The 63,329-nt window shown below is 39.1% G+C and overlaps 1 protein-coding gene across 2 annotated transcripts; it reads right to left on the bottom strand.

Moving 5' to 3' along the window:
- Window positions 1-16,484: 16,484 nt before the first annotated feature.
- LOC121373413 (perlucin-like) lies at window positions 16,485-47,418 on the bottom strand. Of its 2 annotated transcripts, none has more exons than XM_041500059.1 (4): window positions 47,320-47,418; window positions 28,402-28,496; window positions 26,773-26,866; window positions 16,485-16,812 (listed from the first exon to the last, which is right to left on the bottom strand). In XM_041500059.1, exons 1-4 carry the CDS (start codon window positions 47,381-47,383, stop codon window positions 16,589-16,591), a joined length of 477 nt encoding a protein of 158 aa, XP_041355993.1. In that variant the 5' UTR covers window positions 47,384-47,418; the 3' UTR covers window positions 16,485-16,588. The 2 variants fall into 2 exon arrangements, with proteins under 2 accessions (XP_041355993.1, XP_041355992.1); XM_041500058.1 differs by lacking the exon at window positions 47,320-47,418 and adding an exon at window positions 31,151-31,304.
- Between the last annotated feature and the right edge of the window lie 15,911 nt (window positions 47,419-63,329).

Below are 63,329 nucleotides of genomic sequence, written 5' to 3'. Positions count from 1 at the left end.
CACCCAACACATTTTATTTCGGTTATATGGCGTCAGATAATATGGCTAAGGACCACACAGACATTGAGAGAGGACACCCGCTGTCGCCAGTTCAAGGTCTACTCTTTTCGATTAGCAGCAAGGGATCTTTTATAGGCACCATCACACAGACAGGGTAGTACATGCCATGGCCTTTGGTATACCAATCGTGGTGCACTGGCTGGACATGAAAGAAGAGGACAAAAACAGATAAACGTTTCGCTACTGTGAACACGAGGTTTTCGTTTGTCAAGTCATAATCAATTAATTATTTACTAAGGGTCTATAGAGCTTTCAAAGTGCTAGACAGACACATGTTTATATTGTTGAAGTTAATGCATGAACTTACGTGTTGTATGCATAGCTAGTTGAACAATTTCAATGTTTTGATTGACTGCGCACACGGGACTATCGGCTGTCAATCAAAAGCATGCTAATAGCCATGGAGTCAGACATACATACACACACACACACACACACACACACACACACACACACACACACACACACACACACACACACAGACACACATACATACATACATGCATACATACATACAACGTACGTACAAACACATTCTTTATTGACGTCTCAGCTTTGTACAGATTAAAAAACAAACTTTCAACAATAATAATACAACAATACAACAATAAATGTACACACGCCACTACTATGGAGTTATGAGAGACTTGCTAAAACTATTCAAAAACAATTAGAAATTTTTTATAAAGTACAGCATTTACAATAAATAAAATAAAAAACCCGAATTATATATCTTCATATGTATAAAAAAAACACATTTGGCGACGTAATAAAATCGAAAATTATATACATGTCTTTATGTATAACAGGCTATTTCTCGCCCTACCCAGTGCACCACGTCTGGTATGTCAAAGGCCGTGGTATATGCTCTCCTGTTTATGGGATGATGTATATAAAAGATCTCTTGTTACTAATGGAAACATGTGGCGGGTTTCGTCTCTATGACTGTGTCAAAATGCTATATGTTTTACATCCAATAGCTGAAGATTAATAAATGAATGTGCTCTAGTGGTGTCGTTAAACAAACAAAAACAATAACATATGTATAAACATCTTTGGCAATGTAATAAGATGGCAACTTCTGGTTGTAATTTTAACAATAACCGGGTGGCTTATATGCAATGACACTTTTTCATTATGTAAGTGGTTATTAAAGTTTACTATAGTAGGTAATGCCTTTTAAAATAATATATATCTACTCTAATATCATCATAAAGAGGACAGTGAAGAAGAACATTGTCTTCAGGTTCTACACAATTAAGACAGATAAAACAGGTTCTTTTGTGAACCTCCAAATTTCCATATCTACCCGTTTTTAACGTTAAAGACACTGTACCACTACGAAACATTAATAGCACACGTCGATACGAATTAGGCATAGACATAATAATAAAATAATGCAGCAATAATATGGTTAAACGTTATATAAGAACGAAGCTTATTACTTCCATTTCTCCTAATAGACGTGTGTCACATTCCAAAATATTTGTCCATTTAATTATAAAACCATCCAATGTTTTTCTTTCGGTTTCTGTTGTCAGTGTACTCTGACGGTGCGCCACATTTTGTTGGAGTGTAAGCATTTGACAGAAACTTGAAAAGATATATTTGGACAACGAAATGAGATGGAATCATTTCGATTCCATCCAGAAATTGTATTACAACTTTTACGTGATACTGACTTTTATTGTACACTCTGTTTTTATTACCTGCTGAATTTGTATATTGATGTTGTTCGTCACTTTAGTTTTGCATTTACCATTGTTTGACACCCAATAGCCGTCATTTAATGTTTTATATTTACCATAGTTTGACACCCAATAGCCGATGTATTTTTCGTGCTGGGGTGTCATTAAACATGCATTCATTCATTCATTCTATTTCTGTTATAGAAATTGGATTCTTAAACGTAGTCTTTGTATTATTAAAGGCCAGAGCACTAAATTGTCTGCGAAATCTAAACTGCTAAATGATATAAACGACAATTACAGCGATAATCAACTGAATAACAAGTTTAATTATATTTTAAATTGGTTTAAAGATACCTCATTTGTGTCAACAATCACTTCCATATATTCTATAAAGCAATAATTACTCATTACTTGAAGTAAATAAGCAGTGTATGCACACATTATTTGTGCCTGTTAATTTAGTCTTGATATTTCAATTCAATTCTTTATTGAAACTTTGACCAATAACTGATCATCAGTTACAAATACAAATAACATGCTGGAAAACGAACGAAAGGTGTAAAATAGCACTATTACAATCAGATAAGGATATAATAGAACATGTACAAATCGACTTTGTATCTAAGTAACAAGATAGTGCATATAAAAGATCCCTTGCTACTAATGGAAACATGTAGCGGGATTTCTCTCTGAAACTACATGCCAAAATTACCAAATGTCAGACATCTAATAGCTGATTATTAGTAAATCAATGTGATATAGTGGAGTCGTTAAACAAAATAATATTTAACCTTTTTTAAACTATGTAACAATATCATAGGTTTCACGTTTTAAAAATATTTTCAATAGATATTTACCTAAATTACACAATTATTTAATGTTGTTTGTACTGTTAACCTGAACACAGATGGGTTACCCGAACATAAATGGTTCACCCTAGTATATCTTTTAATATATATAAAACTCTTGTATCAAAAACAAATGGACAACATAATAAACAATGAAACCGATCGTCAATCTTTACGAGTTGACAAAACACGCAAACTATTACGTCTATTACGTCTATCAATATTATTATAACAACCAATTTCAGTAACTAACCTATGTGAAAACAATTGAATCCTTACGGAGTTAAGCTAACTACAATAATATACAGATTCATGGTCTCCATATCAGTGTTAGGAAACGCCAATGGGATCGTAAGAAATGGATATGCGTGGGTGACTGCCGACAACTTTGAGATACAGCTCTGCATTTGTTTTCGTCAAAGAAGAATGAATGAATGAATGAATGAATGAATGAATGTTTTACGACACCTCAGCACAAAACATACATCGGCTAATGGGTGTCAAACTATGGTAAATGCAAAACTTAGTGGTGATGGACATCAATCTAAAACTTCAACAATTAAATTAAAACACAGTGTAAAGAACTGTGTAACATTTTTTTTACAAATATCACAGATTGGCAAAATTAAAATTTAGAATAAATCATTGGAACTACCAATGGGACCTTGTGAAATGTGTATGGGTCGGTGATTGGTCGGTCCATGACTTTATAGTATTGTTACGTTGCAGGAAATGAAAGAAACCGTTAAAAATAGACAGTAAATAGTGAAACCAACTCTCTAATAACTGACTTCATGGAAAGCCCTAAATTGAAAAGAAAGGAAGGAAGGAAGGAAAATGGTTTATTTAACGACGCACTCAACACATTTTATTTACGGATATATGGCGTCGGACATATGGTTAAGGACCACACAGATATTGATGAGTGGCTTTCCGACTAATATGTGCTATATATACTAGCTAAATGAGTGGTTTCTATTAACTGGTGGTTTGGGTGTACTGACTACGTCTTCACGTTACTAGCTTATATATGCAAGTTAAAGGTTTACCAAAGCGCATTGATCAAATGATCATCAGCTATTGGATATATATATATATATATATATATATATATATGTATGTATGTATGTATGTATCTATGTATGTATGTATGTATGTATGTATGTATGTATGTATGTATGTATGTATGTATGTATGTATATATATATATATATATATATATATATATACATATATATGTTTGTACATACATATAAACATTTTGAGCGGTTTAAAGGCACACAGTCACGGATTTAGTGGGCCTTATTTCTCTAAATGATTACGGATTATAAATGGAAATGACATTCATTTGGAATACCAAACCTCCTTATTGTATCATCCAAAATATTTTAATTGAACCACCCCAAACAGTAGGCAAATAATAAAAAAAAAAAAAAAAAAAAAAAAAAAATAAAAATAATAATAATAATAATAATAATAATAATAATAATCATAATAATAATTTGATATTATTATTATTATTATTATTATTATAATGTTGGTAAATTCAATTCGGGGTGGGGGGGTGGGGGTGGTTGTTACAGAAACACAACAATAAATTTAGAGGGGGACCCAGGAGGGTTACTGGTATAAATATATATATATATATGCCCCTTGCAATTTTGCGCATTTGAAATATGAGTTCGTAAGACAAAGTTAGGTGAACATTAGTAGGTATTGCTACATCTCAAACAGTTTCAGATCTCTCAGTTAGTTGAATACTGTATAGAAAACCCTCAAGTGTTTTAGCACTATTTGAAGTTGAACTCTTTGAGGCTTTTAAGTACCACGTGACAGCAAATGTTCAACAATAACAACACATTCATTCACAAAATAGTTTTGTTTTTTAATTTCCCCATTAAAATTTGAATGAAAGTGTGGTGACGTCACTGAGTTCCAGACGGAAGTCGCGAGGTTGTTCAGATTATTCTTCGTCATGAAATGTCAAAGGTGTTGCTGAGGCCTTGACGTGCTGCATATGTGGCGTTGTCCTCTGGATGATGATAACCACATTAGAAGCCTGCTGATGTTCTCTATTAAGACAAATAATAATAATAATTATACTACTACTACTACTACTACTACTACTACTACTACTACTACTACTACTACTACTACTACTACTACTACTACTACTACTACTACTACTACTATTACTACTACTGCTAATAATAATAATAATAGTAATAGTAATAATAATAATAATAATAATAATAATAATATTATTATTATTATTATTATTATTATTGTTATTATTTATTATTATTATATTATTATTATTATTATTATTATTATTATTATTATTATTATTATTATGAGTATTATTATTATTGAGAAGAAGAAGAAGAAGAAGAAGAAGAAGAAGAAGAAGAAGAAGAAGAAGAAGAAGAAAGAAGAAGAAGAAGAAGAAGAAGAAGAAGAAGAATATGTATTTTAAAATATATAAATACATAATTTTTAAAAACCTAAAAAGAGACAACAAAAATACAACAATAAAACAAACAAGCAAGCTGATTGCATTAGTGTTTAAAATGTTCATAATTAGTTATCTATTTGCACAATATAACTACAAGGACAGAACACAAAAAGGCCTCTTGGAATAAATGGCCGTTAATGACTTGATATAAGTTATATCATTTGAAAGGAAATTAGCAGGTTTAACCTAACAACCCGATAACCTGAAATGAATAAATAATAAGTGTATGTATTAACACAATTACCTTGTATGCCCGAATAGCCACTGATTTGTGTCCCGTTCTCTGCCTACAATACCTCATCATCAGAATTAGTGGTATTCGTGTTAGCGAAACTAATTTCATTCCTTTCATCGGCGCTGTTAGAATTAACTAATTCATGGTCCAAATTAACACTACTTAAATTTCCTAAATTGAAATTCTGTATTTCTCCTAAAGGTAAAAAAGGCACAATATCAAATTCTGGATCCAAATTTAATTCTGGTGAATTAAAGAATCATCATCGCCTTTTTCAGTCATTTTCAATTCACAAAACTCACAAGCGTGCACTGGTGTAGTTTCCACTCAAACAACTCAAATAAATTTGCACGTGCCAACTACACGTGTCTAATCCTCAAATAGTATTGCAGGTACTACGATGTAACGGTGGCTTTCAAGAAACGTGCATTCTTGTCAATTTCAATCATCAGTAGGCTATGTAATATTTGGGTGCACATTAGTTAGTAGAATAATTTTGTGAGGGTACTTTGTTTTAAGTAGCACAATGTCCTCAACCTCACGATTAGTTTTGCGTGTGAATCTCGTTTGAGGCCGTTAGGCCGAAAAGAGATTCACGAGAGCAAGGCTTCATGTCCATTCTCATCACTGGAAAAATCAAAATGCAAAGTATGGGCGTAGCAACTACTTTTACGTGCCCATATTCAAACGAGGTTCAGGCACGCCTACCCCGGACTTAGCATCTGACACTGACTAATTCCAGGACAAAAAAGGGGGAGGGTTCAGTTTGAGGTGCGCTGAAATTTGGGGAAATTTAGTGAAGTTGAGAATAACCATGTCTGGTCAAATTTAAGACAAAAAAAAAAAGGAAAGACTGCTCATCTACAGCTTGAAGGAGTTGGAGCAATTTAGAGAGACTGCCAAAAATAAAGATTATCAGATTTTTTACAAAAATATAAACAAAGTTTGGGAAATTGTGGCCAAAAAAAAAAAAAATGTCTGACAAAATGTCCATACTTATGGAGGCAGAGGATATTGGCAGGAGGGTTGGTAAGAAAGTTGTTGTCTACGCCGAGTGTAGGAGGTCCTGGAATGCGAAGTGTGGAAGGTGTTGGCTCCATGTCGCTAGGTGGCCACAGATCACAGTTATCTTCCAGTTTGGTTGTCCGGTAATATGTCCTCGCATGTAGTCTGCTGTTTGACTGATTATTTCATGGCAGACAGCTTTGAAGTGGCAACTATTTGACTGAAGTTGACATTGGAGAGTATGTAGTTTATAAGCATGTGTAACTTGTTGACATTGAAGACTTGTTTGTGATAATTCAGGCCCATGCACAAGTAGTGCTTTTTGTGTAAAATGGGTGTACTCCGGTCAGGCTTAGTGGGTGTGTTTCTTTAAACCAATATCCTGGGAGAAAGAGCTGGACAACAGAGATTGTCCTTTTCAGGGTATGTTTCACCCAGGCAGGCAAAGGTACATACACAAATCGATGAGCCTGCTGATATTAATAAAAATGCTATAGCCACTAACAGTATATAGAAACACACAGCGTAATTAATTGTTGTCTGTGGCCAGATGCTTCGCTACAAAGATGTAGGACTTGCGAAAGAGAATCTTCGTGATCCTGTGGATAGTAGCGTTGTCCATCGCCGCTATTAGCAGGCCCTGTCGGAAGATTCCCTCGTGGCGATACGTCAGCACGATTCTAGTCGTCCAATACCCGGGTAGAGTAGGGTACATCGCGAATTCGCCGCCTCCGTATGACTCGGGTAGTGGTCTGAAATATCTCTCCTGGAATCCCGGCTGTAGCTCTGACGCAATGTTGGTATTGTTGTTGTTCACCTGGTGGAGTGGTGGCCTTCAGTTTCGCAACAGCCACTGGACTCATGCCTCAGTGACAAATGCACCAGTCACTGTACGGCGTCCTGGCATCCGCGACATCGGGAAAGAATCATAGGGTTCTGCCAAAAATCTTTGCCATGGTCACATTAGATACGATGTGTTTACGGGGACCCTACGGGCTGACACATTTTTTCGGACCATCACATCTTAAGTACATCATAAGAGCATCGACAGTTGACCTTACGGCCACCGTAAGGTCACTGTATGATGCCCGTACGTTGTCCCAACATCGTAAGGGCATCGTGTGGCCTCCCTGCGATGTCTCCAGATAACGAAAAGTCACCTCAAGGCCACAAGGTGCCCCTACGATATGTCTGCAGTGGGGTTTTGATTTTAAAAATCGTACGGTCTTCAAAAAATTATAATTCCGCATTCAAACTTTCTGATGACTCTACGATGCCCAAAAATCGGTAAAACACTGGCCGGATCAACGACGGATGAAAACCTCACGGATGACCCCGAATAGTGGTCTATCCGCAGTCCCCTACGGATGTTCCAAAGTTTAACTACGGGTTTCGACGGATAACCCAAGGATTATTAAGGATAGGGAGTTCGTTGAGAACCGGGAGTGCTATGTGTCGCTACAGGTCACTACGGATTGTTATGGATTGGTACAGTTTAGTACGGACCACAATGGATGTTCACGAAAGATACCGGATCGTATCCATGGCTAACCCAGCGTCCTGATTCCTTATAGTGTGACCACGCCTGTGGCATGGCACTCTATGCAGGGTTGTTACGTATTAGTAAGGGTTTAGTAGGGATAGGTATGTATAAGTACGGGTTTAGTATGGGTTAGTAAGGATAAGAACGGATTTCCATCCGTAGTAGTTTATTGAACATGTTCAAATACCCAGTGCGGATTGGAACCACACCTACATATGATCAATGATCCAACACGGATTACTACGGATTACATAGGGATAATCCCGGATAATTCCGGATTGATTCCATAGTAATTCGGGATGGCTGTAGCATAAAACGCTCAACGATGCCCGTAGGATATTCGTAGGATATCGCCAAATCCAAACATTGTACTGGCATTTTACCCACTTACGATGCATTTGTGACTGTGTCATCATCAGGTTGGTTCTTCAGTGGGGTGGAAGTCGCTGGAGGTTCCTGGTCCTTGCTGGCTGGCGAGTCGACCACAACAACGTGTGGGACTGTAGCTAACTTGGCAGGCTTGTCAGTGGAGCTGGCTGGCTTGTCGGGTCGGGTCGGGGACACAGAAAGATCCGCTGCTTGCAGTTCGGCTGCCGATTTTGGTCACCCCTATGCCGCCCCTGGCGCACGCAGCCTTTTTCTGGATGAAATCCTCCATCTTTTTTTCTTCTTTGGGTCGCCGTACTCTAGGGTGACGGTTGCCCGTGACCCAGTGTACGCGACATAGTACTATTGACAGTTTGCCCATAAGATGCTATCATCGCCTTGAGAAGGAAAGGGAGATCTAGAACGCATGAAACAACGTCTGCTCGAATTGACGACATGACTAAAAATGCAAGGGTAGGAATGCTAAGTGATAAACAAAGCCAAGACCAAGACCAAGACCAAATTGTTCAACGTGCACATTCAGAGCAAGCTGTTGTAGCGCATGCCTGTCCTAGGCACAGGTGCTGGCCTCGACCGGCTCCTCCGTCCAGGACAGGAAAGGGTGGGGTGGGAGGAGGAGGGACCGTCTGCACTGATAGGTGCAAGTGAGCACCATCAGTTCGATCGAAGCCGGTAACAGGTGAAGGATGGTGTGGTGCTATGTAATTTGGAATGTCCCATAGGATTAAGCCAAAGGGAAATGGGTGCACATTTTGATGGAGGGAACTGGGTGCAATTTTGATGTTTGTTCTAAAAATCAAAGGTAGGGAGCTACGATAAACAAAACGTTCTTTCGTGGACGTTGTCTAACCAATCGCGTTATGTAATTTGGCTTGAGGAAACACCAGATCGGATCTATTTTAGAAAGAAAAATGCTAAATAGCCTTGTAAATAGCGTGGAGCAGGTTCTGCCACCAACGGATCTAGAATCTACTATTATGTAGTATCCATGTGCACTTTACTGCCTCCAAATCAAGTGTGTATTAGCTGTACAATTTATAGAACAAACATCGAGTTGTCCACTCAACTTTTCTCAAACATTTACGTTTACCGCTACTTGTTTTAAATTTGTATACAGTAAATATGAAGGGACAAACACTCTCTCTCTCTCTCTCTCTCTCTCTCTCTCTCTCTCTCTCTCTCTCTCTCTCTCTCTCTCTCTCTCTCTCTCTCTCTCTCTCTCTCTGTATGTCTCTCTCTCTCACTCTCTCTCTCTGAATGTATCCTCTTTGACATATAAAAAGTCCTAAGAAATCCTCAGGGAGGAAAGTCCCAAAATCTGGGAAATCCAATATGGCCGCCACCCGGCTTAGTGTCAATCATTTTTAAAAATCCAAAAGGGATAGATAATAGTACCATTTTTAGGGGGGTTTGTGGTCGAGGAATCCTATTCTGATCTTATTTTGACGATTTGAGGTCAAGCTCACCTCTTAAGGTTACCCTAATATATGGGAACAGTGATACTAGATTTTTCTGTGGGATCCACATTACAGGTTGGTGAGACTGATTGTAGATCTTGAGACATAACATGCGCTAGATGAACTTGCTCTGATATAACGGTTGGTACTGGTACTGACTGGGTGCTATTTGTGAACATTGTCCTCAGCTTATCATTGTCCTCATGTCCTCCATTTTAACCTAAACGTTCTCTTCTTTCAACATGTGCCTTTTGCTGTGCCTTTTCCATTCCATCCCTGAATCTGAGTATAGTAAGCTCTACTTAGAGTATTTGTGAGATGATAAATTGAACTTTCTGTAAATTGTTTATTTTACTTCGGAGCTACTAAAGCCAAGTCATGGGTACTGAAATGTTTGACATTTATGAGTGCAGGCACTCTATAATACCACTTTGTTTCCAGTTGTGATAATATGAGGTGTTTGGGGCTAACTATATGTACTTCTTGATTTCTATTTCATCCGGGCTACAAGAACTACTGGAGTTGATCTATGCATCCAATGCTGTAGTCCATATGCTTAGTGGCAAGGCCATTGCTCGGACAGTGCATGCACACTTCATTGTTGACGCAGCCCTCAATGCCCTGATGCTGACACATGTGCTTAATGTCCCTCTAACACGCCAACATAACAAATCAGACAGCAATGAGAATGACGATCTGTACTTGGCTGAAGCAGCTGCAAGGCCACCAGATGAACAGTCTTCAGATGTTAGTAAGAATCCGGATCTGGATGAAGCTTATATCCTCTATGAGAAACTGATGAACAGGGCTATGTCTGCTGAAGAGGTTTGTCTGTCTGATGTCCTGAAAATAATGAAAGACCGCCTTCAGAAGCAGTCTGGGTCTGCGAAGATGTCACCAGAACTTCAGCACTCTGGATTCAGTACATGGACATGCTAGACATCCTAGGCAAATACATTAGGGCAGAGCACACTGGAAACTGGACATTACATCTACAGGCCATCCAGGACATGCTGTCCTACCTGGAAGCCTCGGGTACAACATGTACGCCACATCTGCAATGGTGTGTCTGCAGCTGATGTCAAGGCTAAAAACCTGATGTCCAAAAACGTTTTGATTAGGGGTTCCACGTGATTTGACGAAGCGATCGCCTGTGGGCAGGTCTTTCATCCGACCTGATTATTGAGGAAGTTCTGATGAGAAGTTTTAAGACCAGTGCCTGCTGTGGCTGCTATCGATGTCTGCCTGTGCAGAAGTAAACCAGGCAATGCAGGAGCATACAGGGGTGAACTACAACACTGGGGAGCAAAATAAAGACATGACCAAAGCAAGACAAGCTCGTGACTAGAAGGACTAGCAGCTCTCCAGTATCTACAGGAGTGAAATCCGTTCAGCAATGACCCAAGTCTGCGGAGCATTGCCACTGGAGTCAATGCCCACCCCACCTTCAAGATCGATACAGCACAGGCAGTTGGGGCCACTATACTGAAGTCTATGGATGAGAGAACACCTGCTGAGTACACCTTCAAGAGGAAATACCAAGTTGTCACCCTAGCCATGAAGTCATCAATCAAGATTGATGGAGATCAAGTCCAGACTGATCCACAGCTCCTTTTCCAGAGACTGGTCATTGCTGTGCAGACATCAGACGAACTGGAGTCAGCCTTCAAGCATAAACTATGCAGCTACCCATCAGTCCTCTTTGATTGCTCTCTTCTGCTCCGAGAAGCACACAAGCCTTGGTGATGCCTTGGTGATGCCATCTGGGATCTTGTTGGACCTGATGTCCTAGCAGATATCCCAGATGATGGAACCCAGTATGCATTTGATGATGGGGTACTTGGTCCCGCGGATCTACATACAGAGACATCTGCCACCAGTATACTGAGTATGTAACAAAGAAGTATGGAGATGCCATGGTCGTGTTCGATGGCTATGAGAGTATAAACATGAAGGACATGACACACCAGAGAAGGTAAAAAAAAAACAAATGCTGGTGCAACTGTGACATTTGCAGCTGACATGCCTGTCATCATGAACAACGAACAGTTCCTGGCCAACAGGCAGAATAAGCAGCGATTAATTTTCATGCTGAGTGAAGAGCTGTAGAATAAAAACTGTGAGACACACCATGCCTCAGGAGATGCTGAACTGATTGTGCTGACGGCCGTGCAGTTTGCTACCGCCACCAACACTGTGCTAGTTGGTGATGACACAGACTTCCTCTGCTACCATGCAAACCTGGAATCCCATGACCTCTTCTTTTGCCCTGAGCCAAAGAAGAACATCAAGGGCAACTGCTTGATCCAGACATATGCAAGCATATCCTCTTTCTGCATGCAGTTCTTGGGTGCGCCACAACATCTCGCCTCCACGGGATCGAAAAGGAAGCTTTCCTCGAGAATTTCAAGATGCAGGAGAGAAAACATTGGCCTTACCACCCACATCAGCAGCAGCAAAGTATCACCTGCAGATGGACTTAGTCTGACAGAGTGGGGATGGCAGGAATGTGACAAGGGGTTTATGCCACTTCAGACAACCCTAGCTCATGAACATCTGCTGCGGGTCATCGGGTGCAACTGCCAGGTTGACTGCAGCACACTGAGATGCACATGCAAGAGACATAACATTGAGTGCACTCCAGCTTGTGGAAACTGCAGGAGATCTGGCTGTACGAACATATTACAGACACCATGTGATGATGATGAAGATCATGACATTGTCGAGATCTAAATTTCAACAGGTTTAGTCATTTGTGTTTCTACAATGTAGACGATGTATCACAGTGTGAATTTTAGTATTATTTTTATTATTCTTGATTATGAGATGTAAAAGTGTGTCGTATTTCAACAGACTGCTATATTTTATTTCTTATTTTCCCCCTGAATTTTATTAGGTTTGTATGATTGATATAATACTTTATTGACGGCAACTTGGATTTCGTCTTGTGTCTTCATCGTTTCTCATTATTTCAATGCTTTAAAGCTATTCCACCTAAAATAAAACATGGTATACACGAACAGACCATTCAAGCAATCATGTAAGAACACCGAAATGTGGAGAAAACAGGCATTTAGGGTAGTCTCAAACTTGGGTGATTTTAAAAAATGTCCCTCCAGAGAATTACTTAGGACTTTTTTTCTGTCATTGAGTACATATTCAGGAAACAAAATCTGTTAAGTTTGCTTTTGTTGCAATTTGTGTGAGGTTCACCAAAAATGTTGGGTAAAATGCCTGTACTATTTTGCCCATATTAATTTTAACATTATTACCAAAAACTATATAGGGTTCTCTACGCATTTTGCATGGATTGTAACTAATATCGTGAGTAAAATCATGGAAACACAATGTCATGGTGAAACGTTTTCAGGTCAGATCATTATGCCTAAACATCTCCATCATTTTTGCCTGAATGCGAAGGTTTGCCCCAAACTGTGTGTGCAGGGGGTTGGTTGGGGTGGGGGTGGAGAGGAGGTAGCTGACCCCCCCCCCCCCCCCCCCTTCCCATCTCGTACGCGAATGCTAATACTATACCGGTAACGAGTTTCAACTACAAAGTGATGACGTGTAAGCTATCCCTCGTTTATGTCCCTTTCCTGATCTGCGGGTAACTCATGCAAAACGCGTGGTTTTGAAAACACGGGTAAACCACACACAATCATGAGAAATGCACCACGGGTGTAGGTTTTGGTCAAGTTTTGTTTTTAGCGTTTTAGGTAAACCAGTGTTAACCCTAGGTTTTGATATAACCCGGTGTTACGAAACCCAAACATATGAACTCGGCCCATAATATTTATATGTAGTCCAATCTGGATTGGGTCTCCCAGTAATTCATCCTGTCTATGAGATGGTGCATATAAAAGTGTTCTTATTAGATGAAAGTTAAAAGTTTGGGATGAACGGCGAAGAAATATTGTTAACTGCACTTTTTGAAATTCTGAACCTTCCTGACTTTGAGGCCCGAGTAATTACATTGTTTTGAATATTATAGGTATTAGGCCTTTAGTGGTGTCAAATATATATATATATATATATATATATATATATATATATATATATATATATATATATATATATATATATATATTATTATTATTATTATTATTATTATTATTATTATTATTATTATTGATGTCTCCTGTGTAGGTTCAGGGTCGTTGTGTACTCTTGTGAAATTATCAATAACAACATTGACATTCATGATTTCACTCACTGTCTGTTTACTTATTTTCGTACTTATACCCAGTTAAGGTTCAAGCAGGCTATCCTGTCCACACATATCAGCAATATACGCGCTGACTGTCCAGGACAGTTGGTTGGTGATAAGTTAGAGAGAAGTGGGTGTCGTGGTCTTACACCTAGCCATTCAGTTGTTAAACTCGCACTGGATGGGAGCCGGTACCGGTATGTGAACCCAGTACCTACCAGCCTACCAATCGATGGCCGGTGCTGCAAAATGAATAACTGTACGCCAACTATTTGTTTGTAGCTTGAGTAAACCGCAGCTTTATTTCTGAAATCTGATCATCACGATGGTGGCTGATTTTACCTTGTCACGTTTTTGTCGCAATGTCACTTTATTTGATTATATCAGGGGTTTCCCCGGGTCCGTTAGACGTAGCGGCCCGACACGCCTTGGTTCGTAAAGTAAGCGCTTTGACGGCGTGGAAGCGCCTTAAATCAATTGCCGCTACGCCTTGATTTGAAGTGCTTTAGAAAAACAATTTTCACAAGTACGAGCATGGAACTCGACTACCTCTTGCAAACAACTTGTGTACCAGTATATCAAGCACACCTAATTACTATGACAGGTAAAACACTTCCTAAATACCTAACAATGGACCAGTCGTCTGCTCACAACTGGTGTTTAGTAATTTTACCACATCTACTGGGACCACTAATCCGTCAGGAAGGCGCTTACGCGTAGCGGGATTCTCGTACCGAGCAATCAAGCTTCAAGGCCGATCAAAGAATTTGCCCATTGACAGAATCAACTGTACCATTTAACTGAATAAACGATAGGTGAAGCACTTTTTTAGAAGTACAGTTAAGTTGGCAATCAATCATTTCTATCCTAACACCCCCTTCCCAAAACTTCCACACACTGCCGGTAGCCAAATTAGCCATTGGCTTATTAAAAAATATTTTTTTAAAAATGGCTAATAAAATGTGCAAGTGGCTAAACTTTTGGCTAAACCATTTTCTACCTTCTGATGTGAACAAACGGTTACGTATCTATCCGACAGCTCAAACATAATAATAATACCAAATATTCAATTAGCGTAATAGCGATCTCGCAACCAGTAACGAGAAAATCCAGAATACAGCGTAGGCCTTATGATGTTTGTTTATTTTAATAATCACTGTTATTAAATTTAACCGTATGCATTCGACATGTATGGCAGCAATGTGACGGTAATTCAATGTCTGGAAGATCTGTAACTTGTTATTTTAACTTTGTAAAGTCTTTGAACCAAAGTAATAAAAACAAACTGACAGTGCGTGTCAATTGGAATACGCATGCCAGTTCAGGGTCAAAAGACATGTAGGGCCATCCCAAGAGCTGGGTTCAGCCAGATCGAACGAAAACAAAACGTTCGCTACACTGGTTTGTGCGCTTCACGTTAAACCAAATGGACACAACGGACACCAATCAAATAGTTCGCGAACGTTAGGAACAACGTTCGTTGGCTGAACCGAGGAAAGCTATCGACGCGAATATACGTCACGCTTCAGTCAGCTGACACCCACGTGTCAAGAGGCTTCGCTGCGGACATTGAACAATACGATTACACAGAAGTAAATCTTGATGTAAATTTGTAGAAAAACAATAGTTGTTTGCATCAATGAATACCTAACGGCAGTTTAATTTATTTCCTTTGTCTTTGTTAATTTTGTACCTATGGTCGAGAGATCGCGATCTCGGGAAATGAACATGCATTATTTATACAAATTGCAATTAAACGTACACTGAATTAGCTTACAATAATCATACTTGTTAGATAATGTTAAATATATATTTGTACGACGATGAGGTGACATTTAATAAGTTAGCTGGATTTTAAAAAGACCGTAAATTTTAATTTTATTAAAGGGACATTCCTGAGTTTGTTGCCATGTACGATGTTTCCGTCAAATAAAATATTTCTACGATTAAACTTACATATTAAATATATTTTCTTGTTTAGAATATCAGTGTCTGTATATTCAATTTGTTTCTGGTCGTCTTAATATTTATAACAAACCCAAACTAGATTCTGTGTGCAAATAATTTCGTACGTACGAAAAAATAATATTTTAGGAAATAAAATTTAACCTAGTAAAAATATTAGAACGATCAGAAACACGTTTAATATACAGCCACTAATATTTTATGCAGAAACTATATTTGATATGTAATTACAATCGATAAAAAGGCTCTGTTAGTCGATAACATATTAAAAGTTGCAGCAAACTCAGGAATGTCCCTTGAAGGTTTTTGTGAAGTCGGCATTCTTAGCCTAGGTATTTCATAAGCAGAAATCACAACAAGCATTTAACACGACGCTGAAATCAACAGCAACAACATGGCACAAATTATGAAATTGTTGGGGGTGGGGAACTGATGGGTTACTTTTAAAAAAAGAGCATGATTAGCGGGATTAAAGGCAAACACTTAACTATTTTCAACCCACTACCCGACTTATTTTGTGTTATACTGATTCTAAAAATGTAAGAGCCTTAAAAAATTCTGGGGAAAGGCCTGTATATCTCTATTTTAATGGCGACAAAGCCAAAACGCGACATGACACAACCCAGTCATCAGAGTTCACAGGTGTTGTTTTCATACTGCTTCACGATTCGTCATCTAAAACTGTTCACAGATGAATCCTGCTCTATTGTGACAACCCCAGTCATTCCAGCGGAAGCCAAAATTGCGTCTCATGTCTACGCAGTCTTCTGACCCTCCTGCATTATTTGGTTGGCCTGCATTCCAGTTGGTGTACTTTACAGTTGTACGTGATTTTGTTGACATCCACTGAAAATGACCTTCAGCTTGAAGATCGTTTGCCCCGATCCAGTAGATAGAACCTAAGAAAACAAAAATTAAATTAAACTATTATTATTTGGGGATTTCTTTACTTTAGAAGCACATAGCCTTTTTTGCTATACATTTTGGAAGCTATGTTAGCGCTACGAAATGTTGAAACGATCGTAGGCTCTACGTCACTACAACATGTCATAGTGGCGTCATAGCCTACTATGATTTTACGATTTCGTAGCCCTAAGATAAGATCAAAAATATGGACCCATACCTGGTGATTACAAAACGTTTAAAGTCTAGACTCGAGACTCTAATAGACTCTGAGACAGTAACGTCACGGCAACGTCATACAAACTGCATGTGTGTGACGTCATTTGAGATTGAATCTGGGACTCTAAATGTTTTATAAGCACGGGCCCTGGTCTCAATCGTTCAAAAGCATAATTGAATTTACCTTGGGTTAATCTAATATCAGTCCTATCAGCCAAATAATCAAATACAAATAACTTTAGATTTGGTTATGAATAGATACTACTGATAGTTAAAAAAATAAATGTTCAACATTTTCTGTCAAATGATTATTTGACAAACGCAGTCTGTTATTATTATATTATTATTATTATTATTATTATTATTATTATTATTATTATTTCACTACACAAATATACAATATAGTACTGATACATCGAGTTGTTAGTGCCAGAACCCACTACATGGCGAATTATACAAAAATGAGTTAATCACCTTGTCAGCATCGTGGGAAGGTGTACTGTTATTTCACAATGTCTCATTCAAATCAATTATTTATTTATGCTTTTATACATCAGAACCCAAACCAATTATCTTTTATTTCCATTTCCGCAAAAGGCCAAAACCATGTTTTCAGCACTATCTTATTCTCTCTAGAATTTTGTAGTATCACCCACAGCTGTTAGCTTACAACATTGGATTGTGGTGGGCTGTAAACTGTGTGAGAAGATTGAATACTAGGTGCCATACCGCATGATACGCTAATGACACATGCTAGCTCTAAATATTTACTTCCAGCGATGGTGTTTTATGTAAACTATATCTGGCTGGGTGTTTTGGCTTACAAAGAAATAACAACTCTGGCAGATGTAGCTAGAATTAATTGTTTACGCATCACGATGACCGGTCCGTTGGTGATAATATGAGATGGACTGCAGACAATGAAGGGGGGGGGGGGGGGGGGGGGGGGGGGGGGGGGGGGGCTGGTAGTGGAATGTGGTAAAATGTGTGCATTGTTAACTAGTTGCTGAATAAATGCCGGTTATGTAAATAGTTTGATCAGAAGTGATTGCAGAGGTCATTTAGTTCTACAGAAGAAACTTTTATTTTCCCTTATTTTAGTTTGAATAGTTACTATGTGTATTAGAGAAAAACAAAACATATAACTAAATTAATTTGCCGGGGGTAGGACGTAGCCCAGTAGTAAAGTGCTGGCCTGTGTGCGTTCAGTCTAGAATCGATCCCTGTTAGTGGAATCATTGGCCTATTTCTCGTTCCAGCCAGTGCTTCACAACTGGTGTTACAGACCATGACATGTACTGTCCTGTCTGTGGGATGATGCCTATATTAAAGATCCCTTGGTGCTAATAAAAAAAATAGTTGTCCATAAAGTTTCCTCTCTAAAATATATTTGTGGTCATTAACCACATGTCTGACACCACATACCTGTAGTTGTGTTGGGTGCGTCATTAAATATATATATATATATATATATATATATATATATATATATATATATATATATATATATTTTTTTAAATTTTTTTTATATTTTTATTAGTTTTTTTATTATTATTATTATTATTATTTTTTTAAATGACTCCCATATGCAACAACCTTAGTTAAAAATTATGAACTAGCTATGTCTGTATTGTGTAGACAATTTGAATATGATATGCAAAATAAAATGTTTTATGGCCATACACAATAAAATATTTTAATTTACTTAACAGGAAATTAGTTTATATTATTTCGAAGGTATCATCACAGGATTGTAACTTTTCTAGTCATTGTATATTTTATAAACATTATTTAATATTTGACATATAGCTGAAAATGAATTAGTAGATACAGGTCAAACATTTTTCTTTAAATCAGAGTCCATTCATGGTAGTTCATATTATAACTAATTGGTTAGAAGAAGCTACCCCATTGTGTAAATGACATCAAATAAATATGCATACTAATAATAAATATTGTTCATTGTAGTAGTTGAAATGTATGCACATTCATATTTTCTGGGCTAAAATATCTAGATATTACTACATTAACTGGAATAATTGTAGCATTTCAGATGTTCAAATGATGAGGGATCTCTTGTCATTATAACACAAAGTGGTTACTGCTATAGTGTGTTTAAATAAAATGTGTGTATGTATATCAATCTGCGAGCGCATTAGAAAAACATTATACTTAATCACGTACCAGATCAATGCTGATGACGAATGCATTAAACTGTATTTAGATATTTGTACACCTGGTCTCAGTGTACTTAATAGCATTCACTGTTATCATTATTATAACATCAATTTATTAAATATTTTAATCAACAATATTTATTCAATGAACAAATTAAAATGTTTTCAAAACATTGAGAGTCAAAACATAAAACTATACCTGCAAATGTGTCTTATTTTTAATCTACAATTACCGCAATGTATTTGCAATTGATATATACTCTTCAAAAAAAGAAACGCAAAAGGGTACAAATGGGTTATAACTCCGATTTTATGTTTCCTACCGGTTCATGCTTTGTGAATATAAGGTCATTGCATGTCCCAAACACATTCCCACGGTTACATTCGATAAAACGCAGCTACTGTACAATAAAGTTCCAAAATGTGAATATTCGCAAAAACGCAGCCACGTGCAAACCATGTCACCACTGCACGTGCGTTGTCTGCACGTGCAACATGAACACCGACAGTATAAAAGTGCGGGGTGTTCGCTTGCCTGGCCTCTGTATCTGGCCGACAGTTGACAATCCAGGACATGCCACGTCTCAGTGAACCGCAGAGAAACAATGCCATCGGCCGACTAGACGCAGGCGAATCCAGAACGGCCGTTGCCAGGGCATTACATGTGTCCCCAAGCACCATCTCCTGACTGTGGGACCGTTACCAGCAACATGGATCAACACGTGACCTCCCTAGATCCGGTCGACCACGGGTCACTACCCCCGGGCAGGACCGCTACATCCGGGTACGCCACCTTCGGGAACGATTGACTACTGCCACCTCCACAGCCGCAGCAATACCAGGTTTGCGCAGGATATCCGACCAGACCATACGGAACCGCCTACGTGAGGTAGGAATTCGTGCCAGACGTCCAGTTCGAGGTGTCAGCTTAACACCACAACACCGCCGACTCCGACGGCAGTGGTGCCAGATTCATCGACAATGGCCTCAACTGCGATGGAGACAGGTGTGGTTCAGTGACGAGTCCCGATTTCTGCTCCGAAGTCATGATGGAAGATGTCGCGTGTATAGGCGTCGTGGTGAACGTTATGTGGCAAACTGCGTGCAGGAAGTGGACAGATTCGGCGGGGGTAGTGTCATGGTGTGGGCAGCCATCTCACACACTGGCAGAACTGACCTGGTGCACGTGCAGGGCAACCTGAATGCACAGGGCTACATTGACCAGATCCTCCGGCCACACATCGTTCCAGTTATGGCCAACGCCAACGCAGTGTTCCAACATGACAACGCCAGGCCTCACACAGCACGTCTCACAACGGCTTTCCTACAGAACAACAACATTAATGTCCTTCCTTGGCCATCGATATCACCGGATTTGAACCCAATTGAGCATCTATGGGACGAGTTGGACCGACGCCTCCGACAGCGACAACCACAGCCCCAGACCCTGCTCGAGCTGGCAGCAGCCTTGCAGGCCGAGTGGGCCACCATCCCCCGGGACGTCATCCGTACTCTGGTTGCTTCAATGGGCAGGCGGTGCCAGGCAGTTGTCAACACACGCGGAGGCCACACCCGGTATTGACTCCAGATGACCTTGACCTTGGTGGTGTGTCCTATCACTTAATCACAATGGAATAGAGTGAATTGTGAACAATCCTGCAACATTTGGTAATTATCGGACTCACCATTCAATAATTAAATCAATTCTCCAAATGTTACGACAATGTGGTTTTGCGTTTCTTCTTTTGAAGAGTATATGATAAGACTAGAAGAGTAGTTCATTCCTGTACACGCATACAGTATATCACCCATGTCAGCATAGTTCAGTGGTACAAGTAGATATATGATTGATTACCCTTAGTGGACCCATCGGCTTTTACCTTACCCAGTGCCCAGAACTGGTACATTAAAGATTGTGGTATGTACTTTCCTGCCAATGGGGAAGTGCATATAAATGATATTTTGTCGCTGTTTTGCTGAAGCAGCTACTATGCTGGTAACAATTTTCCTTTTACATGTTATAGATCAAGTGTCGAAATACCTCACAGAGAGGACATATGATAACTATGGTTTGAAAATATAATGTGCTGGCGTGCCATTAAATATTTCTTTCCCATCCATGCCAATATCCAACTAGTCAACAGACCTTAACGGCGCATATATATATATATAGCCACGATTTTATATTGAGGGGGGGGGGGGGGGGTGTTGGGGGGTGGAGTGGGGATAGTTGGCACTGGTTTTTTCACATGTTATCGGGCGACATGCAATATAGAAGTTGGTATTGTGGAAAAGACGTATATTTGAGAAGGCACGGTCCTCTTCTGTCCAATTCCTGGCTACCCGGATACGCCAATGCATATCTGTGCAATTTAAGGTATATCAATCAATAGATTTTGGTTTCAACACAGTTACCTTAAATAGTATTACTTGCATATATATAATGTACTCAACAAAATGAATTAACGACCAGTAGAATTGTAGTAATTATTTGTTAATGCCATATTATTTTAGTAAGTTTTAATCACAGATAACTTCTAAATATTGTTTCAGTAACATCTGACCCATGTTACATGCAAACATCTTGCACACAATGAGGTTTTTTTTAGCATTCTGCTAGGAATCATTCACATTGATTGTAAACACATTTGTCATTTTATTCTCTCTAAATTGCTGTTTAAATCATTAAGTTGAAGAACATTTGTTTTAGAACATGTCAAAATGTAGACACTTTACAATGAATGAAAACTTTTAAAGAAAAATGCTGAATATAGTTACTAGCCCTTTATTAATTTTGTTTCGTTAAATTACTATGTATTAAAAATCATTAAATGTATTAACTTATCTTAACTGTTAAATTAACATTATAAATTCAGTCAGTATCTCAACACTACAGATATGGTGCAGTTTACTCTGACAGCTTACATTTCGTGTTTAATTAGTGTATAAATATATATGTTATAACTGGTTTTAAGGCTTTGCTTTGTTTCACAAATTGTTTTTCTAAAGTTGTTAAGTGCTTCTAGTAACCTGCTACAATACCAAGGGGCCAGATTCACCATCCCAGTGTAGGAAAAGGTTACAGTGCACACAGCTGGAAACACCCCTGACCCTTGCCAGTGGCTGTCATCCAGAGATAATTTGTTATTGTTTACAATTACTCCCTGCCTCCAGTACATTTTTAAAGTATTAACAACACAGACCCAATTAGGTGTTTCAGAGCTGCGGCGAAATGGAAAGTTTACCGTATGCCACTTGGACTCACTGCAAGGTAACATTATTCTTGACTTGAGATTTCACACAATTTGTCACATGCTATACCGTAAGAAAAAAATTGTTTATAAAATAGCTTGCTCTGGCATGCTGGCTGGAGCTGTTTGTGTTCAAGTTCCAGGAGTCAGACTAAATTAAATATTTATTCATCTAATTACATCATGATCTATTATTATTAGCAGACAAAAAGTTTTATACTAAACAAATAACTGCTAGCATTAAAAAGCAAAATATATAGCAAAAGTTTCCGATTTTTAAGTGCATTCCAAAGTTTCCAGTGCAGTTTTCTCAGATTGAAGTGGAATGGAAATAAGTGGTTCTGGCACTAACCCCTCGACATAGTGATGAAATAAACACATAAGGATACAATAAATGATGCATTATGAAATGGGTTCATACGTATTAATATTAATATTAACATAATAATCAATTTTATATATTTTGTAAATATAATGTACCCATAAATAATTTTAAAACATAAATATACATTATACTTTATAGAATTAGTTTTCTCCAACAATTCCACTGTTTTCAAATTTGATTGTTCTGTTATTTATTATGGAAATGTACATATCTATCTGATAATACATGTTCAGACTATTCTGGAAGCCAGTTAACGTTAGTTGTTGAATTGTGCATTTTAATTTGTATATGTATAGTTCAGTAATTAACAGCATTAAATTGATCTATATCTATATTATCTATCTATCTATCTATCTATCTATCTATCTATCTATATATATATATATATATCTATATCTATATCTATATCTATATCTATATCTATATCTATATATCTATATCTATATATCTACATATCTATATCTATCTATCTGTTATTGGTTGTAAGTAATGAAACACTAATGATGCACACATCGGCCTCAGTGTTGTAGTGATTAAGCCATCGGCCTCAAGGCTGACAGGCACTAGGTTCACATTCCAGTACGTTCACGTTCACATTCAAGTGTAAGGCCACTACACCGACTTCCCTCTCACTAACCACTAACTAAGTAGACTCGACAAAGAGCCCAGATAGCTTGGTTGTGTGCCCAGGACAGAATGATTGAACCTTAATTGGGTATAATCATCAATATAGTGATGCTTCACATCACTAATGAAATTGTTTATATGGTTGCTAAAATCTCAGTCGGTATTCACTTTTAGGGCTAAATATATATACAAGTAATATCAGGACCTATATGGGGTCATGACCTACTTGCTCGTGACCTTGACATTGGTATGTGTTAGGAGGCAATAACCTCGGTGCAGGTATGCGACCTTGACATGTATGTGCGTGATCGACTTCCGCCTTGAGTTAGGGCCCGTATCTTTGAGTACCTGCAAAAGTCAAATAGGTTTGAGTACCTGTAAAAGTCAAATAGGTTTGAGTACCTGTAAAAGTCAAATAGCTGAAACTATTAAAGCAAGAGAAAGATGAGAAGAATGTTCTATCACCTCGGTGCCAATGTCCATGTCAGTGTCGACAAAAACACTGCGTGAGTGGACATTCGTCACTGGTAGTGGTGTGTTGACGTGGTCAAGCCTTCAAGAAAAGGGATTTTTCTTCACCTCGACCAATGACAGAAGATGAAAGACTGTTTCAAGGTCATGTATGACTGTGACAGAACTGAAATCTGTAGTATCCTGTGTCATACAGGAAGACCATCAAAACCAGACGAGATTCATGCAGTGTCCCTTCTGTAATCTGAACGGATGTCATCATGGGACTGATTATTGATCCGACATCGCAAGACTGACCTGAATGGTATTTAGGGGGATGTGTGTCTTTCCAGATGTGGGTAGAGTTTGGAAAATTTAGCAGAGTTGATGATAACCAAGTCTGGTAACAATTAAAGGCCAAACAAAATGTCTGCGTGCTCATCCAAATTTCGAAGGTGATTTGAGCAATTTAGATGGACTGCCAAAAATAAAGTACGTCAGACTATTTACGAAAACAATAAACAAAGTTTTTGAAATGACTGCCAAAACATTTTAAGTCTGATAAAAAAAAGTCCATACTGATAGGGGGCGAAGGAGAGTAGTAGGGATGTTGTCGTCTAAGGTGATCCATTGCAATTGGTGACGTGCAGCTGAGGCACGTGCTGGCGGTAAACAAAGGACGCTACTTGTTTGACAATGGCTGAACAATCCTTTCCACAGATGATCTTGAAAATCCTATGGGACGTCACGTTGTCCACAAAGGTGAGTAGCTGCCCCTGTTGGTAAAGGCCTCCCCGTCTAACAGTAACGCACAAAACCGGACGTCGCTCCTCGAGCGTGACTGTGCAGGGCGAAGTACCTTCTGCACTGCTAGTTGGTAACTGCTTGTTGAATTTATGCTTCGGCTTACTGAACACCTGCCTGACTTCCTCGATGTTAGTTCTAACAAGACGGCGGTATCGCTGTTGTGGCTTGCCGGCCTCAAGTCACCACTGTCCATCTTGTCTCAGGTCTGGTTGCGGCGGTTGGCTGAGAGAAGGGCATGGCTTGGCCGGTTGCCCACACCGTTGAGTAGTTGACTTCCTCTTGCCAACGGCACCCTATCGGGCCAGTGACTCAACGGGGGCCACCTGTGGAGGTCCTTCGAACATTGTTATGTTTAGTGGTCCCAAGGCGCCAGTGACCAATCAGTTGCGGAGTGGTCTGGTGCCGCTTCCTTCTTCCTGGTCTTCTGAGATCCTGCTTTGAGTGACGAAGCAGAAGTAGCCGCCGCCGATGGTTTAGCCACCAGTTCCCCCCCCCCCCACCCCGCACCTCCCCCCTCCGTGCTTGTAGTTAGGTCTGTAATGAGGGAGCTCCGTGATGTTGGTTCGGAACATCCGCTGGTCACTGGACTTCAGTTTGCCACCGTGTAAAATCAAGGGTTCTTCCACTGGAATGGGTGATTTCAGCTGTTCTGACTTCCTTCACAGTTGGGCAGCGCCTCCCTCTTGTTGACGGCACCGAAGTAGAAGTATATGTCCCAGTCCGCAGCGGCTCTGAACGCATTGCTGTATGTGGATCCGCCACTGGCATGTTTGGCAAGTCTGAGGTGGTTGGGGTTTGAGCCTCTTCCTTCACCTTCTTTGCAGGATCGGCGTTGAGCGACGAAGCAGAAGGAGCCGTCGCTGGTGGTTTAGCCACCGGTTTTGCGCCCCCCCCCCCCTCACCCCCCGTGCCACCCATGGCGTACGTTTCCTCTTCCTGCATCTTCCTTTCTTCGGTTGCCGGTCGCCGTAGACCAAGGTCACGGTTGCCCGAGACCCGGTGTAGGCGACACGGTATTCCAACAGCGTTCTATATGTTTCAATAAGCCCCCCCCCCCCCCCACACACACCCACACACATACCCCCCCCCCCCCCCCCAGGTGGGGGAGCAACTCGAGAGAGCACGCAGTTACGTCTGTCCTCATCCCTTTTAAAAAAGTGGAACGCAAGAGTGGAATGCAAGGGTAGAATGAATCAGCTCTCACAATGCAAGAGTAGAATGGATAAAATGGGCAATATTAAGCCAACGAGAACCTTTTTTTTATACTCCTGGGGCAGCCCACGGTCAGACTAAGGACATCTGGATTAGTCCAAGTAGGCCAATACCACAGCAGACCAGGTTAAGTAGGTCAGGAATACGGGCTCTTTCTCAAGGCGGAAGTCTGTTACGCACCTGCACGCCAAGGTCAATATCACACGAAGGGTGAGACGTAGCCCAGTTGTAAAGCACTCACTCGATGCTCGGTCGGTTTGGGATCGATCCATGTCGTTGCGCCCATTGGGCTATTTTTCGTTCCAGCCAGGGCACCACGACAGGTATATCAAAGGCTGTGGTATGTGCTACCATGTATGTGGGATAGTGCATATAAAAGATCCTTTGCTGCTAATCGAAAAGAGTAGCCCATGAAGTGTTGACAGCGGGTTTCCTCTCTCAATATCTGTGTGGTCCTTAGCCCTATGTCTGACGCCATATAACCGTAAATAAAATGTGTTGAGTGCGTCGTTAAATAAAACATTCCTTGAGAATTACTGTTTCAAATTTGTAAAAGTAGGGCGAGACGTAGCCCAGTAGAAACGGCTATGCTGATGCGTGGTCGGTCTTAGATCAATCTCCGTCGGTGTGCCCATTGAGCTACTTCTCGTTCCCTTGCTGCCAACTGAAAATAGTAGCCCATAGAGTCACGACAGCGGGTTTCCTCTCTATTCCTATGGTCCTTAACCACATGTCCGACGTAATATAACCGTAATTAAAATTTGTTTAGTGCGTTGTTAAATAAAAAAGTTTAGTTGTTTTGTAGTCTAAATATATAAATATTCTTACCATGGGCTTTCCGAAGCAGATGTCCCCGGATAAAGTTGTTTTCGCGGGATGATGTAATAATGGCCAGATGGGAATTCATCAAGTTACAATATACCTGAAGCAAACAAAAATGTATGAGTGAATAAATATATTAGATTAGTAGGTAGAGAAACATACACGATATACCTGAATGAAAAAAATATATATATTAGCGAATAAATATATTAGATAAATAGCTAGATACGCCAAAGAATAAATACACAGATATGTAATTACATATCAGCACTAAAAACATATTGGCCATTAGCTGTGAAAGGTAAATGATGATCAACATAAATATACAACAAATAACAAATTACAAATGAAACATGGATCAAAGTTGAAATTTGTTTTGTTTAACTTCACCACTAGGGCACAGTCATTTATTTAATCATCGGCTATTGAATGTCAAACATTTGGTAATTTTGACGTATAGTCTAAGAGAAAAAACCTGCTACATGTTTCCATTAGTAGCAAGGGATCTTTTAAATGTACCATCCCACAGACATGATAGTACATACCACGGACTTTAATAAATCAGTTGTGGTACACTGGCTGGAATGAGAAATAGTCCAATGGATTCACCAATGGGGTCGATCCTTGACTGACTGCGCATCAGGCCTGTGGTATGTCACAATACGCAAAGGCGCCGAGGAGTTCATTTAAAGAGACAATAACTTACTGTGCGAAACCATTCGAAGGTCAGATCAAATGGATGCGAAAATTGACCCAATAGAGCTCATAGAATGGAAACTAGCTGAAAAAGTGGGAAGCAAACTTACTGTGATTCAAAACAGTGTTTGTACCATTTCGCTAGATACACCCAGATTCGAAACATATTGACTTTTTTTCTCATTTTGGCCTTCGAATTAAGCGTTACCTTAATTTTAAATTGGTTAACTATAAACATCAAGTATTATATCTACAGTATGAAAATACAGAAGAAACAAATGCTAAATATAAATAGCGTTAAAAATATGTTAAAAACTAAATTTGATATCGAAAAATATATTGTTTTTAAAAATTGTAGCTATGAAACATTCCATAAAAATGGAGTCCTTGGCCTGAAAAAAGCTGAAATTTTGCTTATCTGGAAATAGATTTCGTCCAAAGCAAACCTCCTTAATTGACTTTCTTTCAATGTTTTTTCTTCTCTTCCGTACACAACATTGTTCTTACCCTTCCAAACACTCTTTGTTCTTTCTATCCTCCTTTACTATTATCTTTTGATTTTAAGTTAAATTATATCTTATGCATTATCCCTACTATTTTCTATTTCAATTTATTTTTAAAAATTAATTAACTTTTCCTTTTCGTCAATATTTCTTTCTTCTTTCTTTCTCTCCTTGTCTTTATTTCTATTATTTCTAGCTTCTCTGTTAACCCCATAAAACTATAAACTATGTTTTAAATGTATCTATGTCCAGGTTTTATTGTTTGATTAATGTGCTATATACATATTATTCACTTATGTTCCATGTTTAACATACTAAATATTTGTAAAATAGCGATTCCAAGACCCCAACCCTGGCACTACCGTATTTGTTTTCTGCGGTCAATATACTTTATTTAAAAACAAAAAACAAAAACAAATTTTAAAAAACATCTTACCTGTGCTTCAGCCCACGATGCAACCATTTTTTTCGGCGAAAACCAGTAACAGTTTTTGTTATATTTCACAAAACCGTGCTGACAATTTTTGGCATCTGAAAAAAATTGAAAAAATAATATTTCAATGTTTTATCTTGCAATAGGCATTCAGACTCCCTTTTTGGGAGAAGGGTGGGGGAGGCAAAAAAAAAAAAAAAAAAAAAAAAAAAAAAAAAAAAAAAAGCGATACTAATTTTCTTTAAACCTTTTGGTAATCGAAGACAAATTCAAGTGGTGTCTCCAATGCAAATTAAGCCATCGGACATAAGGATGGAGGTACTGGGTTCGCAGCCCGGTACCGGCTCCCACCCAAAATGGGTTTTAATGCCACATTGGGTAGGTGTAACACCACTAGATACTCTTCTCTCTCACTAACCACTAACAACTAACCACTAACCCACTGTCCTGAGCAGACAGCCCAGATTGTTCAGGTGTATACCCAGGACAGCGTACTTGAACTGTAATTGGATACAAACAAGAAAATAAGTTGAAATGTATGAATGAAGAATATTTTTAATATTTAAATATTTAGATACTCATCAACTTTTTGCTTTCTTCCTCGTGTGTGCAATTCTACTATTTCGTTTAGATGCTACTTAAAATTTAAACACTCTCAACATGAAAATAAACATAGCGTGGCGAAGTTTTACAAGGGCATAGGCATGAATTTGCTTTTTGAGTCTTATTTCTGGAAAACACCTATGACGATCAATGTGTATAATATACAAATATCAATTTTTAAAATATCCCGGAGAGTGAAAAAAAATTACTTATTTGCAATGCAAATAAAATCATTTTCTCACAAAATTGTTATAAAGGAATGGACATTAGGTTTATACATTTTGTGACACCCAATCGCCGATGGTTATTTTTGTGTTGGGGTGTCGTTAAACATTCATTCATTCATTCATTAGTAGGGGTGGGACGTAGCCCAGTGGTAAAGCGTTCGATTGGTGCGCGGTCGGTCTAGGATCGATCCCCGTCGGTGGACCCATTGGGCTATTTCTCATTCCAGCCAGTGCTCCACAACTGGTGAAACAAAGGCCGTGATATGTACTATCCTGTCTGTGGGATGGTGCATATAAAAGATCCCTTACTGCTAATCGAAACGAGTAGCCCATGAAGTAGCAACAGCGGGTTTCCTCTCTCAACATCTGTGTGGTCCTTAATTGTATGTCTGACGCCATATAACCGTAAATGAAATATGTAGAGTGCGTCGTTAAATAAAACATTTCCTTCCTCCATCCATTCATTATTCTACAAATATTTCCTTGTAGCTATATCACAGGTATATTATGCCTAAACTCTCATTATATTCAGTCTAAAAAAAATAGATTTGAAGTTTCTCGAAACAAAGAGTGCAGTAAATCACATCATAAAAATTGAATCAACTGGCAATACCCCTGAACATGAATGTAAGTATAAAATCTGGAGCAATTACAAATAAATTTTTTCAAAAGCTGATTTGTGTTAAAATTGTCGACAAGATTTGGGTCAAAACAGCAGAGGTGTATAATATTGTTCTAAAGGCTTTGGTAGACAAGACAAATGATTCCGATTCTGCAGTTATGCTTGAATACTATAGAAAATATACTGACTTATAAACTATCTTCATATTCAATATTATCCAGATACAAAAAAAAAGAAAAAAGAAGAAAAAAAAGATGTAAACACATTGAATAATTAACCATCGGCTGTTGAATGTCAAACGTTTGCTAATTCTTACACGTCTTCAGACAAAAGCCGCTACATTTTTCATTAGTAGCAAGATACTTTTTTATATATACTTTCTCACACACAGGACAGCCCATACCATGGCCTTTGTCTACACCTATATATATATAGTCAAACCTGGCATAGTGGTCACCTGTAAACAGCGGTCACCTGCCATAAGCGGCCACCTTTTCCCACCCAAAACGATTTACAATGTAAATGCACCTGTAATAAGCGGTTACCTGTCTAACGCAGCCAGCGGCCACGGAAATCGGATCCCAAATCGCTAACATACCTGTATTAAGTGCCAATATTAAATGGTTACTGTTATATAAAAGGGATATTTTAACAACAGCGATTAGGTGTAGCAAATAACCGATCTTCACACCTTCAGGAATAGTAGTACCCATTCAGTCACGACATCTCAACAGTGTATCAGTTAAGAAAGTATGACTCTGGAATGCATCTATCTGCCTCTGTACAGGCTACACTTGACATATATAGATTCCCTTAGAATGACAATACGCCGCATGAAGTAGGAATTAAGTTATTAAATGGAGAAAGAAAACAAATTTGTTGAGAACGGTTAATTTAATACATTTCAGGTGCATTTTTTTCTGAAGGAGGTGACATGTCAAAAGTTAATTTATAGCTAACTGAAGCAAACATCTGCTAATTAGCAGTACAGACGGTAAAACAAGAAACAACAAAAAATGTTTTAAAAACTCTATATGTGGCAACCTGTAAACAGCGGCCACCTATCTTAAGCGGCCATTTTTATCTCCTCCCATGTATGACCGCTTAAGACAGGTTTGACTGTATATTGTTGTGTGCATGCAAATGTAAATAGATGTATAAATATATCAAATACACATGTTCATAAATAATAGCACACGTTTTCACTGTAATTAACTTGGCACGTCGATGTTAATATTGATGGTTCAATAATAAACCAATGCCGGCGACTACAGCTTTTAAACAAGAGAAAAATAATTACCTGTAAATTGCCAAAGTAAAGTCAGTACGAGAAGCCAACCGACGAACACTGCTGTTGCCTGCATATTGGTCACAGAGCGGTGAATGATCATTGAATGGAAAGTGACAACTTTTATACTAAAACAATTAAGAATCGGTGTGAATGTCATCTGTTTAACAACGATAGCGTACTTTGAATATTGTGAAATGCATGGAACAGCACGAGCGTAGGAAGGTGCCAATATATATATATATATATATATATATATATATATATATATATATATATATACCGGCGACTGCAGCCAGGTACCGGCTCTCACCCAGAGCGAGTTCTTAAGGGCTCAATGGGTAGGGGTAAGACCACTACTCCCCCTTCTCCCTCAGTAACCACTAACAACTAACAAAACATAACAGACCTTTATTTCCCTCAAGGCCACCAACTGGTCGTATCAGAGGATTGTATACATATAACAGATAAATATATATACACATACACATTTTGATCACATTAGGTTTCACGAAATAATATTCGCGCATCTTTGAATTTATTGCATATAAATATATAATGAAACTCATCTCCGATATCGTCTATATTACATAATGTACACGTCCTTTGTTATTGGACAGAGAACCCAGATAGCTGAGGTCTGTGTCCAGGACAGCGTGTTTGAACCTTAATTGGATATAAGTACGAAACAAAAAACACAGAAAAAGAAAAGTTTCTAAAGCATAACATTAAACACATTTATATCAACCAATTACATATTAGGCTAGACGCAAGGATGACCTAGTTATTATATGCTGATGTGGCTATTTTGAAATTCAAATGGCGGCCACCAGAGGAAGCTATTTTTGGAATACCACTTTCAAATGAATCCCACTATGTCATAGAACATAGGTACCAAGTGTCTTGCTTTCCTCAACAAGTGGATGATAGCCTTAAATATGTGGGCCTTAGCTCCTGGACTATAAATAAAATCCACGGAGTTCTGACTTGTGCATGCTTAACATTGTAGAACCAGTCTTGAGGATAGCTGTTTTCCTGTAGACCGGCCAGAAAGGGCCACACTTACGTACTTCAACATATGTTCGTGCTTATATCCAATTAAGGTTCAGACACGCTGTCCTGGGCACACACCTCAGCTATCTGGGCGGTCTGTCCAGGACAGTGTGTTAGTGGTTAGTGGGAGAGAAGGGGTATAGTGGTCTTACACCTACCCACCGATTCGTTCAAACTCACTATGGGTGGGAGCCGATACCTGGCAACGAACCCTGCACCAACTAGTCTTATATCCGATGGCTTAACCACGACACCACCGATGCCAGTAAGGACACCACTAATGTTCACCTAACCACTAGTGTTACAATGGACACTAGCGACTGCAGTGTTGTTGACCATTTGTCTAATCGTCGACTCTTGTCGATAAGTTGTTCTTCTATTAACAGTTAGTATACAAATTGTCTGTGTTTTAAATGACAGAACGTTTACGAGATGCGTGATATGCGTTTCCATTGCAGCCAACGTCCCACAGTTGGTATATATATATATATATATATATATATATATATATATATATATATATATATATATATATATACTCAAAGGCAAAAGTTATTGCGACATGGATTGTTTGGAGTAATACATTTGTGAATTGATTTATGGATGTAAACCAAAGAAAATGTGCATGAAACAGCTCAAATAAATGCAACCAAGCAGTTGTTGCAGCGATTGCATGCTTTGTGCAAGAAACATGGAATATTCGGGAGAAATGCTGCCCAGTGTCCACAATCAAAGGCCAGTTCAGTCGCAGATCATTGCCACTCTGTGCAGCCTTCAGACGTCCAGAAGTCAGAAAAAAACACCATTAGTGAACTGTTTGATGCAATTTCGTCGTACCACGCCGCAGTGAAAATGACAGATGCCAAGTCATAGGGATGATGAACCTGGGACCTCGCAGCGTGACGTCGCACGTCAATTCAACGTCCACAGAAACACCATATGACACTTATGGTAACGATATCAACAAAACAACCAGGTCAGGAACCGTCCCCGTAGCGGCCGATCACCCGTGACAACCCCTCGCCAAGACACATGGATCCGAACCACGGATCAGCGAAACAGATTCCAGCCAGCAACCCTCACAGCCCGTACCATCCCTTTCTCCACCTTTTAGTGGCCTCAGTAAGACGACGGTCCCAGGCCTGCATCAATCCTCAAGGAGGACACACTCGCTAGTGACTGTGCGAACTTCGCTCTGGACCCCATCTAGTGATGTGGCTCATTATCATATGGCAGGTGCGCCCTTTTCATGGACTATTGCTCGTTTCCATGCCTTAGGACATTTCTCTTTCCATGTTATAGCGTTTCATACACGGCAGTAAAAACGTATCATCAATTATTTTTGTCTTTTGTGTGTCACAATAACTTTTGCCTTTTAGGATATATATATATATATATATATATATATATATATATATATATAATATAATATCGTCAAGACATCAATTGTCTTGTCGACGGGAGGTAGCCCGGTGGTAAAGCGATCGCCTGATGCGCGGTAGGTATGGAATCAGTCTCGGTCAGACGGCCCACTGGATTATTTCTCGTTCCACAAGTGAAATATGAAAGGCCTAAGAAAAGTTTGGTATGGACTGTCTGTGTAACGGACGATGCCACCAACATTCATTATAGAGAAGGTAAAGCGCTCTCGTGAAGTGCGGTCAGTGTGGGATCCATTGCTACTAATGGAAAAATGTAGTACATTTGGCTATTTCTCGTTCCAGTTAGTGAACCACGGCTGGTGTATAAAAGGTGTGGTATATGCTACCATGTCGGTGGGATGGTGCATATAAAAAATCCCTTGCTACTAATGGAAAAATGTAACGAATTTCCTAAATAGAACTATGAAAAAAATTACCAAATGTTTGACATTCAATAACCGATCATTAATAAATCAGTGTGCTCTAGTGGTGTCATTGAACTAAACAAACGGTTTCTCATGACGATTCACATAGTTACCATAATATGTACTTGAAATTCAACAAATTGCTTCGTAGTTAACCTCACCCTATTAGTAACATAACATACATATTGGTTTTGTGTGGGTTTTTTGTTGTTCTTGTGCTTTAGTGGTGTCGTTAAACAAAACAAATTGTTTAATTTTCAAAACATTCTGCATTGGCATAAATGTATGTGCGTTTATCATATTATGAAATATGGTTTGTCAAATAGCAAACTGAAGGTGTTATTTCGATAGTGTGACTCTGCTATATTCAATTCCTATCTGGTGCAAGCAATCTAAAAGCACCACTCTCCGGTAACGGATTCAGTAAATAGGTGTTTTATTCCCGGATGAAGAATGTTTCAACCAATCAGAAACGTCAATATGCAATATGCTATACTTGAGGTTCACACATGGTCATCTCATGTTCAACATCGCCAGCCGTTGGATACGTGTTGGATACACGACAGCTGTAAACTCATTTTGAGTACGACCATTTTGTTACAGGGGCGGGACGTAGCCCAATGGTAAAGCGCTCGCTTGATGCGCGGTCGGTCTAGGATCGATCCCCGTCGGTGGTCCCATTAGGGTATTTCTCGTCCCAGCCAGTGCATCACGACTGGTATATCGTATGCCGTGGTATGTGCTATCCTGTCTATAGGGTGGTGCATATAAAAGATACCTTGCTTCTAATGAAAACATGTAGGGGTTTTTCTCTCTATGAGTGTCCAAATGACCATGTGTTTGACATCCAATAGCCGATGATGAATAAATCAATGTTTGACGTAGTCCAGTGGTATTTCTACCTCCAGTAGGTGCACCACGACTCGTATATCAAAGGCCGTGGTATGTGCTATCCTGTCTATGGAATTGTGCTTATAAAATATACCTTGTTGCCAAACGAAAAAGAGTAGCCCGTGAAATAACGACAGCGGGTTTCCTCCCTTTATACCTGTGTGGTCCTTAACCATATGCCCGACGCCATATATCCATAAATGTGTTGAATTAAATAAAACATTTCCTTCCTTTAGTCCAGTGGTATAGCGCTCGTCTGGTGTGTAACGGTTCAAGATTACTAACCGTTGGTGGGCCTGGACCCATTGGGCTATTTCTCGTTGCAACCAGTGCTCCACAACTAGGGTAAGAAAGGTCGTGGTACCTGTATGTACTATCCTGTATATGGATGCTGCATATAAAAGACCCCTTGCTGTTTATCGGAACGAGTAGCTTATATTTGCCTACCTTATGGGAAATGGAAACAGGTAGGAATACCAGTCCATCAAGCATCCCACAACATCTGTGACACTATCCTCTTTCTGATAACGTCAAAGGAATGCTAATCGATCAAGCTTACCATTAAACACAATTTTGAATGTTTTTGTCCACGATAGTGTTGGACATGTTTGAAATAATATATTCTGCACATTGGGGTTTTGTCCATAATTATCATTGATCGTTTTAATATACTTGAACAGTCCAATAACGTCTGTAACTGAAGCATGACCAAGACTATTGTTTCAGCAGAAAGAATCCTTCTCTTCATTATCAGACACATTACACAAACATGCCATTCGTGTAGCCTACCAAGAAGGAGTTCTATAAGTCTGCAAAAAGTGTCTTCTCTCCTAAAATGTAATTTTGGGAAGCGACGTCGTAATTTAATTTAATTTACATGTAGCTCAATGTAATCGCTTAACAGCATGACGTCATTTCATCGTCTCCTAGCTATGTTTGAAACGTGTTGATATGGTCCTTGTTATTAAAAAAAAATATATATATTATGGATAATGTGGATAATAAAGAAATTCAGGGGCGTAGGGGGGGGGGGGGGGGGGTTCGGGGGCTCTCTCTCTCTCTCTCTCTCTCTCTCTCTCTCTCTCTCTCTCTCTCTCTCTCTCTCTCTCTCTCTCTCTCTCTCTCTCTCATACCTTCAGAAACACACCGAATACACAGACACTGACTGACATTCTGAACTCGAAAATTTTATATAAATTATTTTTAGACGATTAGGGTTAGGGTGACAACGTACTCAGTTGATCCAGCTTGACACATCTCATCCGTTATGTTACGTTTTGTACCCGTTTTGTTTCGTGCCTAGACGTTTCGCCCCCCTGGATACGTTCTATGTTGAACTGACAATGCATATTTTTTGGTCTGTCTTAGTTGCTTATTGCACTTTTCCCAACAAAATTCAAACATGCTTACTGCGGGAACGAAAAGACCGTAATTTCTAAATATTTAATATACTATTTAATAATCTTTAATAGTTTAATCTTTAATACAGTATTTGTTATTGTCAATAAAAATATTACAAACATAACTGTTTGTGTGGTATATTACTGTTTAGTTACACGAAATTATGTCATACACATTATTTAAATATTTTGCACGTGGACTGATCAAATATCGCCTCGCAACGGCCTAGGACGCAGATATAATTCATTATAAAACGTGCACCTGCATTTAAAGGACCAATAGATAATTATAGGGTGTTAAACGAGCATCCATTTACTATCATGTTTATGTCCCGAGTAAAATATGTTCAGTTGTTAAGAGCTATAGCGAGTTACCTAGTTGTATAAAACTGTCAATGAAAACAGCTGATGCATGAAAGGTGAAGCAAAGATAGATCCGGCAAGGTCATAGTATGAGCCAATCGTGTGACGCCGAGGTGTTACACCCCACTTGGCGTTCTAGTAGGACGTATCACTTTGATATGTACCAAGATATTTTTAACCATATGGGCAACAAAGGAACATGGTTTTTTGGTTGTTTTTGTCTTCTTTAATTACTGACTTTCCGTGTCCACAGTCAGCATGAGTGAACCTTGCAAGAAAAACAAAAGTCCAGTTAAAATCCCTCAAGTGAACAACTAAGACAGATCAAACAATATGCATGTACAATTCAACATAAAACGTGTCCTAACAAGGGGACGGAATATCTAGGGTATAAAACGGCAGTCTGTATGAAACGTCCAGGGACGAAACAAAACTGGTACGAAACGTCTAGGGTATAAAACGGTAGTCTGTACGAAACGTCCAGGGACGAAACAAAACGCGTACGAAACGTCTAGGGTATAAAACGGTAGTCTGTATGAAACGTCCAGGGACGAAGCAAAACGGGTACGAAACGTCTAGGGTATAAAATGGTAGTCTGTACGAAACGTCCAGGGACGAAACAAAACGGGTACGAAACGTCTTGGGTATAAAACGGTAGTCTGTACGAAACGTCCAGGGACGAAACAAAACGGGTACGAAACGTGTAGGGTTTAAAACGGTAGTCTGTACGAAACGTCCAGGGACGAAACAAAACGGGTACGAAACGTCCCATAGCCCATCACATCACTACAACACAATCGGTAATACATTTTGTTTCGATTATTACTATAATCAATCATCGCTATTATAAACACAAACCATTTAGAAGTCACATAGGGCCTACTCTTTATTTATTTATGACAGTTATAATTAAAAGTTCAATAATGGCGGCTTAGCGGAAGAAATATTCATCAGTTTTTGTGTTTCCAATGAAACTATTATATATTTTTTTTTTATCATTGCGTCATGCCTATAAACATTGTAATGAAATGACTTAATTTGCTAGCTGCATTGCAATGTTAAACGTCAGTCGTCACAATTTGCGTTTGTACGTTAACGCTCATATATAGATTGGACGCGGCGCATGCGTGCGGTCGGACTGTTGTGTCTGTTGCTTAAACCAACTACGTTCCAGCTGGCCGATTTGCATTTCATTTCACTAATTTTATATTATTTTCGTGCTTATATCCAATTGAGGTTCAAGCACGCTGTCCTGGACACACACCTCAACTATCTGGGCTGTGTGTTCAGGACAGTGTGTTAGTTGTTACTGGTTAGTAGTTATCTTTGAGACCACACACTCGCGCCGCATGCATTTTATATGAGCCTTTATCCACAAAGTCTTCTCATATTTTTCATATGTAGTTAATTTATTTTTAAATACAAATTCGAGGCACCAAATTACATGTTTGGTATTATAAAAAATGTTTAGGTAGTATCTATTTTTGTGCATTTATTAGTAGATACTAGTAGATATAATTCTGACAGCTCTAAACAATATAGAGGATATTTCATGTTTTTTTGTCAGATATGATTTATATCTCATCGAGTGAAGTTTGCAAACATATCTCACGACTCGCACTTGCGCGACGAGTGTGATATGATTGCAAACTTCACGAGATGAGAAATAAATCATATGTGACAAAAAAACATGAACTTTTCTATTTATTATATAACTTTTGGCAAGTTAGCTTTATTTTAAAAGTTCCAGCAGCAAAATAGTTCCGGCTTTCTTACAGTGCAGATAACACTTTCTACAGTGACGATAACACATTTTAGAGTGAAATAGTGAAATTTTCACTCTAAAATGTGTTATCATCACTGAGTGACTGATAACTCTTTTATTTTACTGGTATTTTAAGATAGTTCACTAAATGTTATATAATAATATGTCTTCTTGCGTTAAAGTAATCAAAGACGAATTCCATTTTATATAAATGACTTAACAAGATTGTATCTTAAACCTTATTACTGGAAAACCCTTCTTTATTTAAACTTATTATAATATTTCCTCTAAATTAATTCTGTTCACAGATAAATCCCAGTTGAGTATTACAAGGGATGTCGTTCCAATAAAAACTAAATGAACGCGGCATTGATGCACAATGTTCTCCTCCAAATGCATTATTTGGTTCATTGTTATCCCAGCTGGTGTACTTGACAGGTGCTTTCTTTGATGTCCACTCAAAATGGCCTTCAATCCGTAAATCGCTTAACCCGATCCAGTAATCATTACCTAACAAATAAATTATGAAAATTTAATTACTTCTGAAACACTGGGTCACCTCTAAAACATTAGATGTAAGAACAACAACAGAATTCCAAATTAAATGTATTTGATACTGACTATAAGCGCAATGACATAAAGACTACCCTAAGTTCGTAGCCACTGTAACATGTTTTAACAACTAGCCTTGGTGGTGTCGTGGTTAATACATCAGACATAATGCTGGTAGGTACAGGGTTCGCAGCCAGGTACCGGTTCCCACCCAGAGCGAGTTTTATCGACTCCCCTGTCCTGGACAGACAGCCCAGATAGCTGAGGTGTATGCCTAGGACAGCGTGCTTGAAAAATACGAACACGAACATAAAAAAAAAAATCCCAAATATATAAACTGCATTTACCGGTCAAGCTAACACGATTCGCAATTTTTGAACATGTGACGTGGAGTCATACACGTTATATAAATAAATAAATAAATGTGTGTGAATTACCTAACGAAAATTGTGGTCAAAGGGATTTACCGGTCAAGCTAACAGATTCGCAAGCATATGTGACGTGGTGGGGGGGGGGGGGGGGGGGGGCGAGTTTGAGACAAGCATTTTGTGTCAGTTAATATATATAGTAGGACAATAAAGTAAGTTTTGTGGCTCAAAGAACTCCTACGGATATGAAACATTGCAATGGTTTTTACCACCCAGAAGTAGTACGTTTGAGTAAACAACCGTATTGTAATGGCTACAAAACTGCGGAGAGTCCATTTTAGCATTCTCTGCTCAAGCCTTTTTAGGGGTCAAATTATCATATTGATTGGAGACAGTGGCATCGTACTTACATTTTTACAATATATACCATGCACAAATAAAGGCACACAAAGGTGCTATTTGTCATCGACACCTCGGTGCATTAAAACACAGAAAGACCAAATCCTACGCCAGATTTGTGTCGGACTTAATGTACGTTTTTAATTCAACTTTTGGCCAAGAAAAAGAGAAATCCGCTGCTGCTTGTGTATGCAGTTTTGAGATCAGTACGTCCTACTGTATTAGCTGTACTGAGTTGAAGACGGAAAACCATCGTATGTATGAGATGCTTTCTGGCACCCAGTCGCCAAGAGGACACAGTTCACAATGTCCTTGGTGGCTATTCCATTTGAATATATTTTGTAGACCTATATTTCATTCGGTAAGTGACTGACACAGATTTTACTTCGAATTCATTCATGTAGCTGGCACGTTTGCTGCTTTCTTGAAACTCATCTGTCTACGACGGCCTTAGAGAATGAAAGACAGAAATGTTTATTTAACGAGACACTCAACACATTTTATTTACGGTTATATGGTGTCAGACATATGGTTAAGGAACACACATATTTTGAGAGAAAACCCGCTGTCGCCACTACATGGGCTACTCTTTCCGATTAGCAGCAAGGGATACTTTTTTTGTGCGTTCCACAGGCAGGATAACACAACTGATGACAGTTTGTTGAACCACTTATGGATCACATTGGTCAGCCGACGAGTGATTAACAGCTACCCATTAAGCCTTGCGGAGCACTCTCTCATTATTGGAGTCGGTATCTGACTAATAAAAAATTCTATGCCTCGACTTGGGATCCGAACCCAGTTTAGAATATCAAGCCTGTAGACCGATGGTTTCTGCCACGACTTAATATTTGGCCGGTGCCTTAGAGCCAGTCAACTCGATAGATTTGTGGATTCGGAATGTGCTTTAGTTATTTCTTTAAAGAAAACTAACTTTGACGTAAGATTATGTGCCAGAATTATCAAATGTTTAACATTCAATAGCCAGTCATGTGATTAATTAATCAATGCGCTCTAGTGGTGTCGTTAAACAAAACAACTTTAACTGATGACAGTCGGTTTGAATCACTAAATTTCTGACATCCATTAGCCGACGACTAATTAATGAGCTTTAATATCATAGTAAAAATACAACAAACAAATTCACATGAGAGAGAGAGAGAGGGAGAGGGAGAGAGAGAGAGAGAGAGAGAGAGAGAGAGAGAGAGAGAGAGAGAGTACAAGAGAGACAAGAGATTGTTACCTGAGAGAGAAAAATCGGCTATCAGGTGTCAGAAATCAAACTCAAAATATAAGCCCAGCGTTATTCAGTATTCACTTTGTGATTAAATGTATATATATATATAATTTTTACCCTTTGCATTTCTTAACAAATATCCCCGGATGAAGCTATTTTCTCGGGCTGTCGTAATAATAACAAGGTAGGAATTCATGCGTTCGCAATATCCCTGAAGGAAATAAAAACAAATATATATATATAACCAGTAACAAATAAATAATGTTTGGTCCGGTACCATAAATATATAAAGTATATATACTTTGACCATATATGTATCTGTCTTTAAGAGAAATAGAATGGTCTGCCACGTGTTAAGATTTCGTTCAAATTTTGCAAAGACTGGCTCATTGGATTTCTAGATAAAACTCGTTTATGCATAATGAGCAAAATCCAAAACTTGAATACCAATTTTCAGAAGAAAAAAAATAGTTTCAAATATTTAAAATATAAATAAATCGAATATGGAAGCCATGTCATTTGAACTATACATTACTCCTTACTTTTTGGCACCACTTGGTTTGAATACTTATCAGCTCCCAGTTCAATGAGTTCAGAGAAATCTTCCAGAATACACAATATTAGAATATGAGAATAAGAAATATTAAAATTAGGTTCTTTGCAAATCACGCTTCAAGCCTGACGCATTAGAAACAACAACAGCATCAACATGGTATCCTTTTGTTATGTACACACAATATCCCATGCTGCTAATTGATAGCACGATAAAACACTTCAGTCATATTATGATATAGGCAAGAAAATAAGTAAAACGAAAAAGTACTACATTTCTTTCTTGTGCTTCTATTCATGATGCGATTTGTGTGAAGACCAGTGACAGCTGTTTTTGTAAGTGACAAAACCATGTTGACATGCTTTGGCATCTGAGAATTGTGAAATTTTTAAATTAAATTTCCCAATTTACATAACTACTAATAACATAAGTCGACATTCTAAGTCAATATATATATATATATATATATATATATATATATATATATATATATGTATATGTATATGTATATGTATATGTATATGTATATGTATATATATATATATATATATATATATATATATATATATATATATATATATATATATATATATATATATATATATATATATATATATGGGTAATTCTCTGAAAAAGTAATATTTCTTGTCCTGATGCGTTTTCCAGAAAAGTATTGCCTACTTTAATTCAGGGTTTTTGTTATAGTGAACATATGCATTAGTTACATAAGATATGTTGCTAGAATTACCCTTGTTCTATCATGTTATTCACTAAAAATGTAATTTTAAGATGAAAAATAGCCATTTTTTCTTGTCCTCAAGGACATAGTCCAACTGTTTCTAATGTAAAAACTGTATTATATTCAACTCTAGCATACTTTTTTTTATATTATACACCGAGCATTATGATTAGGGAAGGTGATGTAATAACCAAACAGAGTATTTAGTCATTGTATTTTTTTTATTGCCCAATAATAACCTTGTCCCTCGGGTTTTTGTCTGTCCTGTTACCAGATAAGACATTTGCAAATAATGTTGTCTCCTTGTGGTGTGATCAAGTTCTTAAGGGTTCCAAGGTCATTTCCTGTCCAGTGCCATCATGCAACCATGTGCTAAAAATTGATTAGAGTGTTGAAGTCTTCTAAAACAAGTGGTAAGTTTCTCTGGTTGATGTGTACTTTTTTCAGATGTCTCTCCTGTTAGTGGACTATTTGGACCCAACGAGTCGTTTCTATATTTTGTCATTCCATGGTCATCTTGGAATGTGAGATTGAAATTCAATTTGCTTATGTCAATATGTGAAAAGGAGAAGTCGTTGCATATAATTCTAGTTATGTAGTTATTTGTCTATCCTGTTACTGTCTGTGCTGTTACCGAAAAAAAACGTTACAGCACAGACGTATACAGTAACAGGACAGACACATTTAATAACAGCACAGACAATTAGTCAGACAAATAGCTACTTTATCACAATGTAGTTGGTAAATATATATACATAGTAGGTGCTCAAAAACATGGTGCACACTAGCGCTATTCGCCAAGTGTTCCTATTTAAATACGGATGATGAATTGGAGGAGATTTCATAATTTTGCAGGCATGAAGTAACAGCACAGACATATTTTGTCAACAGCATAGACCTTTGATGACAACTGAAAGAGTTTTCAATCACAACAGTGTGTATAATAGACAACAATTGAATACAATACATTTTCGTCTTGAGACAGTTGCACATGTGTATATAATTGACACCTCACTTGGGTACATTAATCTTTTCTGGCTTGATTGTTTATTTTGGTAACAGCATAGACATAAAACGGTAACAACACAGACATTGTAGGGAACATTTGATGTTTAGTGGACATAAATGACCATCATTAAGATTCTAATAAAAGTCTGATCTTTAAATATAATTACAAGTTACTCATTAGTAATTTTGATAGAAATAAATGGTTAAATTTCCGTTCTTTTGAGTTTCTTTCAAAAAATTTAACAGTTAAATAGGTAACAGTATAGATAATTCCAACACAATATGTAATATACTCGTAAATTAAAAAACAATACTATTTTCAAAACAAAACAAAAAGAAAATAGCATCAAAGGTACATGTTTTAAACTATTTTATATGTTGAAAAAGTTCAATATTAAAGCAAAATAACTTTGAGATAGCTTTGGTAACAGCATAGACAAATATTGACACATGAAATAGATTTTAGGAATATAATTGCTTCCAGGTTTGCCGATGCCTTTTACGGCTTTCAGACTTCAGAATGGGCCTACGTGCGGCTGAGAAACAAAGAAGGTACAGGGCTAGACAAGATGAAGATCCCTTGAAACGTGCTGCATATCTTGCAAAAGAACAGGAAAAGCACAAACAGGACATAACGAATGGTAAACAAGTTCAGAAAGCAGATATGAGTGAAAGGCAGTATCGTGTTGCTAAACGACTTCAGACGGAAAGAAAGTTGTAATGAGAGTGTAGGTGACACATATTTGCAAGAGAATAAGAACAACACTAATGGAAAAACAGAACAGGAGCTGGATGATAAAAGAGTGTGTAGTCAAACTAGTGAGAGGGATCAAGATACGGTTGAAAAAAAGATGGATAGTGAGAAGATAGAACAAGAAGCTGATGGAGAAAATATGGATAGTGAGGGGTGGAACAGGATTTGTACGGGAAAAAAAGTGGATAGTCAGAAGGTGGAAATGGAAGTGGATGGAGAAAAGATGGAGAGTAGAGGGTTGAACAAGAGGTGGATGAAGACTAGATGGATAGTGAGAGGGTGGAACAATATTTGTATGAAGATTGGATAGTTAGAAGGTGGAAAAGGAAGCGGATGGAGAAAAGATGGATAGTTAGATGGTGGAAAAGGAAGCGGATGGAGAAAAGATGGATAGCTAGAAGGTGGAAAAGGAAGCAGATGGAGAAAAGATGGATAGTTAGACGGTGGAAAAGGAAGCGGATGGAGAAAACATGGATAGTTAGACGGTGGAAAAGGAAGCGGATGGAGAAAACATGAATAGTTAGAAGGTGGAAAAGGAAGCGGATAGAGAAAAGATGGATAGTGAGAGGCTGGAACAAGAGGTGGATGAAGACACGATTGATAGTGAGAGGCTGGAACAAGATTTGTATGAAGAACATATGAATAGTTGAAACAGTGGGAATGTCGATCAAGAAGCAGATGAAGAAAGTATTGACAGTGAGAGGGTGGAACAAGATTTGCATGAAGAACATATGGATAGTTGAAACAGTGGGAATGTCGATCAAGAAGCAGATAAAGAAAGTATTGATAGTGAGAAGGTGGAACAATATTTGTATGAAGAACATATGGATAGTTGAAACAGTGTGAATGTCGATCAAGAAGCAGATGAAGAAAGTATTGATAGAGAGGGTGGAACAAGATTTGTATGAAGAACATATGGATAGTTAAAACAGTGGGAATGTCGATCAAGAAGCATTGATAGTGAGAGGGTGGACCTAATTCCGATGAAGAAAAGGTTGACAGTTTAAACAGTGGAAAAGTGGAACAGGAGGTGGCTGATAAGATACGCATGCCACTTTATACAAACGAATGCTTGGGGAAATTTGTTGTTGTCTTATATGACAACATACCTTACCCTGGGTATGTGGAAGACATAGCATTAGATGAAGTCTTCGTTGAATGTATTCACAGAGTAGGTAAACAGAGTAGGTGGCCAAAAACACTAACAGACAAGTGTTGGTACGATTTTGGTGATACAGTTAGCATTGTGCCAGAGCCACACAGAATTCCATTGTCCTTACACTCTCATGTACAACCTTCCTTGTGGGAAGACGTTTTGGTTAAGACTCAAAAAACAATAATGTTTTAAAGGTGTATGTGTACCTACCTTTTTTGAAACATTGATCGTTATATTTTGTCTATAAAAGGATTTGAAAGTCTGTGCTGTTAATTGCGCTGTTAATTCTGCTGTTACTTACTGCTACTTACTGTTATACACATGTAGTTGTTTCAATTTGTTAAGCAATTGAAAAAGGTTTAATGGAAGTCAAAGGGCATATTATTTGGTTTCTGTTATATAATCATTTATGTGTGAGTAATATTCATCAGATGATTTCAATATTGCACATTGATAATTATGATGTCTGTGCTGTTATCAACACTCAACTGCATGGTCAGCCCAGAGGTCAAAGTATTATATTTATCACAATTAGCAAAGAACAGCTAACACGTAAACATACTGCTAGTAAATCAGTTTGGTATTATTACTTTGGTACTGTATATTTGGGTATGTCGGGGTGGCCATATTGAAAAATCAAATACTGTCATTATAATATATTCACAATTGCAGGTGGTGTTGCATAAAATGGCATGCATATTATACCAAATATGAACATGCATCTTTCATATTAACCTTGAAAAAAAATGTGATGAAAAACTTACAAATAATTCTTGTATTGCTCTTTTACTGAATCTCGTTACAAAACGATATATTTTGTCTTTGCTGTTATCTGTTTGTCTGTCCTGTTACCAGAGATATAATATTGCAAAATTGATGACTAGTATAAGCAAGTACAAAAAATATTGCATAGTTTGCGAAGATAAGTTTGATATTTATCATATACTTATAGAAAATTAATAGTAAATAACTAGTTTAAGTAATATAGGTATTTATCAATATCAATTTAAGTCATTATGGTATTATTTACACCATTTTATAGACTAAAATTACAGTGATGAAAACATAATTATATCAAACATTTCTTAATACTTGCCAAGTGTCTTTATGCAGTATTAAAACAATAAATTAACAACTTTGAATAACTTTAAATGAAGAAAAATCTAGTTATGTGAAGGTAACAGCACAGACACTTGGTGCGCATGTGCACTTGTTTAATTTAGGGCACAAATGTTAATAAAGGTCATTAAGCTCTCAAAGTTCAGATTTATATTCAGTATTAATTGCTTATTTGATTTGATAAATAAAAATGTTTCCAAATTCAATTCCGATTTTGTGTTTTTCCTTGAAGCAAAATGTCACTTTTTCAGAGAATGACCCATATATATTTCTAAATAGTTAAATAATAACAATTTAAAAAAGAACCAAATACTTCAGCCTCAATGTTGATGGTTATTCTATATGGTTAAAACATATAGCAAACACTCCAGCTTTAATGATGATGGTATATTATAAATGGTTAATTAATAAAACAAACATATACCAAAGACTCCAGCTTTAATGTTGATGGTGCATTCTAAATGGTTAAGTAATTCAAATATACCAAAGACTCCAACTTTAGGTTTGATGGTGTATTCTAAATGATTAAATAATGAACATACATCCGAGACTGTAGCTTTAATATTGATGGTAAATATTTAAAAAGTAAAAACTCGAATACAACTGGGAAATAAGCCTTTTTTCTATTTCTTAATTTTCGTGATGCATCTGACGATAGATGTAGGCTGTCATGTATGACGTAGATGACAAAATCCCAAGAAGGCGACCTCAGCTTAAAGGTTGGTGGCAAATTCTTAATGGTTAATGATCCAAATTATACCTGATATTGCAGCTTAAATGTCGATGGTGTATTGTAAATGTTTAATAAAATTATACTCAAGAAAAAAAAACCCACACTCACAGAAAAACCCCAACCAAACAACCGTTAATGACAACAACAAAAAAACAAAAAACAAAACGAAAACAAAACCAGAAAGAGAGAAAAGAAGGAATGGAGGAAGAAATAAATAAATAAACAAACAAAGAAAGTAATGTTACCTGCAGATTGCGAAAGTGCAGTCAGTACAATAAGAAAACTAACGAGCATTGTGGTTGCCTTCATGTTGATCAAAGAGCGTTAAGTTAGCAACGTGTTTTATAGTGTTCGTTGAATGAGAAGTGATAACTTTTATAGTGGAATATTGGTGTCAACGCCATCTGTTTTAACAACAACCACAACGTACTTTTAATAGTGTGAAATGCATTACTAGTTCGTTATGCAAAACATGCAATATATCAATAATTTTCAGGGGGAATATTTATGACACCGATGAACACCGAAAGTGTATCTCTGAACAAGAAAGTTTTTATTATTAAATTGTTTTTGGTTCTTGTTGTTTTGTTTGTTTTGTTTTTGTTTTGTTTTTTTAAACGACATCACGCTGAAACCTTTTTTTATTTACTGAAAACATAGACAGAAAAACTAATGTTTTGAGAGTTAATTTGGTTTCATAATGTGTATGACTTTATATGAACGAATGTTTGACGGCACCCCAGCACAAAATTACACGTCTGCTATTTGGTTGTCAGAAAAAGTAAATATATGGAAATATTATTTACATTAAGAATAAAATGTATATAATTATGTAAACTCACAGTGTAAAGAGTTGTGGGGAAATGTGTAATAGAATACAAATATCAAGGTAAGTACATTTTAAAGCGTTGTGTAGAAATCAATGTGTTTCAAAAACTTTAACATTAATTATGGGTGGAATTTAAAGGATTCTAACACATTTCGTTTGCCAAATATATCGTTTTTCGTTAACTTCAGATGATTACACTCCACCAAAATGTGGCGCACCGTGTACACTGACATTGTTCACACTGAGAAGGAGAGTCCTTCTTTAAAATAAGATTGTATACGATTTCTAACATTATCAATTAAAGAGATGCACACCACTGATCTATAGTTACAAATAATGCAGAGTGCTAAGAAATCATGGATTGTATACCTTTAAATATATTGGCCGCGTGTTTCTCGATATCGCTTCTATTGTGCATAAAAGTTACTCTTTTGCATTGCCAGCAAGGGATTTTTTACCTGCACCATTTCACAGATACGATGGCACATACCACGGCATTTGTGACACCAGTTGTAGAGAGATCACAGCACTATTTAAGCCAGTCAGTTCGATTGGAAACAGTACCTCCTTTCTTTCTTTTATTTGATTGCAAAATGAAATACCTTAATGGTTAGGTTATGAATGGTTGCAAGGGAGACGAGCTCCTATATTGATGCTGTAAAACCAGGATTGATTTCTCCAACTAGAACTGAATACAGTAGTATGTTGAATAACTGTATGCAGTATGTTGTTGTGGTTTATGGTATGTTGTAGGTAGTATGTTGTTGTGGTTTGTAGTATGTTGTTGTGGTTTGTAGTCTGTTGCCTGTATACTGAGATTTAATGAAAGGTTCTTCCCTTTTTTGGACACCTTTAAACTCCAGTTGGCGAACATGTTTGTTTTTTGTTTGGTTTTTTGTTTTTTGGGGTTTTTTGAGGAGGTGTGTTTGGGTTTTTTTTTCCTTGTTGTTATTTTTAGGGGTTTTTTAAGGTAGGAAGTTTAAAAAAAAGGTCAAATTCAATTGCTACATGTCTATTTTCGGCTATGTAAAATCAATAGTGATGAGATATTTGGAGCACTACAGACGGGAATCAATTCTAGATGGATCGCGGACCTGTCGAACACGTTACCAGTGTACTATCCCTCGCCCCGTGTCTAACAGGATGCAAACGACAGATGTGCAACAACAATGATAGTGTGAAATAAGAGTCATAAATAAAAACAATTTACACATGACGTGTATTGGAAATCCGTATCTGTTGTAGCGTTGCACATCCCGGATATCAACACTTATTAACTGAATCCGTTACAGAACTGTGATGCTTTTAGATTTGTTTGAGTACCAAAGAGGTGAAATGCTGGCTGATATACGCGTAACAGCTTGGGATCGTTGTTCAACTAAATATACCTCGCAATACGATAAGCGCTCATACATTTATAATTACATTTTATAATTACTGTTTTGTATTAGGCGTCTGGATTGGTTAAAATGCGATCACGTGATCTAAAAAAAAACATTCATTCTTCCATGAACGTGAAAATTGCACTTTTTCGGATAACAAATAAAAACAGAATGCTATTACCGGAACTACTTTTTATCAGTTACATCAACAACAGAATTCCCGAGGATTCCATCGTTTCTATTTTTATCCCAATATCGTCTGCACTGTGAGTGACAGCGAAAAACGGACAGACGAAATCACAATGTCGGATGACAGACACGAAAGTTTTGATGGAGACTTTACATTACGTTTATCACCTCTTGTTGTAACATGACCTACACCGCACAAAGTCTGCTAGCCACCGCAATTCAGGCTTTATTGGGTTATTTCTCGTTCCAGCACTCGTGCACTAGGACCGGTACATCAAATGCCGTGGTATGTGCTATCCTGCCCGTGGAATGGTGCATATACCAAATAAATAAAACAAACTTTACTCTTTTTTTTACATTAATTTTATCACCTCTTGTTGTAACATGACCTACACCGCACAAAGTCTGCGAGCCACCGCAATTCAGGCTTTAAACGACTCCGGTTTTGAACTGAGACACAAAAACAAAACATCTAGTAAAAGTTATAACAGAGAATGTTCAACAAATAAAAAGAGAGACATGAGCGCAGCTCTGTCACATTTGACAAAACCACCAAATCGACAACTTACATGCGTAAAAACGGTGTCGTCCCATTTGGTCGAATTCCCAATTGGTCGAAATGCCAGTTGATCAAAACGTAAGTACTCGTCTGTTATATACCAACAACCAGATTACCTGTGTATGTAATGAATATGGTCAAAAGGGATAGAGAAATGTGAAAGAGCAAAGTTGGTGCAGTTGAATGCTGGAGCTGCACCCCCACCGATGAAGAGAGTCTACGAGATCTCGACAACAGAGTCCGTCGCCTCAAGCAGCAACTCACTGACAGAACCAAGACACCCATGCAGAACCTGGACGCCATTGGTCACCTCATGAAGCTGCAGTGATTGTGACATTGTGAGTGTAACATTCCGAAAGAAACTGCTGCTTCAAAATATAATCTGGAACAGTTCATTATAATGACTGAGGTAACAACATGCATGTCAGTAAGACCATTGAGCCATATCTATTATTGTTTTAGCAGTTCGATCTATTGGGAATTCGACCAAATGGGAGTAAGCCGCGAAAACACATAAATCTACGGGCACAATTATTACGCTAGCTGTCTTTTCCGAGAATAATATCACACTATCACAATCGTCCTCTGAAATCCACACGCACAGTAACACTGAAACCACTTTATCCCTTTAAAGTCAGTCTTCACATTCACTTTTCACTAATTCAACTTAATTTGACGTTATCCCTTATGTTAATTAGTTCAAAATTAATATTCTAACCAATCGCTTTACAACAAATCATTTGACGTTATCAGAAAGAGGAGTGTTACCGTTTCTGTCAGATGCTTGATGGACTGGTATTCCTACCTGTTGGTGATGTCGGTTTACCGTTTTCCACACTGTAGGCAAATATAGGCTACTCGTTCCGATTAGCAGCACGTGGTCTTTTATATGCAGCATATCATATACAGGATAGTACATACAGGCACCACGACCTTTGTTACACTAGTTGTGGAGCACTGGTTGCAACGAGAAATAGCCCAGTGGGTCCAGGCCCACCGACGGGGATCGATGCTGAACCGCCACACATCAGACGACTGGACTAAAGGAAGGAAATGTTTTATTTAACGGCACACTCAACACATTTTATTTACGGGTATATGGCGTCGGACATATGGTTAAGGACTACACAGCCATTGAGAGAGGAAACCAGATGTCGCCACTTCATGGGCTACTATTTTCGATTAGCAGCAAGAGATCTTTTATATGCACCATCCCATAGACAGGATAGCACATACCACGGCTTTGATGTACCAGTCGTGGTGCACTAGCTGGAGCGAGAAATAGCCCAATGAGCCCACCGACCGCACATCAAGCAAACGCTTTACAATTGGGCTACGTCTTCAACTACTCAGTGGTAAAGCGCTCGATTGATGCACGGTCGGTTTGGGATCGACCCCCGTCAGTGGGCCTATTGGGCTATTTCTCGTTCCAGCCAGTGCACTACGACTGGTACATCAAATGCCGTGGTATGTGCTATCCTGCCCGTGGAATGGTGCATATAAGAGATCCCTTGCTGCATTAGGAAATATGTAGCGGTCTTCTTCTGATGACTACAAGTCAGAATTACCAAATGTTTGACATCCAATTGCCGATGAATAATTAACCAATGTGCTCTAGTGGTGTCGTTAAACAAAAACAAACACAAAATAAACTACAACTACAACCTCCAACCATGCGTTTCACTCTCCACGGCTCGGACTGCTGATGGCGGGTTGTTCTTCAACATCTCTATCATCTCCCCACTTCCTCATCATTCCCTCCTTTGCTTCCCTTCATCTCATCATAAGAATGTGGGTGCCCAAGACAGCTGCATGGATAACTTGGGGTTGGGCGGGGTGGGGGAGGAACGCCGTGTTAGGGTGCATGTTTGGGTGCCGTAGGGCGTAGGCGGTTCCGACCGATAGGTTGCCTGGATAGAAGCCCTCCCCCCACACCCTCCGGCACGCCCCACTCATTGAAATCCGGCCCAGCAACTTTGGGTACTTACCAGGATGTTGGAACACACTCTCGATTGGTCGCGATGCGTCCCCTTCCGGGTCCTTTCCTCTAGGGTTAAAAGTATTATATAAATTACAAACATGTTTACTAAGATTAAGCTAGTTAATATTAACCTGCTTAAACTCCATTTAAAAAAAAAAAAAAAAAAAAAAACCCTTTGAATTATCTGTTCTGAATTATCCCCTTCATCTCCCCCTTCATCTCCCCCACACATTTAAGTCACGGTAATAGAAAAGCTGCCCCGTCTCTTGGCATGAACCCAGCCCTCGATGTCCGCAAATGTCTTGAGATAGGAATGAGATAAGCTGGCTCTACTCATTCAAGGGTATTTTCTCATAGGACGTAACTAAAACGTAAATGCTATCCATAATTAAAACATGACTATTGTTTCATCTGTTTTCATATCATGCATGCTAATACACCTTTTTGGAGGGTGTGGTCAAAATCTAAAAAACACACACACACACACACACACACACACACACACACACACACACAAGGTAGGAATTCATGCTTTGGCAATATGCCTTAGAATATATATATACTCTTCAAAAGAAGAAACGCAAAACCACATTGTCGTAACATTTGGAGAATTGATTTAATTATTGAATGGTGAGTCCGATAATTACCAAATGTTGCAGGATTGTTCAAAATTCACTCTAGTCCATTGTGAGTAAGTGATAGGACACACCACCAAGGTCAAGGTCATCTGGAGTCAATACCGGGTGTGGCCTCCGCGTGTGTTGACAACTGCCTGGCACCACCTGCCCATTGAAGCAACCAGAGTACGGATGACGTCCCGGGGGATGGTGGCCCACTCGGCCTGCAAGGCTGCTGCCAGCTCGGGCAGGGTCTGTGGCTGTGGTTGTCGCTGTCGGAGGCGTCGGTCCAACTCGTATCATAGATGCTCAATTGGGTTCAAATCCGGTGATATCGATGGCCAAGGAAGGACATTAATGTTGTTGTTCTGTAGGAAAGCCGTTGTGAGACGTGCTGTGTGAGGCCTGGCGTTGTCATGTTGGAACACTGCGTTGGCGTTGGCCATAACTGGAACGATGTGTGGCCGGAGGATCTGGTCAATGTAGCCCTGTGCATTCAGGTTGCCCTGCACGTGGACCAGGTCAGTTCTGCCAGTGTGTGAGATGGCTGCCCACACCATGACACTACCCCCGCCGAATCTGTCCACTTCCTGCACGCCGTTTGCCGCATAACGTTTACCACGACGCCTATACACGCGACATCTTCCATCATGACGTCGGAGCAGAAATCGGGACTCGTCACTAAACCACACCTGTCTCCATCGCAGTTGAGGCCATTGTCGATGAATCTGGCACCACTGCAGTCGGAGTCGACGGTGTTGTGGTGTTAAGATGACACCTCGAACTGGACGTCTGGCACGAATTCCTACCTCACGTAGGCGGTTCCGTACGGTCTGGTCGGATATCCTGCGCAAACCTGGTATTGCTGCGGCTGTGGAGGTGGCAGTAGTCAATCGTTCCCGAAGGTGGCGTACCCGGATGTAGCGGTCCTGCCCGGGGGTAGTGACCCGTGGTCGACCGGATCTAGGGAGGTCACGTGTTGATCCATGTTGCTGGTAACGGTCCCACAGTCTGGAGATGGTGCTTGGGGACACATGGAATGCCCTGGCAACGGCCGTTCTGGATTCGCCTGCGTCTAGTCGGCCGATGGCATTGTTTCTCTGCGGTTCACTGAGACGTGGCATGTCCTGGATTGTCAACTGTCGGCCAGATACAGAGGCCAGGCAAGCGAACACCCTGCACTTTTATACTGTCGGTGTTCATGTTGCACGTGCAGACAACGCACGTGCAGTGGTGACATGGTTTGCACGTGGCTGCGTTTTTTCGAATATTCACATTTTGGAACTTTATTGTACAGTAGCTGCGTTTTATCGAATGTAACCGTGGGAATGTGTTTGGGACATGCAATGACCTTATATTCACAAAGCATGAACCGGTAGGAAACATAAAATCGGAGTTATAACCCATTTGTACCCTTTTGCGTTTCTTTTTTTTTTGAAGATATATATATATATATATATATATATATATATATATATATATATATATATATATATATATATATATATATATATATATATATATATATTAATAATAAAATGTGTCTTCGTGAGCTGTTGCGCATATATTCGGTAACAATGCATTTTCCACGCTTACACACAAACTAAAATATTCATCAAAAACAACGTCAAAGTATTGGTGTCATTTGTATGCTAAAAGTATTCGGGGTGTTCGGACAAACGTAGGCCCGGAAGCAAATGGTCCGCTTTCAGAACTAAAATATATTTGTGTATACATATGGAGTTTCTGGTGTGCAAAAACAAAATAGAAAACCGTACCACTATTTTCATGTTCTCCCCCCAACAACCCAGGGTTTGACACCAAATCACGCTTCCAGCTGGAACGGCCATCGACTTATGAATGCTAATTTACAAAGCAAAACAAAAATCTTTGAAATGGCATCAAACGGTTTCATGCTCACAATTTCTAGCCATTTGGAGAATGTACCTTTGCATGGCCACCTACTCAGTAAAACTCATAGCCTCTTGTATGGCTTTGATTTGCACGAAAGTCCTGCAAACAGAGCGACCTAAACAGTGGGGTACTAATTACACGCCAACAAATAACATTGTGCAGAGATACGGCCCTCATTACGATTTTGTAGTTATTTAAAACACATTCAACTGAGAAAACATATAACTTTTTGTTAAAGTTTATTTATTTGAAGAGTTTGATCTAGTCATATTTTTCGTGCTTATATACAATTAAGATTCAAGTACGCTGTCCTGGGCACACACCTCAGCTACCTGGGCTGTCTGTCCAGGACAGTGGGTTAGTTATTAGTTGGTTAGTTGTTAGTTAGAGAGAAGAGGGTGCAGTGGTCGTACGCCTACCCACTGAATCGTTAAAACTAGCTCTGGATGGGAGCCGGTACCGGGCTGCAAACCCTGTACCTGCCAGTCTTATGTCCGATGGCTTAACCACGACGCCACCGTTGCCGGTATATACTTGAACACCTGCATTTAAGAAAAAATAGGGCTTCCTAATTTCGGCCCATTATGTGTAAGGGCCACAGTGATAATTTTAGAAAAACCCCGCTACCGCCATGCCGTGGACTATCTTTTTCGATTTAATAAACAGGAAAGGATCTTTTACATGCATTATCCCACAAACAGGATAGTACGTATGATAATATACACCGAAACCAGTGGCGTAGAAAAGTGCCAAAAGGTGGGGGACACACTTTTTATATTTACACACTTTTACATTATGATAAAACAAATATAAAGCAAAATATTTGAAAAGTGGGGCGGGGGGACACATGTCCCCTTGCCCCCCCCCCCCCCCCAGTTTCAGTGGAAACGAGAAATAGACCAATGGACCCACCGACGATGGATAAATGGATTCAGATCTTTACACTCAAGGTAACTGATATATTACACTTTGGGGAGGTGTGGGACTGGGTGGTGGTGGTGGTGGAGCTGGTGGTGGATGGCCTTTTTTCCCCCTCAAACAGCAGATATTCTCCAAAATATTTTGTTATTGTTCTTTTATTTAAAATGTTAATGTGTTATTTTATTTCAGGCGTACTGTGAACGCATGAATTCCTACCTTTATCTCACAGGGTCAAAACAATACTTTTTAGAACATTTTGAAAACTAGAGGTCCTGAATTGCAATTTCCTGCATTCTACAAGCAAAATTCATCTCTGCCTTAAAATGTACTACGAAGAATATTTTTTATTCAGAAATGTTATTCATTATTGTGGAATAATAATAATAAATAAATAAACCACCACCATGCTCCGACATGCCTGCTTATCCTCTATTTTTCTTCGTAAAACCATCGCAGGGTGTGTAGTGACGTCATAGCTTACGATAATTTTACGGGGGAGGTCTCTGTATATAGTATTAATAGTATTGTTTTTTTCTAAACCGTAATCAATTCAGGGATACTGTGAGAGCATGAACTCGTACATGGTGATTATTACGTCAGCCCAAGAATACGAGTTCATCCGGGGAGAGTTAAGACGACGACACACATGTAAGGATTTTCATATTGGGAATACTACTGGTTTCCTGTACGGCTATTTATATATTTAACTCTGATGTCATATATTTACTAACACTTTTCTCCTATATATGTTGGTTTTCCTGCGTGTGCCAATCGTGCTGTGTGTGTGTTCATTGTCCCGTCACAATCATGTGTGTGTCGCTATCACGTGTGTGCTCACTGTGTGTGTGTTGTGTGTGTGTATTCCCACACCTTTCACACAAAAAATCTTGTGTGTGTTTCTCGTGTAATGTGTGTTCCTTTGTGTGTGTGTGTGTGTTGTATCGGGACAGTGTTTGTGTGTGTGACTGTCCGACATGCAGGTATAACTCACTTTTAGTTGGTTGTCATGCAGCCCTGTGTGTGTGTGTGTGTGTGTGTGTAATGTTCGGTAAGGTTGTGAATATGTAGCCTAGTTTTGTTGTGTGTGAGTTAGTGCAATAGCCTAGGCACGATAGAACAGCCACATTCTTGTGAACTAGTGCTCGGGGCACATAAACGATACTGATCGTAAAATCACGGCAAGTTGCTTCCCTCTAATTATACATTTATGGCAAACTTCCTTTTCGTTTATTACAGTTTGGTTGAAGATGTATGTGTGTTAATAATGATGCAAGTACGTGTGTGTGTGTGTGTGTGTGTGTGTGTGTGTGTGTTTGTGTAGATAGATAGATATCGATAAATAGTCAAGTAAAAGTTTGTTTTATTTAACGACGCCACTACAGCACATTGATTTTTGTATCTTATCATCGGCTATTGGACGTCAAGCATATGGTCATTCTGACACTGTTTTTAGAGGAAACCCGCCTTCGACACATAGGCTACTCTTTTACGACAGGCATCAACGTAGCCCAGGGGCAGAACGTAGCCCAGTGGTACAACGATGATTAATGAATCAATGTGCGCCAGTGGTGTCGATAAACAAAACAAACTTTAACTGTAGTACAACTCAAGGGTCGGCTCTAAACTCCGTTGGAATGACATTTTACTGTCGGGTGTGTGCGTATGAATTTATTTTCGCATAAGCACTAATGCACCATAACATTTCCGGCATCGATGGCGTCGTGGTTAAGTCATCGGACATAGGACTGGTAGGTACAGGCTTCGCAGCCCGGTACCGGCTCCCACCCAGAGCGAGTTCTTAAGGGCTCAATGGGTAGGTGTAAGACCACTACACCCCCTTCTCCGTCAGTAACCACTAACAACTAACAAAACATACTAGATCTTTATTTCGCTCAAGGCCACCAGCCAGTAGCATCAGAGGATTGTATACATATAACAGATAAATATATATACACATACACATTTTGATCACATTTGGTTTCACAAAATAATATTTCTTTAGCTGTCTCATTCGCGCATCTTTGAATTTATTGCATATAAATAGATAATGAAACTCATCTCCAATATCATCTATATTACATAATGTACACGTCTTTTGTTCTTGGACAGCTAAACCAGATAGCTGAGGTTTGTGTCCAGGACAGCGTATTTGAACCTTAATTGGATATAAGTACGAAACAAAAAACACAGAAAAAAAGAAAGTTTCTAAAGCATAACATTAAACACATTTAGATCAACCAATTACATACGTAGGCTAGAAGCAAGGATGACCTAGTTATTATATGCTGATGTGGCCATTTTGAAATTCAAATGGCGGATTGAATGAATGAATGAATGTTTAACGACACCCCAGCACGAAAAATACATCGGCTATTTGGTGTCAAACAATGGTGAAGTCAAAACAAGAAGTGATGATCAACATCAATATAAAAATTAAAGAGTCAAATAAAAACACAGTGTAAAGAACTGTGCAGAAATACAAATATCACAGATATAGAATATTAAAATTTAGAATAAAAGTCAGTATCACGTAAAAACTGCAATAATCAAATGGCGGCCACCAGAGGAAGTTATTTTTGGAATACCACTTTCAAATGAATCCCACTATGCCATAGAATATAAGCGCCAAGTTTATTGCTTTCCTGAACATGTGAATGATATCCTTAATATGTGGGCCTTAGCTGCTGGACTATAAATACAATCCACGGGGTTCTGACTTGTGCATGTTTAACATTGTAGAACCAGTCTTGGGGATAACTGTTTTCCTGTAGACAGGTCACAAAGGGCCACACTTACGCACTTCAACTTATTTTCGTGCTTATATCCAATTAAGGTTCAGGCAGTCTGTCATGGGCACACACCTCAGCTACCTGGGTGGTCTGTCCAGGACAGTGTATTAGTGGTTAGTGGGAGAGAAGTGGTATAGTGGTCTTACCGATTCGTTCAAACTCGCTATGGGTGGGAGCCAATACCTTGCAAAGTTATTGTGACATGAATTGTTTGGAGTAATACATAGTGAACTGTTTGATGCAATTTCGTCGTGCCACGCCGCAGTGAAAATGACAGATGGCGAGTCATAGGGATGATGAATCTGGGACCTCGCAGTGTGACGTCGCACGTCAATGCAACGTCCACAGAAACACCATATGGCACTTTTGGTAACGATATCAATAAAACAACCAGGTCAGGAACCGTCCTCTTAGGGTCCGACCAACCGTGACAACCCCTCGCCAAGACATATGGATCCGAACCACACATCTGCGAAACAGATTCCAGCCAGCAACCCTCGCAGCCCGTACCATCCCTTTCTCCAGCGTTCAGTGGCCTCAATGAGACGACGGTGTCAGGCCTGTATAAAGGCTCTGGACCACTCATGTCAGGCCTGTATCAATCCTCAAGGTGGACACACTCGCTACTGACTATGTGAACTTCGCTCTGGACCCCATCTAGTGATGTGGCTCATTTTCATATGGCACGTGCGCCCTTTTCGTGGACTATTGCTCGTGTCCATGCCTTAGGACATTTCTCTTTCCATGTTATAACGTTTCATACACGGCAGTAAAAACTTATGATCAATTATCTTTGTCTTTTGTTATCACCTACTCGTGCTTTTCAGCTCTGAATAAGTGGAACCTGCTCTCATATATAAATAGTATATGTTATATATATATATATTGACAACGTTATATATATATATCCAATATAAACGTAGTCTTCAAAAAAAGAAACGCAAAAGGGTACAAATGGGCTATAACTCCGATTTTATGTTTCCTACCGGTTCATGCTTTGTGAATATAAGGTCATTGCATGTCCCAAACACATTCCCACGGTTACATTCGATGAAACGCAGCTACTGTACAATAAAGTTCCAAAATGTGAATATTCGCAAAAACGCAGCCACGTGCAAACCATGTCACCACTGCACTTGCGTTGTCTGCACGTGCAACATGAACACCGACAGTATAAAAGTGCAGGGTGTTCGCTTGCCTGGCCTCTGTATCTGGCCGACAGTTGACAATCCAGGACATGCCACGTCTCAGTGAACCGCAGAGAAACAATGCCATCGGCCGACTAGACGCAGGCGAATCCAGAACGGCCGTTGCCAGGGCATTCCATGTGTCCCCAAGCACCATCTCTCTCTCTCGTGGGACCGTTACCAGCAACATGGATCAACACGTGACCTCCCTAGATCCGGTCGACCACGGGTCACTACCCCCGGGCAGGACCGCTACATCCGGGTACGCCACCTTCGGGAACGATTGACTACTGCCACCTCCACAGCCGCAGCAATACCAGGTTTGTGCAGGATATCCGACGAGACCGTACGGAACCGCCTACGTGAGGTAGGAATTCGTGCCAGACGTCCAGTTCGAGGTGTCATCTTAACACCACAACACCGTCGACTCCGACTGCAGTGGTGCCAGATTCATCGACAATGGCCTCAACTGCGATGGAGACAGGTGTGGTTCAGTGACGAGTCCCGATTTCTGCTCCGACGTCATGATGGAAGATGTCGCGTGTATAGGCGTCGTGGTGAACGTTATGCGGCAAACTGCGTGCAGGAAGTGGACAGATTCGGCGGGGGTAGTGTCATGGTGTGGACAGCCATCTCACACACTGGCAGAACTGACCTGGTCCACGTGCAGGGCAACCTGAATGCACAGGGCTACATTGACCAGATCCTCCGGCCAAACATCGTTCCAGTTATGGCCAACGCCAACGCAGTGTTCCAACATGACAACGCCAGGCCTCACACAGCACGTCTCACAACGGCTTTCCTACAGAACAACAACATTAATGCCCTTCCTTGGCCATCGATATCACCGGATTTGAAACTGTTTTTGAGCATCTATGGGACGAGTTGGACCGACGCCTCCGACAGCGACAACCACAGCCCCAGACCCTGCCCGAGCTGGCAGCAGCCTTGCAGGCCGAGTGGGCCACCATCCCCCGGGACGTCATCCGTACTCTGGTTGCTTCAATGGGCAGGCGGTGCCAGGCAGTTGTCAACACACGCGGAGGCCACACCCGGTATTGACTCCAGATGACCTTGACCTTGGTGGTGTGTCCTATCACTTACTCACAATGGACTAGAGTGAATTGTGAACAATCCTGCAACATTTGGTAATTATCGGACTCACCATTCAATAATTAAATCAATTCTCCAAATGTTACGACAATGTGGTTTTGTATTTCTTCTTTTGAAGAGTATATATATATATATATATATATATATATATATATATATATATATATATATATATATATGTGTGTGTGTGTGTAGCACATTTGGCTATTCTCGTTCCAGCTAGTGCACCACGGCTTGTATATCAAAGGCGTGGTGTATGCTACCATGTCGGTGGGATGGTGCATATTAAAGATCCCTTGCTACTAATGGACACATGTAGCGAATTTCCTAAATAAGACTATGCAATTTTTTTACCGAATGTTTGACATCCAATAACCGATCATTAATAAATCAGTGTGCTCTAGTGGTGTCACTGAACTAAACAAACGCGTTCTCATGACGATTCACATAGTTACCATAATATGTACTTAAAATTCAACAAATTGCTTCGCAGTTAACCTCTTCCTATTAGTAACGTAGCATACATATTGGTTTTGTGTGTGTGTTTTTATTGTTGTTGTGCTCTAGTGGTGTCGTTAAACAAAACAATGTGTTGGCATAAATATATGTGCGTTTATCATATTATGAAAAATGGTTTGTTATAGCAAAGTGAAGGTGTTATGTGGATAGTGTGACTCAGCGTGTCACCTCTGCAATATCCAGTTCCTATCAGGCACAATCTAAAAACACTACTCTCCTGTATCCGATTCAGTAAATACGTGTTTATTCCGAGATCAAGAATGTTTGAACCAATCAGAAACGCCAATATTCGACAGTTGTCGGAGTAATTTCTGTTTACTGTTGGATACGTTGCGGATACACCACAGGTGTAAACTCATTTTATGTACGACTCTTTTGTTGTATTAAATAGGCTAATTGTTTTTGAATGCATGACGTCTGCATCCTGTTTGACCAGGGGCGGGACGTAGCCCAGTGGTAAAGCACTCGTTTGATGCGCGGTTCTAGCCAGCGCCCCAAGGCTGGTATATTAAAGGTCATGGTATGTGCTACACTGTGCCGGATCCCTTGTAACACACACACACACACACACACACACACACACACACACACACACACATACACACACACTCCCAAAGTCGTACCTACGGGCCTGGTATGTGTTCTGCTCAATACTTTAAAAAATAAGGCCACCTCAAACAGAACATTCCCTATCCAGCTGTGTTTGACTTTACCCCTCGGACATCAAATCCGATCGATCATAATAACAAGTTCTGGTCACATTTTATAACCTGTCCCATTAAACGAAATCTCTGAAAGAAGTGTGTTGTTTTAATGGCACACCAGCAGTCTGTTTACTTAGTGACAGAGCTGTTTCATATTTAAAATGTGACAGTTAAGACACATGGTCAAGTGAATGGAAGAGCACAAACGAGAGACGTATGATTATAAACACACGAGTTGTTTTATCACTAGTATCTTTAATGAATAAAGAACACAAAAACCATGAGACAAACATTGAAAAAGCCCATAACTCTACATTCTAAATCGACAAGATTCCATATCCATATCGTAATAGTTTCATAACACTTTCAATATTTACAATATCAAATTTAGTCATAAATAAATAAAGTATTACTTCGAAATACAATATATAATACATTAACATTTCGTTAAATATGTTGAACTAATAATAATCGAAAAAACAAATTGTCATAAATAAATAGAATTCATGCATCCATAGTGTTAGTAGACGTCAATATATATACTCTGTCAAAAAAGAAACGCATAGGCGAAATATTCATGGAATTATCTCTTTAATACAAAGTGGCATAATTTCGTTATTTATGATCATATCACAGTCAAATGTGACATGATTATGTGGCAATGGTCTTGCTATGGACTGACGGCAGCGGAGACGTTTTCATCACCAAACAGCGTCGCACGAGGGCGCTGAAATCAGTACCATGTGTGGCCACCAGCAGCAGCAATCACTGCGCGACATCTCCTTGACATAGACTGAATGAATCTCTGAATCCGGGCACGTGAAATCCTAGCCCATTCTTCCTACAGTGCATGTGAAAGTTGTGGAAGCGCCTGAGGCTCCGGGTTACGCTGGCGTACACGTTTGTCCAGTTCGTCCAATGGGGTTGAGAGCTGGCGATATTCATGGCCATGGCAGCACATTAATGTTCTCATTCTGTGGGAAATTCATTGTTACACGTCGATCCAATATGGGAAGCATGTGACGGCGAAGAATTTCATTCCGGTAGCATACGGCTGTCTGGTTGCCATGTACGAACACAAGTTCAGTTCTGGCAGTGTACGAGATGGCTCCCCACATCATGATACTCCCTCCACTGAATCTTGCAACTCGGGCGACGCAGTTTTTGGCAAAACGTCTGTAAACACGTCGTCGTCTATCACGTCGCTGTAGAAGGAAACGTGACTCGTCACTGAACCATACTCGCCAGTTTCCCAAGTTCCACCCCTGTACATTTGTGCACCAGCGAACACGTAAATGTCTATGTTGACGTCGCAGAACGGGGCCAACATACGGTCTACTAGCTCGTAAACCAGCTTCTCGAAGTCGGTTCAGAATGGTTTGTGCAGACACCCTTCTCAAACCACGTATGCGTCCAGCAGTGTTCATTGTTGTGGCAGTTCGGTAACGCAAGCGCAGAACCCGGATGTAGCGATCTTGTGCTGCAGTTGTTATGCGAGGTGTTCCACTTCCGGGCCGGTCTTCAGCTGACTGAAACTGCTGGTACCTGTCC

This window comes from Gigantopelta aegis, chromosome 5, assembly GCF_016097555.1.
Source record: "Gigantopelta aegis isolate Gae_Host chromosome 5, Gae_host_genome, whole genome shotgun sequence".
Lineage (NCBI taxonomy): Eukaryota > Metazoa > Mollusca > Gastropoda > Neomphalida > Peltospiridae > Gigantopelta > Gigantopelta aegis.
The sequence above is the reverse complement of the archived record's forward strand: the minus strand, read 5'-3'. Positions and strand labels throughout refer to the sequence as shown.

What these genes read in the sequence shown, in the direction of transcription:
- LOC121373413 (XM_041500058.1), bottom strand. Translation starts at nt 31,298, where the DNA reads ATGACATTCACACCGATTCTTAATTGTTTTAGTATAAAAGTTGTCACT. An exon ending in CATCGTGGGCTGAAGCACAG is followed by an intron (nt 26,867 to 28,401) that starts GTAAGATGTTTT and finishes TGTTTGCTTCAG; the next exon opens with GTATATTGTAACTTGATGAA. An exon ending in TCTGCTTCGGAAAGCCCATG is followed by an intron (nt 16,813 to 26,772) that starts GTAAGAATATTT and finishes TTGTTTTCTTAG; the next exon opens with GTTCTATCTACTGGATCGGG.